This window comes from Labeo rohita, chromosome 9 (assembly GCF_022985175.1).
Source record: "Labeo rohita strain BAU-BD-2019 chromosome 9, IGBB_LRoh.1.0, whole genome shotgun sequence".
NCBI lineage: Eukaryota > Metazoa > Chordata > Actinopteri > Cypriniformes > Cyprinidae > Labeo > Labeo rohita.
Genome location: NC_066877.1, coordinates 15903452 through 15968258, shown reverse-complemented (window position 1 = coordinate 15968258; position 64807 = coordinate 15903452). Strand labels below are relative to the sequence as shown.

Sequence of the window (64807 nt, the reverse complement as noted above, 5' to 3'; positions counted from 1 at the left end):
CTTCTTAAGATTCCAGCAAAACTAACATAGGCTCACTGAAAATACGCGCCTCCACATTTCTGCAAACCTGAAAATACGTACCTGTGTACGAATCACTGCAGTTTCCAGTTGAAATGAACACTAGAGGCAGTAAAACTTTTATTCCTTTTCACACATAGTATGATTTACACACAGAGTTTTGATTCATACAGACTAATTTTCACACATTACTGCTGAAGAATATTATATTATGGCTTCAAAACCATTTTAACACTCTATGGACATTACACTTTGAAACTGCTGTGAGGTAATGGGTGGAGATAGACACCTAATCATACCCTAACCCTACCTCTTACCCTATCCTAAACATAGCTCCACCCATTAGTTCAAAAAGAGGTGGAGCTGGACATCCAGAGAGGGGGAGCTGGAGACCAATAGGCTCTGCAGTGAGCAGTACTTGGCAAAACATGCAGAAAGTACGTAATTAGCTACGGTGTTGCAGAAATGTATGTAGAGGCAAGTATTTCCAATGAGCCTGGGTTTCACAAAACAGAGACAAGAAATTTTAGAAAATTAAGTTCTCAATGGGACTGTTCAAGGAATAAAAGCCACTGTTGGACACCAAAAGGAATGTCACAGAAAATAATTGGTATTTTGAAAATCCTGTATTTCTCATTGTCATGTCCTTAATCTGTTAAGACATCATTCTAATACAACTAGTAGGGATCTAATAAACCTTCTACATAATATTTAGTAGAACCCTAAAAATTACATTCAAATTTACACCTCAATTTCACGTGTTCTAGTACCATCTTATTTGATTCTAAATGGAAACTTTTTTGCTCTGTTAAGAATCAAATAAGGAGGATTATTTGCTCCATCCTACAGAAGTGATCAAGTCATTCTAATACAAATCCATACACATTCCAATAGAATATTTTAGCGGATGATTCTGTGGACAGATATTTTTGTATAATGATCGATACTTTATTTTCCCCCAAAGCAATAGAGAGCAATAGAGGAGGAACTACAAGCCATGAGTGACAAGGAACAGAGTCGGATGCCACTGCTTCCAGAAAAGGCTGCCATTCTGGGAAAGTGTGCAGGTGCCTTTTGCCATGCTATTAGTGTAAAATTTAATTGCACAGCTATTCTCCAAAATGTAGAAGAGGCTGGCTCCTTTGTTAGTAACACAGGTGGTATCTGGCGTGCTGAGAAGAGGTTCTCCACAAAGCTGTCAAGGACAGTTGAAGTATCAGTCTGGAAAGACGATCTTACCTGTCATAAAGTGGAGGCTGTGGTCAATGCAGCCAATGAGAAGCTAAACCATGGAGGGGGTCTTGCGCAAGCCCTGTGTTATGCTGGAGGACCAATGATCCAGAAATGGAGTGATGATATTATAAAACAACATGGAAGAGTGAAAACAGGTGGAGCTGTACTCACTCCTGCTGGAAAACTCCCATGTAAATATATCATACATGCTGTGGGACCCAAAGTGTCTCAAAATCCATCTCTGAAGGAGGTTAATCAAGCTGCGCCCTTGTTAAATAATACTGTCATCAGTATTCTACAAACAGTTGCAAGTCAGAACATTTCCTCTGTTGCAATTCCTGCTCTGAGTTCTGGCCTTTTCAATTTTCCAAGAGATCAATGTGCAGACATTATTGTTAATGCTATAAAGCAGTTCCATGAATATGGAGGGTTTCAAGGCAAGAACGTAGAAGTCCATCTCGTCAATAATGATGAACCCTCAGTCCGAGAAATGGAGAGAGCCACTAGGATGATCTTAGATCTGACTAGCACCTCTGCCTCGTACAGTGGAGCTGTGCATGGTAGAATTCAGAGCATGGCTTCCTCTACAAGCAATATTTTGCAGCTTGGCAACATAACACTGCATCTTAAAAATGGCCTTATTGAGGAGGAAAAGGTAAGACTTGAAAGTCTTATAAGTAATTAAGAGAAAAAGAAGAGTGAGTTAAAAAGCTCAGAAGTTCAATAAGATTTTCTTAAATAACTGCTAACAACTCATTCAGTTCTTTGAAGAAAAGTTTGTTGTATGTAAAAACATGAAATTGAAACAAATGGAAATAACTGAATTATTTGCCAATAAGAAAATGAGATTTGATTGTTCTTTTTTTACTTTGTTTCAATATCCAGGCTGATGTAATTGTGAATACAATTGCAACAAACTGTGATTTGTCTGAGGGGGAGATTTCAAAAGCTATTTTGAAGAAAGCTGGCAGAAAGATTCAAGAGCAGATTTCCAGAATGGGAAACTCCATAAGTTTCTCAGGTGGTAAACTTTATATAACAAATGGATATGGACTGAACTGTCAATCAGTATATCATATTGCTTTGACATATCCGACCAAGAAGGTATAGGTTTAATTTTTATCAGTAATTCAGCACATAATTTTCATGCCTCTCACTATCTCTACCTACTCTCCTTTGTTGTTTTATGTAGACTCTTTACAATAGTGTCTCAAAATGTCTGAGCAAAGCTGCTTGCGGATACAAGTCAATTTCCTTCTCAGGTACTGGTACTGGTAAACTGAGTCTTCAGAAACAAGATGTTGCTGAAATCATGATGGAAGCTGTGGCAGATTTTGCCAAACAGAGCATGAATAAACTGGATGTATACTTTGTTGTGTTTCCACAGGACAATCAAATGATGGAGGTGATGTATGCTAATTATATACTGTGTTTTGCATTATTTTTTTATTTCTGTATTCGTCACATTTTATTTTTATGTCCACACAACATGACAGAATTATTTTGTGTTCTAATACGGACTAAGTGAATTAATAAACATTATGTGTAGCACAGTTGTTAAAATTAATCAAGCACAAATGCAATTAAGAAGAAAACTTTCAATGTAATGTTCAGGCTTTCGAAAAAGAGATGAAAATTAGGATGGGCAAGTCAAAGTCACTAGGAGCACACAGTGATGTGACAACAAGTGAGCGAAATACATTTTACTGAAATTTACTGAAAATGCTGTAACATTTCACAGTGTTACAGTTTTTCCCAGATTGTGATAATGCAGATACTCATAAAACTACTGATAATTGTTCTTATATCACTCTCAAATGCTTTTAGGGTTTGCATCCAAAGAAACCACAGCAAAAGAAGTGCACTCTGTTGAGTTCAACAGTGTCTCCAATGAAGCTCTGAGAGAAGCAAAAGCATGGATGCTTAATATGCTAAAGCAGTCAGATAACATAACAATAAAGAATAATCATGTCATACATCTTGACCAAAGAGACCATGAAAACCTACTCTTTCTCCAAACAAAGTTTCACGTTCACATTACTGAATTTTTCAGGAATGGTAATGGTGGCATAACCATCACTGGAAATCCTTCAGATGTCAGTTGTGCAGCAATTGAGGTGGAGTCCATACTTTGTAAGGCCCAGAAGTGCTTCGCTCGAGCTGAAGAAGATGACATGCTGTATTCTGTGGTTCGCTGGAGCTGTAAAGGTGTACCTTGGATACAGACACCTGAAAACAGTGCAGTTTTGGAGAAAGCTTTTTTGGCAGGGATTGCAAACTTTGATTTCAATAACCACAATGTCAACATGATGTCCAGGACTTTGGTTGACAACTATGGAAGAAGCTACCGTTTGGAAAGGACATGTATGTGTTGATGTTAAGTTTATGTCTTATAATATCTGGATGACCTGATCCAATCTTTTCTCCTTTACAACACAGGCCTGTTGGCTCCTTTCAAGCCTCTTAACAATTCGTTTTATGAAAGAACACCAGTGACCAGGAATGATTATTTTGGAAAAGAAGAAATGAAAGCCTTCATTGCTTGTGGGCTCCATATTTTAAAGGTGATTAAGCTGCCATCCCAATTACAATGCTACATATTATCTTCTGAGAACATCTTCATTTATAGATCGGCTATGTTTACAAATATATTTGTCTTATAACCAATGTTTCAATTAATGTAATCCATGTAATTTTTATTTGCTTTCCTCTCAGTTCAACTATAAAAACATTTAGGAGGATGTTGTGGTACTAACAGGATGTGGTTGCACTGGTTGTTACAGATGGAGAAGCTAGAGAACATCATGCTGAAGCAGCTGTTCGAAATGAATAGGCAGAGACTGAAAGACAAACCGAAGCGCCTCTACCAGCGTGTGTCTGCTCAGTTCTGTGATCTTGTCTGCAGAATAGGCTTTCAGAAAGAGTTTGCCTCTTCTACAGGTAACAAATGTGAAGACAAACAAAATAATAATTAGGTTTTTGCATTTTTTTCTGAAGGCATTTTTGGTAATATATATATACATATATATATATATATATATATATATATATTTAAGGTGACGTTTGGCATCAAGTTATTGATATCTTCTTTAAAGATGTTTTTTTTTTCATTTCTAGAACAAAAGTATGGCAGTGGAATATATTTCAGCAGTACAGTGGATGGAGCAATGAAGCTGTGGAATGATCAGGAACATGAGCAGTACATCTACATCATTCAAGCCCAGGTCCTCACTGGGAAATCCATGACTCTTTCTCCACATTTGAGTTTGCCCCCTACCTTAAGTAAAGACCCTTTGGGTCATTGCGATAGCATGTCTGACTTGCGAGAGACAAATGTCATCCTCAGTGGTCAGCGAGCTCTTCCTGAATACCTGTTCATATGTGCCAAACCAAGCCATGTGTAGCTGCACAGTTCAATATGCAGCAGAAAAACTGAAATCAATCAATGCAAATTTTTGCCTTGGATTTTAAATTTCAAAAACACAAATTTTTCATCAACGTCTAAAAAAAGGAATCACACAAATAATACTTAACAAATAAGCAATAAAGCTCAGTGTAATCATTAGTCTAAATCACATGTTTGATTTGATAATAGGCACCTGTGTGAACGCAGCATAATATGAAAACATTACACTGGTATTAGATTAAAAAAATAATCATTGTTTTTTGTATTAATTTTATATTTATCTGTTGATCAAGAATGCATATGAGGGTAAATAGGTTTTCTTCTTAAATATATTAACACAAATTTAATACAAATAAACAGTTTATTTTATCAGTAGGCCTAATCAAGGCCTTCCTATTCATGTGATGTGATGTACACATTTACACAACTGAATTATGATGAATGCTTTGACTCAAATAAATAAATGCCAAAATTCAACTGAAATTTTTGTGATGATGACATTTATCAGTACATTATGAGAAATACAATAAAACTTATTATGAACTTTTTTTTAACACAAGCAACAAGAAATATACTATTTTCATACACCATCATGCATACAGTACTAACTAACTAACCAATTAAAACTAAATAAAAACTAAATAAACAGAATAATTGGTTAAGCTGGTCTGTTTTCATGTTAAAGGCGTGAACCATCGCGCCATCTGGTGGCGATAAGGAGGTATAGGTTCATATTGGACCTATGATGATAGTGAATAGAATTTTTTAGAGTTCTTTTTTACTTGAATATTTACGTAGTGGGAGGTTTGATTGTAACAGTTTTCATAACCACTTTAACCACATTTTATTGACTTACAAACAACCAATTTTCTTTTATGTTATAGTTTATTTTTAGTAGTCATGATGATGATGATTATTGCTAATATTGTTATTATTATTATTATTATTCAGACCTAAACTAACTTTGTGAACTGCACAACAGAAAATGAGCGTACGCTATTGCACCATCTGGGTCCAACATACTGGACCTATGGTGATAGTGAATAGAATTTTTGATTTTGGTTGTTTCGTATTTGACTTTAGTTATTTATAAAGTATGTAGTTTAATTGTAATAGTTTTTTTTTTTTTTTATAAAAATTTTGTTCGGAAACCATTTTATTGACTTACAGTTTATTAAAAAAGTTTATTTTTTAAAATGCATATTTTAATATTAGTTATGTTGATTTTTATTTTTAGTAGTTACGTTTATTGTTGTTGTTTTTCTTATTATTACACAGTCTGTGGTGGAAGTCTCTACAGCACAAATGCAATCATACGACAACATTCAAAATAAAATAAAATAAAATAAAATAAAACATAATTTAATATACGAATGCAAGAACCAACATTAATACGTCTATAAGAAATAATGTATTTAACACATTAAACAACTTCAGTGCTTTATCATTTTCATTTTGGCCAAAGCTTTTGTCCTATGAAGAAACCACGTGACACACCGCTTACGCAAAACTCCTGCGACCGGACGCAGAGATCCTTCGGCGACATTGAGGATCTTCAGACTCACTGGAGTTTGTGAAGTTTCGTGATGGCGTTGCGGTTATTTCGGCTGGTTGTGCCCCCGGGTGCAGCAGCTTGGAAAGCAGTATCGCCCGTGGCGACGGTAAGATTAAAAAAACAGCATCTACACTCCAGACCAAAGGTTGATCTGTTCTGTCAGGCCTCATGTAGTCCAGACTGAAGGACAACAGCAAAACTACAGCTGTGAAAATCAGTTCTTATTGTCACATTGTTGCATCTGTTCATATATTTACTTAATCAGTGTAGCATTCATATTTACGTGCATTCACGTTGGTTCAGACATGACCAGTATATGACAATGAAACTCCGTATGCGGCTCCTACTACTTCTGTCAAAACAAACGATTTTGTTGTTTTGTATTTAAAAAGCGTGTCAGCAATCAATAATGGTTTGAGATAATATACAAAGATATTGGAATTGATCATGATTATGTACAGACTACATCACCCTGTTTGCAGGAAAAAAAATAACAGGATGTTTTATACCCTTAAGGCTCAAATCCACACAAGTGCTGTCAGAAACCTGCGGTACGGATGGTGGGCTTATGCTCTGGGGGAGAGGGCTACCTCCCGCTTCAAGGAAAACAGCAAGATTATTTCCATTGATGGCAACTTGGCATCTGGAAAGGGAGCACTTGCACAAAAATTGGCTGATAAACTGGGTAAGACGATATCTGGCTTCCTCTGTTCTTTTATATATGTTAAGTGCCTGTATGTGTGTGTTTGTGTATGTGCATGTAAAATAAAATTATTCAATGTTTCTCTCATCAGGAATGCTGTACATGCCAGAGCCAGACATGCATTATGTGGACAAAATGACACAGGAGAAAGTTCCTCTAGATAAGGCTTTTAATGGAAACTGCAGCCTGGAGAAGTTTTACTTGGAGCCCAAAGCCAGTGACGGTAACTCTTACCGCCTGCAGTGTTGGATGTACCTCATGAGGCTGCTGCAGTACACTGATGCTGTTGAACACCTGCTCTCTACAGGTAACCAAAGCTTCACTTGTATTAATGCACAGCTGGATTTTGTAATTGAATAGAAAACCTTAGACTTAAGACTTGTTTTGTTTAGACTCAAAAGTTGTCTGTTTCCTTCTTTCAGGACAGGGAGTTATTCTGGAACGATCTCCATTTAGTGACATTGTATTTCTGGAGGCCATGTTCAAAGAAGGCTTCATCCGAAAGCAGTGTGAGTGATAATGTCTGAAATTCTTATAGGACAACTCCACTTCCAGAACAAAAATTGACAAATATGTACTCACCCCCTTGTCATCCAAGATGTTCATGTCTTTCTTTCTTCAGTCATAAAGAAATTGTTTATTTTTATTTTTTTTTGAAGAAAACATTTCAAAAAAAAAATTTCCATATAGTGGACTCCTATGGTGCCCCGAGTTTGAACTTCCAAAATGTAGTTTAAATGCGGCTTTGAACAATTCCAAATCCGGTTGTAAATGATTACAGCCGAGGAAGAAGGGTCTTATCTAGCGAAACAATTGGTTATTTTCATAAAAATAATACAATTTATATACTTTTTAATGTCAAATGCTCATCTTGTCTTACTTGCCTGAACTGTTTTGTTCTTGTTCATGACAGTTAAGAGTATGTCGAAGAACTCCAATCTCATGTTCTCCCTCAACTTCAAAATCATCTTATATCGCTGTTGTACCTTTTTTGTTAAGGGTGTTTGATTTTCTTTGCATGTTCACTTTGCATAGACTGGATCGGTACTTCTGCAGCGATGTAGGATGATACTGAAATGATTTTTGAAGTTGAGGGAGAAAATACGATTGGAGTTTTTCGACGTACCCTTGAGCCAGAATACACAGAGTTCAGGCAGAGCAAGACAAGACAAGCGTTTGAGATTAAAAAGTATTTAAAAGGTATTTTTTTAATGAAAATAACTGATCGTTTCGCTACATTAGACCCTTATTCCTCGGCTGGGATCACTGACAACCACATTTGGAATTGTTTAAAGCTGCATTTAAACTGCATTTTGGAAGTTCAAACTCAGGGCACCATAGAAGTCCATTATATGGAAAAAGAAAAAAACATAATTGGTCATTGGTGGTCTGGTGGTCATATTACAACAGATAGTATATCAGAGCTGTTTTTGTTTATTGAAATGTATGGATGTATGTTGCTATTCTGCAGGTGTGGATCACTATAATGAGGTTAAGAGTGTCAGTATCTGTGAGTTTCTGCCCCCTCATGTGGTCATCTATGTGGATGTACCTGCTGAAGAGGTCCAGAAAAATCTCAAGGCATCGGGAAAGGTTTGTGTGAGGAGGCAAACATGCTGATCAGATTATATGTTGGTTGAAATAATGAATGTTTTGATTTTTAAGATTTTTATAATAGCATAAAATAATTTCTTAATAGTTCAGTGGTTTATTTGCTGCATATGGGTTTTTATGCCTTGTATAATTATAAAAATAATTGATAAAAGCTTTGTGCATTTCCATGTGAAGTTAACCATGCTGAGTTAGTCAGTCAAGTTATGAAGTTGATCTGACTTTCTGTTCCAGCTTTTTGGTTAATAAGGGTTCTTAGTAAAGAATTAAATGTTTGAGGAGATTTTGATGAATACAGGAGTGATGATTATAAAATAGTGACTGAATGACCTACATCATAAAAGTGAATTTTAATTTTAATTGCCTTACTTACACAGTCATACCTCCAGAATGTTCCTTTAAGCTACCTGAAGAGCATTGAGACGGCATACAAGAAGAACTTCCTTCCTAAAATCAGGTCAGTACCTAATCCTCTACTTTTTTGCAAATGAAACCAAAATAAACAAGGTTTCAGAACTGTAATTATGTATACATGTATTGTATTTATATTGTACAAAAACATATTTAATAATATGTTTATATATATGCAATTATTTATATATTGTGACAGTTTTATCAGTAATATTGCAATATTTGTTTTATAGTATTGTTAGTCACATTTTTCTTATCCAATTACTATTGTCTTTTAAGTTTACAAAGAGTAAGTTCAAAGCAGGTGCATATTCTGGTGAGTATATCAAGTTTTCAGTTTTTGTTTCAAAAACCTGTATCTGATTTTCAGTGAAGAGGCAGAGGTTCTTGCCTATGACGCAGCCCAAGCCCAGGACATTGAGAGGGTAAGGATCGAACTTGTATGTGGAGCACATTGAGGTAGGCAAATGTCACTGCTCTATCTGTTTTTCCTTTTCAGATTGTGGAGGATATTGAATACCTCAAGTTTGAGAAGGGCCCTTGGTTGGAGCAAGATGATGTCACTTACCACCATATGCGAATGCTGTGAGTGCTTGATTTATGTACATTTCACCATTTATTTCCTTCTGTAGACTGTTCCTTGTGCTGGAATTATGTCATTTAGTTCTGGTTTGCCGCATATAAATATGTCTTAGCAGTGTGTGAACACAACCACCCTACAATGATAAAAATCCATTCACTACTTTTTTTTATCCCCAAAAAACCTAAACAGTCTCAATTATGAAGCTGTTTTGATTTTCTAAGCAGTATGATGTCATACTGCTCAAGCCCTGCCCACAACCGCTGATGGTTTTTTGTTCAGCTGCAGGTGTTTTGTAGTTGGATGTAAACGTGAACATAAGAGTCTTCATTTTCTCCCAACATCAGAGCCACTGAGGACACAGTGGATTAGTTTTGTTTTTGATGGTAATTCACTACCGAATACACAGAAAACAGAGGAGAGGGGTGGAGTGAGCAGTAGCTCATTATCATTTAAAGAGACACGAGTCAGTTAAAGAGACACCGAAACGGGTCGTGTGAACAGAGCTGTTTTTGACAAGGTTAAAAGGGTGTTGTTTTACATGACCATTAAGGAATTTTAATCAAAGTATTTTGCAGACATTTCATGAAGACCCTATAGAGTCATACCAACTTGGGGAAAATGGGCATCTGATGTCCCCTTTAACCATCTGAATGTCAATGCCTTAAGCATCAACAGCAAATATAATACTTTAACAGTTTTTCAAAAAAATATATACATTTAATTACTTTGAACAGTACTGAAAAACATTTAAAAAACCCTAAATATTAGATTAGTACAGAATAAATTTTGCATTGCTGCTTGCGGTCACTTCAGGAATCAGAAAAATGTGCAAATGCAGAGTAAAAAGTTGATGTTTAGAAAGCTTCTGCTGTATTTTTTGTTCCATCTAGTAGTTCATAGAGAAATAAAAGCAAATGTGCCCTTTTTTCCATTTTTCCCATTTACTAGAGTGGAGGACAAGCAAAGAGTAGCCAACATGACCTGCATCCCTAGATACCTTCCAGAAGTCACAGTCGGTGCTCATGAGTTTGATGCTGCCTACTATGCTTTCAAATCGGTATGTGCCATTCACTAAAACTATGCCACTAAATGTAGAAGAAGGAACATAATCCACATGTATTGGAAAGACCTAATTTTGGCTACATGCAACTACAGTTGAGGTCAAAAGTTTACATAAACCTTGCAGAATCTGCAAAATGTAATTTTTTATTTTTTAATTTACCAAAATAAGCGAAAACATACAAAATGCATGTTATTTTTTTATTTAGTACTGACCTGAATGAGGTAATAAAATGAGGTAATAAAAGATGTTTACATATAGTCCACAAGAGAAAATAATAGTTGAATTTATAAAAATTGCTCGTTCAAAAGTTCACATACACTTGATTATAATACTCTGTTACCTGAATGATCCCCAGCTGTTTTTTTTTTGTGATAGTTGTTCATGAGTCCCTTGTTTGTCCTGAACAGTTAAACTGTCTGCTGTTTTTCAGAAATTCTTCAGGTCCCACAAATTCTTGTTTTTCAGCATTTTTGTGTCTTTGAAACCTTTCCAACAAAGACTGTATGACTTTAAAATCCATCTTTTCACACTGAGGACAACTGAGGGACTCATATGCAACTATTACAGAAGGTTCAAATGCTTACTGATGCTCCAGAAGGAAATAGCATTAAGAGCCAGGGCTGCAAAATGTTGATTATTTTACCAAAATAAGAGTATTTTGGTAAAATAATTAACATTTTGCAGATACTGCAACATGTATGTACACTTTTGACCTCAACTGTATTTCTGAATTTTGGACATGTGCAACTATATCTGAACTGTATTAGCTATTCTTCTTATTTTATCAATAGTGACAGGTGATATTAACTCCATTTCTTAGACAGAATGGAAGCAGTGATGCTTTAGGTGTCTCAGTGATGATACATCCACCTTAAATGATGTTTTTGTCAGATACATTTGTGTACAAGTTATTTTGTGTCCAGGAGCCCAAACAACGTCCCAACAAATGCCTGAATAATGATCGAGCGTTTTTGCAAAACAGGAGTGTCACCTGAGGACATTCAGTGATGTCAGTGCAGTGACATTACGAAATCAGAAGACAGATAGACTTCTGGAGAGGGTGACAGAAGCACTTTGTATGGCCATTAATGATTTCTGCCACTGTTGTATTGATCTTGGGGAGCGATGAGCTCCTCGTTGTGTTCAGCCATCAGATTTTTCATCTGCTCATCTGATCACCACCTTGTCAGTCCCCGCACTAAAACATATGGAGCTTTACCTCAGCCGAGAGAATGTGTGGAAGTGGAGCTCATGAATATAGATTACATGTCTAGTCTTTTACTTTATTTTATTTTCAGTGCATTTCTTTAAAGGTCACGGTAAAATGTTGCCATCACACACCGGGGCTTTAAAGAATCTAACATGTGACATTAAAATCTCTCCTTAGCTCCCAGGAAAGAAGTACGCCGAAGGTTATAACGAAGACGTTGGGGACAAAGGCATCTGGCTGAAGTGAGAAACGCTGTTGTCGCTGGAGGGAAAGACATCTGAAAGACAGATTCCTTGTGGTATTTCAACCGTTTGTCCATTTCTTGTGGGAAAAGATATATTCTGCTCTTATGCAGCTGAAAATATCATTGTAAATTGCTATTAAAACATTTATTGTATATGATAAAAACCCGTTTCCTTTCATTTTGAGTCAGTGTTGTTCTTGAGGTCAACTTAAACTCTGCTTCCAAGGTCATGGTCTTTTTAGACATTTTTGATCAACTTGCTTTGTCAGTAACAGGTCATGTGGCTTTACAGCCCCCTGGTAGTCAGCCATGACTGACTATTCGAACTAGATATGAGACTAGTACAGCACTAATAGCACACATGCATCATGGAGTCGTCTACAACCCCAAATCAGAAAAAGTTGGGACAGTATGGAAAATGCAAATAAAAAAAAAGAAAGTAGTGATTTCTAAATTTACTTTGACTTGTATTTCATTGCAGACAATACAACAGCACATTATTTAATGTGTTCCTCATGATTTTTTTTTTTTTTCTCAAAATAAACACGTATGCCAATTTTGGTTCTTGCAACACATTTCAAAAAAAGTTGGAACAGTAAAGCATTTACCACTTTGTAATGTTGCCATTCTTTTTCACAACACTTAAAAGACTGGAAGGCACTGAAAACACCAAGTGATGAAGTGTTTCAGGTGTAATTTTGTCCCATTCTTTCTGCAAACAAGTCTTAAGGTGGGCAACAGTACGGGGTCTTCGTTGTCGCGTTTTGCGCTTCAAAATGCGCCACACATTCTCTATTGGAGACAGGTCGGGGCTGCAGGCAGGCCAGTCAAGTGCCTGTATCCTCTTCCTCCGCAGCCAGGACTTTGTAATGTGTGCAGAATGTGGTTTTGCATTGTCTTATTGAAATATGCATGGGCGTCCCTGGAAAAGATGTCTTCTTGAAGGCAGCATATTGTGCTCCAAGATCTCTATGTACTTGTCAGCATTAATGGTACCATCACAGAAGTGCAAGTTACCTTTGCCAAGGGCACTGACACAACCCCATACCATGACAGACCCTGGCTTTTGGACTTGTTGCTGGTAACAGTCTGGATGATCCTTTTCTTCTTTGGTCTGAAGCACACGGCATCCATTTCTCCCAAAAAAAATACCTGAAATACTGATTCATCTGACCACAGTACATATTTCCACTGTGTGATGGTCCATCCCAGATGCCTCCGAGCCCAGAGAAGTCGACGGCGCTTCTAGACACTGTTAACAGGGCTTCCTTTTGGCACAGTACAGTTTTAACTGGCATTTGTGGATGTAACTACATATTGTGGTACTTGACAAAGGTTTGCCAAAGTAGTCCTGAGCCCATGTGGTGATATCGCTTATAGATGAATGATGATTCTTGGTGCAGTGCCGCCTGAGGGATCGGAGATCACGGTTGTTCAGCTTAGGCTTGCGTCCTTATCCTTTACGCACTGAAATTCCTCCAGATTCCTTGAATCTTTTGATTATGTTATGCACTGTTGAAGGTGAAATATCCAAATGTCTTCCTATCTTTCTTTGATGAACATTGTTTTTAAACATTTCAATAATTTTCTTACGTATTTGTTGGCAAACTGGCGATCCTCGGCCCATCTTTGCTCCTAAAGGGCTAGACCTTTCTTGGATGCTGCTTTTGTACCAAATCATAATTACAATCACCTGTTGACATGACCTGTTTGAAATCACATCATTATTTAACCAATTTACCAGATTACTAGCCCTAAATTGCTCCTGTCCCAACCTTTTTTGGAATGTGTTGCAGGTCAGAATGACAGGAAAGGACGTATATTTACAAATGAAATGAAGTTGACCAGACAAAACATGACATATTTTGTGTTCATATTGTCTGCAATGAAATACAAGTCAAAGTAAATTTAGAAATCACTACTTTCCTTTTTTATTTGCGTTTTCCATACTGTCCCAACTTTTTCTGATTTGGGGTTGTATTTGACGTCTGCATTTAAATCTGGAAGACACATATTTTAGGGTGTTTGTTCATCTGCAATATGTCTATAGGACATTTTCTATCAGATGTCAAATAGACGTCTATTAGATGGCTTTAAGATGTTTATGATTTACAGACGTCTGTCAGATGCTTTCCAGATCAAGTGATCTTTAACAGACGTCTTGCAGACGTATGTGTGTGCTCTGGGAGCCTTTTCTTACACCTAGGTCCTGTAATAATCACAAAAAATTATTATTGTTATCAATACATTTATACTGGGAAAATTAGAATGGTTCAACAAATGTGACATCTAACTGGGGAAGTAATGTGTAAGGACAAACAAAAACATCTGCCGACCAATATTTTGTTTCATTGTGGTGAGACGGTGACTAAACACCCCAATTAAATGTGTTTTTTTTTTTTTTTTTTTTTTTTTGGAGAAATGGCACAGTGCGAACTGGCCACAGCTCATTAGACATCTGAAACCAGTCGTTTCTCGTCACTCAGAGATGAGATGAGAGGAGATGATATGTGTCTGCGGCGGGTTTTCGCTGCCGCTGCCGGTAAAGGAGCGGCCTGCGGATCCAGGAATAGCGCTGCTTCGCGCCGCTGCTCATTTGTTCCTGAGTGCCTCTCATATTACCATCATTTCTCATATTCTGGCCTTTATGGGTGATTATTCACCAAAATCTCCAATGACGCGGAAATAAAAGTGGCTGTTTAAACAACGCCGGCCTTCATTCCCTCAGCTTTCATCTTATATTTACAAACCTCTGAGTTCCTCTGTAAAATGGAACGGAGTTCCATAAATTTACATTCATTTAAAACTGATTAATTCTGTGAGAGAAAATGAAGACCTAAAAAGTGCCTTTCAAAATTAGTGCTCAAGGAAATCCATCACGACTGTAAGTATAAGTTTATTTCCCTTTTAAACGACTAACAATATCACTGAGGTGTGGTTGTGTTCGCTGCTATTATTCCTGTTTATGTTATTTTCTTGTCAGTGTGTAGTTTCAAATTTGTCATTACAACCACCAGAGGGCGATCTATATATTTTGAGGTCTGTTTATCTGGGTTTGTGTTTGCCACTAGCCTTATTAATAGAAATAGTTCACCCAAAAATGAAGGTTATGTCATTATTTATTAGCCTACCCTGGTGAAAAAAACCAGCATATGCTGGTAGGTATGTTTTGATGCTGGGATGCTGGTTAGGTAGATTTTGATGCTGGTTTAAGCTGGTCCTTTGCTGGTTTATGCTGGTCCTTTGCTGGTTCATGCTGGTCCTTGACCAGCAACATGACCAGCAAAAACCAGCAAAGGACCAGCATAAACCAGCATCAAAACATACCTAACAGCATATGCTGGTTTTTTCACCAGGGTACACGTCGTGCCTTGATTTCTTTCTATTGTGGAACACAAAAAGAGACAACCTCACTTACAATTTACTTCTATTGTGTTGGAAAATATGCAATTAAAATAGTGACTGAGGCTGTCAGTTTCCTTTTGCTGTATTTCACAGAAAAAAGAAAGATATAGGTTTGAGAATAAAGTAAATGATAGAATGTTAATTATTGGATGATTGTCTCTTTACTTTCTACTTGTCTTGCTTTCCTCAGTGGAGGGCACTGTTGTACCTTCCATCTTAAAGAACCAGTCTTGTAGTCTCTTATGGATTCATGTCTCACAGAACAGAACACTTTCCATTTCTCCTTCACTTGTTTCTTGTATATCTTTCTTTATGAGGCTTTTATTTTGACAGCGCTCTTTTAAATACATAAATATTTCATGCCCATAGATCCTCCCACAGCTGTTATTATATGTGCTCTTTTAGTAGATGCTGCAGTGCAGGTCTGGTAATGACTTGGCAAGGCAAATAGGGCTCTGAATTTAAATTTAAAGTGGTTAGAAAAGTGCACAAAGTGCTACATTTGAATTAAACTGCGTTAATGCGTTTCCAAAAAGGGTTTAAGGGCTGATTTCAAACGGTTAATTGCAGTGAAGTTGCTGGATCTCTGTATTTAGTGTTGCTGTGGATGAAGACTGTCACATTTCAGTTGTCAGTTATTGGTGGTGTTATCAGGCAGCTTGGAGGGGTGGTCTGCTAAATAAGGAGGATGGAAAGATAAATAAAGCTATTGTAGCAGTGCTGACAGACAATGGATACACGGCAAAGGCCTGAAGCAACATGAATGGAGGTAAAATGAACTCTGAATAACATCGATGACAAAGCAAAATAAACAGAAGCTGGGAGATAATAGTTACAGCTTTGACTTCTGATTATATTGTAGGTTTACCATTCAAAAATTTGGAGTTCGGAGTCAGTAAGATTTTGAATTATTACATTTTCAGAAAGTATCCATTAAAATTGAGCCATAGTTACAAAAATCTTTTGTAACATTATAAATGTCTTTATTATTTAAAAATAAATGTAACCCTGGACCGCAAAACCAGTTGTAAATAGCACGGGTATATTTGTAGCAATAGCCAACAATACATTGTATGGGTCAAAATGATCAATTTCTTTTTTTATGCCAAAAATCATTAGGTTAATAAGTAAAGATCATGTTTTGTAAATTTCCTACCGTAATATATCAAAACATAAATTTTAATTAGTAATATGCATTGCTAAGAACTTCATTTGGACAACTTTAAAGGCAATTTTCTCAACGTTTTGATTTTTTTGCACTCTCAGATTCCAGACTTTCATATTGTTGTATCTCGGCCAAATATTGTCCTATTCTAACAAACCACACTTCACTGGAAATCAGATTTCAGATGATGTATAAATCGATCTATTTAAAAAAAAAAATGGACCGGTTTAGTGGTCCAGGGTCACAAATGTTCTTTTGAACTTCCCATTTATCATAGAATTCTAAAAAATGTTTTCACAAAAAATATTAAGCAGCAGCTTTTTTTAAAAGCATGAAAAAATCCTACTGACCCCAAGCTTAAAACAGAGTATGAAGGCAAATCCAGTGATTTCTCACTGGCATTTGAATGAATGTACTCATAAGTCAATACATTATTCAGAATATCTGATATTATTTAACCTTGACATTGACTATAAACCATTCCCATAAAACATGACACAAGCAGTATTCTGTTTTTAAAAATACTCTTAAGAAGGAGCCCAGGGTCACATTTAGTTACATTCATTCAGCAGTTCTGTATCCTTATCCAAATATTCTCAGTGTAATTACGTTTTTTTTAAGTATGAATTTGCTGGAAGATATGATAATAGACCATCTCTGGCTGAGATCTGCCACACCTGAAAGGTGGAAACCTTTGGGGTGTCTCTAAAGAAAAGCTTTCATACTGTTTGAAAACCTGGGGCCACAATTTCACAGTGAGACCATCACGAGTGGTATCAGTTTTGCCTCATGTGATTATAATCAGATTTAACATATTTTTTTAAATGAATCATTAACGTGTGAGGAGAGAACATGAATTGCTGGTTTTGATTACTCATGTACTCTTGTCGAATTGATGTTTTTTTGTTGTTGTTGTTGTTGCTGTTTTTCTGTCACAGTCACACAAGTTTAGTGTTTTTTTAAAACATACTTATATCTATCAAGCAGGTGTTGAACTTGTATGCTGCCACAGAATTTAATGAACGTTTAAAGAAACTGTGATGAACCAGGGCCGGTGCTAAACTTCACTGAGCCCTAGATAAAGTTTTATGTTCCCGCAAGGATAGTAAAACCACACAGTTTCTGTGAGGGTTAACCTAGCTCTGTATAAAAACAATAAATGTCAAAAGACTCTCTATAATGGTAAATAATTTTGTGCGTGTGTCAGTCGAATTTTTGAAAATTACTTACATTTATCCGAGTGAAAATGATGTAAGTGGGAGAAAGTTCCTCTGAAACATGCTAATCTAAATTAGCATCTCATGACAACATACAAACTAGCTTCTCAGTAATTGCTTTAATGGTCAGTCTACTTATAGGTTATGCTATCACCTCTGAGAATGCTGTCAGAGTCTCATGTCAGAAAACTCGCTTTGATGTGTCTCTGTGTCCATATCTCTCATGTTAGGAGTCAGACTTGTTCTTGATATTTTCTACAGCGTTACATGGGTGCTAAGCTGCCATGATGAAAATAGCTTTCATTTTCTATCAGGTATTCTCACCTCATCTTTTATCAGATAAAGCATTTGTCAAAAACTGCTCACGTTGAGGCGCTTTCATGTCAAATCTTCCATTCAAGTTATTATGCTCGGCTGAGTTTTTTGTCAGACCTTGAAGTCACTGATATTAAAAACAAGTGCATATACTTCAGCTCCCACTGACACGTATTTTCACATATGTTTTAATCGTCCGGGCTTTAAATAGATGTTTTAATCATATTTCCATATGTTAAGCCACACTCAATGGAGAAAAAAAGGAAGTTTCTTGAGGGAATCTCTGGAAATCCAGTTAATTTGCTCCCTGGCTAGAATTAAGCCCGGAGCCATCATAAATTACCATTTCATTAAGATTCAGAAGCCAAACAGATTTAAATATTCATGGATTCCCTCCTTTCTCTGATTAGATTTTAATTACACGATATTGTCTTAAACAAATGAGGGACGTCCGTGTAAAGGAGCTATTTGTTTTGAAGGATAATGAACACCTGAAAGGTTGAGCTGCTTCAAAGAGCAGAAGCATTTACCCGTCGAGACACAAAGGGCCCCTCCGAGTCCAGTGTTTTGTCTTGTTTCTGTCAAAGAAAGAAGACAGAAGGGAAAAAAAACCCTCTTATACCCCAAGCACTCTGCATCACACCTGGTCAGAACCTTCTCAGTCTGTTCTACAATCCATTCGTCCAGTTCCTCCCCGCCTTTGTTGAAAATTTAACAACCTCTAGCAATTATTTAGAATGTTGTGATACAGGAGTCGTGAACACGATTCTCTTTTTTATGATGCAAGTTACACCCATTAGCTTTTAGGTTTTTCCCCAATAAGTATTCAGATATGCATGTAAATTTCTCCATTTTAAATTCAAGGCAAGAGTAACCTGATGCACCTGTCGTGACCAAGGTCAGTGTAGAGGTTGCTGTAGACACGGCGTTTGCAACAACATTAAGGGCATTTACTTTCTGTAACTAGAACAGTTGTTCACTTTTTTTTTTTTTTTTTAATAAAATCATTTTTTACTTCCCCACTGGAGCTGATCAAATATTTACAAAGCTCTGCACGACCATTAATTCGTGTAACAAAATGCCTTTTTCTGGTGTCATTTCAGCTTGTTTCTCAGCCACGATGCTGTGATGTTTAGCAAACTAATGAACGCTTACCGGCTTTTACTGATTACTTTGGTTTTGATGCCAGGCATCACACAAGTAATATCCAAAGGTTACAGATAATTGCTGTGATACAGCATTTTCATCTTACTAGCATGAATACCTCTCTTCACAACAGAGATGTCAGCTCTTCACTGTAATGGCCTCATTAAATTCACTTGCAGGTGAGCAAAGCGTGCAATGCTGTGAAGACATATCAAAGCCACAGCGTGTTTGCCACAATATCTCTGTCCAAAAACGCGAACGAGCACTTAAACGAGCATGTAGCTTGTTTAGAGCAATATTTATGAAGTATTCACACAGAGCTGAATGTCCAGGGCGGCCACTTCCACCCATTACAAATACAGTGCCACTTTCCCAATAAACAAACAAATCGTCTGGTCTTTTCCATAAGGCGGCTGTCTTGCCCGGCTAGCGCTCTTGGTTTCAAGGAATAATAGGCTGTGATGAGCGGAGATAAATCAGCTCATTCAGGTAATTGTGCCTTATGGGGATTTGCAGCCCCTGTGTAATGGCCCTCTTAAACACACCGCATAAGATGACCATGGCTGACTCATCAGGTTTGAGCCAAATGCACACATTTTCTTTCTCAGAATTTATCCTCGGCTCGAATTGTTAAGATGGTTTTACAGCACATTGTGTGCTTGGAGAGACTGAAACCTCTGATTCATGCAGAGGGAGTCATAGATGGATACTTTGAGTTATATGTTGAGAGGCTGTAATGGACTTTACAGATGTAATTCCATCATTTTTCAAGACGAGATCTATACAAATATTATGAGGAAACTTCACTGAGAATGAATCGTGGCTGTTAAGGCAACAGGCACAAACACTTTTTTCATACATTGTGCAATTTTAAGATTTTGGCCTATTTGGTTTTTCATAAAGTGCCGTTACAGACTAGTGGAAAGAAAACATATGAAATATACTTAAAGTGTTTATTTCATTGCATTTATTCTATGTGTGTCTGCGTATTTCAATTGCAATGTATGAAATCTCCACTTTAGCAGCACATGTAAACTTTACAGATTTATTCCTATCTATAGTCAGTTTTTTTCACTGAGGGGTTTATTCCTGTATCTTTTTATATATCCTGATTTTATGCAACATTTTTTCCCCTAAAAACAGAGTGAAGTTTGTTTTGAAGATAAAAAATGAAGATAAGAAAGATATCCAAAATCCGTTCTGTAAAAACCTTTGACATATCAACAAAATAAAACAAATGTTTTGAACCTGGTTTTATCCAGTGTTCAGATTTTCTTTTGAAAATGTGTGCAAATTAGTGCTTAATTTATAGGATAATACTTCATTTGCATATTTAAACAACAAATCTTTCTTAACAGTGCTTAATGTGTTCTATTAATTACATTTTTACCCTATTCACCTGGGGTGTCCCGCCTTAATAGTTTGCACGTGCCATCTGCGCTGTTTTCAGTTAAATAATAATTATGAAAATAAGGTTAAGATACAAACATGGCCAAAAAATTTGCACAAGGCATTTCGTTAGGAAGATGCAGCAGACTTCTGCAATCTATACTTAACAGTGATTGTGGAGCATTGCTCCAGCACTTGAATCAGGTTTTTAAAATTACAAAAGTTTGCTCAAGTATATCATACATCTATACATGAACAATTACAATGCTTTCCGCACATCACTGGATCATGATTTGATGAATTATTGCTACCATGATCAAAAGAAAAGATATATAAATTAAAGGCCTTTAGATTAGACTGAACAAATATAATGTTGATTTCATTAAATATCTATGAGGAGTTCATTAGAGCGTGAAACATGTCACTTCCTGTTGTCAGCAGGTGGCGCTATGACTATAACTGAATATGGTCATGGGCATGTGTTCAGGACAGGACTCTTATCAAACGTGAATTTTGGTGCATTGGACATTGTATGCGTTATAACAACTTCCTTTTTCAAGGCGAAACATCAAAGTTCATCAGGCCGCCACAGACATGCCCTTCAATGAAAACTCAAGATCTTCGCAATTTAACGTCACAAAGGGCTTTAGATTAGACTGACCAAATTTGGTGTTGATCTGTTTAAATCTCTAGGAGGAGTTCATTTAAATGCAACACCTGAAAATGGCAAAAATGGCACAAAACTTGCAGAGAAACGTAAAAATAACTGACTTCCAGTTGGGTTTCGGATTTTGTACTGAGGAACGTTTTTGTAGGTATTGTTGTGTTACATGTGTCTAGCGAAATTTCGTACATGTATGTGAAACATAGCTCGATGGGCACTTTGTTTAAATATTATAGGTGGCACTATTGAGCCATTTTGCCACACCCACTTATGAAACCCATATCAGATGTAAATTTTCACCACTTTTGGCATGTGTGCAAAGTTTCATGAGTTTTTTAGGCCCTCAAAAATGGGATTCATTTTGGAGAAGAAGAAGAAGAAACTGAGAAATCCCAAAAGGGTCCTCGCACCAATTGTACTCGGGCCCTAACAAGTTTTAGACAAAGTAAAGAAGAATACATATTTTAAACAAGGTACCAGGGTAATTTATAATGAGCCAGATTTACATTTAAAAGAGAGCATGTTGTGATAAAAACATGGCTTAATTTAAAGACAGCACTATTTAACACAGCACAGCTGGTTAAAATCGCAGATTATTTTAGAGTTCAGTGAATTTGAACCTATTTGAAATCATTATTATATTCATTGTTTCTCTAATGCATAGCTGATGATGAACAAAGAATATATAATTTTGTTTAGAAATGTCAAATAGTGGAACTGAATATATAGTATCCTATTAATTCATGACATTGGAGTCACACTTTTAAATACAAGATATGGTCATTCTTTGCCTTAAAGTTCCACTAAAGTGTTTTGAAACATGCAACATTATTCTATTTGTTGATGTAATTTCAACTGAAACAGAAAGACAGGGCAGGACATATCAAACAGTACCGCCTCCTTTTTAGAATAGCCAGTAGCATTTTTTTTATATCACAGCTTGGGGTGCTTCAGATTCAAGAGAGCATTTGATTGGACAGGAAGTTTGGTGAGAAGCTGAAGTGAATAGTGATGTCATCAAAATCGTTGATCCATATAAAGTTAGAGACTGTAAGTTTTGAAAGCTTATATCTCATAAATACAAATTTTGTTTTGGAGCACACTGGCTTATAGAAAACCTTAAGGCTAACATATGCTTACTAAAAGCCAAAATAGCCATCATTATTTGATTTAATGGGGACTTCAAAGAGATAATTCGCCTGATGATGATAATTCTGTCAACATTTCCGCACATGTCATTCCAAACATGTATGACTTTATTCTCTGGAACACAAAAGAACGTATAGAAATGCCAAGTTCTGTCATGAAACTCTAGATGGTCCAGGCTGATGGGTTGTTACCGCAAACTGATGATATTCACTGCATTAAACTACTTGGCACAAGCTGATTGGTTCATGTTGCATATGCAGCCAATGAGCTTGCTGCTTTACATTTGAATGACTGGTTAACATTCACTAGAGCATTTCACAGCGCACTTTCAGAGTTACTCTGAAATCCTCCACCTTCCCCAGCTCCACCTGTATAGATCTGTATAGAGCAGCAACAGCAAAATTTTACAAAAACGGCAATAGCAACAGCAGAAGCATTTCAGCAGCATAGCAGATTTATTCCACCAAGACCAAATACATTAATATTGTCATATCCATTACCATAATAAAATCTTCCGAAAGTTGTCATGACAGAATTTTTTTTTTCTTTTTTGTCTATACAATAAAAGTGAATAGTAGCCAAAACTGTTTAGTTACCAACATTCTTAAAATATCTTTGGAATGACATGAGGGTGAGTAAATGATGAATTTGCTTCACAGATATTTCATTTTCGGGTGAACTTTCTCTTTAAATATAGCTTAAGAAAAAGTTCTTATCACAGAGAAACCTATAGCACCATTCCTTGGGAAGAAATGCCTACAGTTTTTTGAGGTTGAAGTCTGCTATAGAATGTCCATTAGAGCTTCAGATTTGGTCAGTGGGAGGTCAGGAAAAGTTCTTTCCTCAACTTGGTGCTTATAAAACCAAATTCTAAATGCTTGAAAGCATTTAGAGTTTTTTATGGAGGCACCATCGCTCTGGTATATTGGAATATCATGAGGTAACCGCTTTAGGAACATATCATGTACCTGATCCTGTAAAAACCTCATATTACTTGGCTGAGCAAACATCAGATGTAATGACTTTGCCAAGATGACTGCCCACACTAGTACAGATCCCTCACCACATTTAACAGCTAACATCCTTTGTCCAGACGTAAACCTGTCCGGATGTAGGAAACAGCCTGGGGGTCTTGGTTACAAACGGTTTCCTTTTTCATATTGTGTTTATGTTATTTCATACATCCCCTGTACTGTCTAATGATCTGTGGTGAGCAGTTTGTTTTCTCAAGAGAGTTAACACTGCCCTAGAATGCTGACTCGATATGGAAATTTCATCAGGCGTTTACAAATGGCACAGAGAAAGTGTCCTTTAAGGACCATTGGCTATTTCTGAGTATTTTCGGTCTCAATTTGTTTCTGAAAAGATAATAAAAAACTGCCAGATAAGCACTGTCACTGGCATCATTACTGTGATTTAAAGCAAATATCTGCACACTGAAGATTATTTTCAGCAGATTGTTTGCACTAACAGGGGATCAATCGTAGGACTTAAGTTGTGTATTTCTGTCATAAACATATTGTGACAGGAAACAGATGCAATAGGTGATGAGGACTGTGTACAATAATATTTTGACGCTTTTTGCATAATTTAATAAAATTAAGGCTTGATTAAGCAGGACACAAACTGATTTTTTTTAAATAATTGATAATTACTGTAACTTGATTCCTAGTCGAAACAGTCTTCTTGTTAAATTATAAAATATCTTACAATGTTAAAATATGATTTAGCAAAAAATACAATAAAACAATAATATTAAAATAGCTATATAAGTATATAAGTTTGTATCATTTTAGTGGCATTAAAATAGTCAATATTTTATTTTTTATTATATTTGTTTTTTTATTGTAAAAATATATAAAATGATATGTTCAAAATTATCTATCTATCTACACTGTAAAAAACAATTTGTTGAGTGAACTTAAAATAATTTGTTACCTGGCTGCCTTTAAAATTTTAAAGTCAACTTGAAATGTTAAGTTGCACTGACAACTTATATATTTGAGTTGATTCAACTTAAAATTTTAAGGCAGCTTGGTAACAACTCAAATATTTAAATTGTGACTTAGTGCAACTTAACATTTCAAGTTGACTAAACTTATTTGAGCTGACTGAACTTAACATTTTAAAACAGCAGGGAAACAAATTATTTTAAGTTGACTCAACAAATTGTGTGTGTTTTTTTTACAGTGTATCTATATATAAACAAATAAAGGTTTTTACAATTTTAAATAGTGTTTTTTTTTTTTTTTTTTTTTTTTTTTTTTTTTGCATTTCATTTTGAAATGGCTAAATATTTTTGTTTTAAGTAAGTGAATGTTTAAAAACAAGAAATATCTTGTAAGACTGAAGACAAAATAAATCCAAAACCACCCATTATACACCCCCTTTTAAAGACTGCGAAAGACCGATTTCATTCATCTGAGTTGTCCATTGATCATCTTGATTTAAAAAACAGAACCAAAAAAGACTCATTTCAATCATGTCCGATAAGAGTGAGTAAAGTCCTCCGACAGAAAGGAATCAAAGCACCTTGGCTGTGGATTTAAGCGAGTTCAGTTAACAGAGCCAGGCCACGCTCTCCTGTGGAGCTGCAGAGGGCATTAAGGTTGCACAGAGTCACAGTCATTTTCAAGATGAACAACCTTGTCCTCATGCTCTAAATATATCTGCTGGATTTCCAGTTGTGCAGACCAGCTCCCTTAATCCACCCCACTAAGGACAGATGTCATCCTTCTGTGCCACAGTTCTAACCCTGCCAGTGACACACAGCTGGATGGAGCCAGCAGTTCTGGAACGGTCTCTGCACCGCTGTGGCTGGAGATGCTATGTTGTTTTCAGCATTATGTCAGAGAGGAAAGAGTGTGATCCCAGCGCACCAATGGCTGAATTGAGAACGAGGAGAGGAAAGTAGGTTAATGGAAATCATTGTGTACTTCACCTCTCATCTTCTCTTCCTATCGCTCTCATACAGGTTTGTAAAGACATAAAGTGTGGTTCATTATGGCTACACTTAGTGTTACAAATCTTACTCATTTGAAACAGTGCAAAATGCATAGTTTTGAGATTTACATCAGAGGATGTGTGAGCCTGTCTGAAGCCAAATGCAGCTGTCTTGCTGCTTTGCTGGGCAGTTAGTCAGTGACTTCACAGGCAGCATGTTTGTATAAGGGAACCTCCTAGGGAAACTGCTTTCAGACAGACTTCCAAGGTGCCATAATGTCATGTCTAATGAATAAGAACAAATTCAAGTGTGCTTTAGAGACCAAGAGGATACTAAATAACTACAGTGCTTGTTTGTCATTAGTAACCTGAAAATAGTGCCTTTAAAACACTATGAAGAAAGGATATTGCGCACCAATACAGATGCAATCAGTTCTCAAAACCGATAAAGCACTTATCGGTGAAACCCTATTGTAATTATTAGAGTAGTCACGGATCAGCGATCTCCGCATAAAACTGATCGTGCAAACCAAACCGTAAGTCGTAGAGATGGTAGTACTCACACCACCACCGACGAGTCCGAAATCGCTCATAACTCCTAAAATGTCAGTCGCAGACTCAAGTGTCTAATGTCGTTGGAATCCTTCACTCACAACGGACAAAACACATGCCTCAGATTCGATTGTGAGCCGAAATTCTCGGGTATTTTGCATTTGTTTAAAAACCTACTTTTACAAACTAGTCCCACGTTTTTGGCCCGATCGGAACCAAACCAGTGCAGAAAGATTCTCTGGAGAGTGAATATCAATAATTATCAAAAAGTTAAACTTTTGACTCACTGTCTTAAAGGGGTGCCAAAACGTTTGAAAAGGGCAGGGCCACTTTTAGTAAAATGCCTATAACTCCTGAACAGAATGAGATATTTCTGCCAAACTCATAGAACTTATGTAAGCGCTCAATCTGAGGTCACAGAAAACAAATCGTGGAGCTTGGCCACTTATAAGAGGGAAATAAAAACATTAAAATGGCTATAACTGCACAGCTGTTTGTCCCATCAACAAGAAAATCGATGTGCACGATCTTGGTCCGAAGTGCCACAAGTGACTACAAGGACATTTGCGCATCTCAAAAACATGGCTGCCATTGGCTGATGAAGTTTGAGGACCTGTTAGACAAGGTTAACAGAGGCTGATTGGAATGAAACTCAGTGGGCCTGTTTGACTTACAGTCCCAAAGGTTTGAAAGAAATTGAAAAAGGGCATAAACGATTGTATATTGTGTGTTTCTTTCACACATACATGTGATATTTGTATCATACAATAGAGCTCCTCATTCCGGACAACTTTGCCTCTAGAGCCACTGTTGTCAGTTAGATTGTTTGTTAAATGATTGAGAAAATGTAAAAAAAAAAAAAAAAAAAAAACAATACTTTTGCAAACTAGTTCTACACTGTAAAAAACAATTTGTTGAGTCAACTTTATATAATTTGTAACCTGGCTGCCTTAAAATTTTAAGTTCAGTCAACTCAAAAAAAGTTTATTCAACTTGAAATGTTAAATTATACTAAGTGACAACTTAGATATTTGAGTTGAATCAACTTAAAATTTTAAGGCAGCTGGGTTACTTACCCATCTGTTAAGTTTAGTAAACACAAATATCTAAGTTGTTACTTAGTACAACTTAACATTTCGAGTTGACTAAACTTATTTTAGTTGACTGAACTTAAAATTTTAAGGCAGCAGGGTAACAAATTATTTTAAGCTGACTCAACAAATTGTGTTTTTTATTTTTTACGGTGTAGGTTTTTAGCTCAATCTGGAAAAAAACACTGCAGAACAATTCTTTGGACTCTCTAGGTCAATAATTATCAAAAAAGGTTGAAATTTACCCTTTGGAAAGCTATAACGTGGTCGTTTGAAAAACTTAATTTACCCCAAATCCTATAAAGCCTATAAAGGAAAACCCAAAACTTCATGAAACCTGCTGAGCACATGCGACAGGTGATTCTAAACAAGCATGTAAAGTTTTAAAGGGATTGGACCATAGCTGGTGCTATAAACAGTCATAATCGTTTAAAAAAAAAAAACATAATATTTCTATGGTAAATTACCTGGATTTGCCAAAAATGCTTTTTTAAATCATTGATTTAGGTGGTTACAAGCTAACCACTAATAATGTCTTTTTTCAAATGTGCTTACATGGTTTCAGTGTTTGAAACCCGGTAATTGCTGCTTGCAGCTATATTTACAATTGTAATTAACTGATTTTTATTGTAATATATTCCTGTGATGGCAAAGCTGAATTTTTAGCATCATTACTCCAGTCTTCAGTGGTGTTTAAAAAACGTTTCTTAATAAAATTAGTGCTAATAAAACAGTTGTGCTGCTTTTTATTTTTGTGGAAATTGTATTTCACAAATATGAATATATGTACAAAAAAACATTTTAAAAAAGCATTTTATTTGAAATAGAAAGCTTTTTGTTACATTATAAATGTCTTTACTGTCACTTTTGATCAGTGAATGCTCCTTACTGACTCCAAACTTTTGAACAATAGTGTAAGTGTCCTTGTGGTACAAAAAAAGCAAACTTTACAAACTTTTGTAAAAGATGAATTGGGAAAGGAGCTGCTAATAGCAAAAACCTCTGTATTGAAGCTGTCGCTTTGATATTCAGCACTTGTGAATTAAACAGCCTGTCAAGCTTTAAACTCAGTTGGGGACAGTCTTGCGACTTTATTCCCTTCCAGTGTTATTTTAGTAAAATCAAAATGTTACAAAAGCAATTTGTGCTTGGCAAGAGCTACTGTACTATATGTGAAGAGAGATTCTGAATACTCAATCATCAGAAATGTCACAGGGGAGCGTTCTGCTTGAAAAGTGGGAAGACTGATGTGCTGATGGCTTCTTTGTGTTCATCTGACATAGTTTTCTGTTCACTTTTGTATTGTATTGTTGACAAATCCATGTGTTATTTCAAGAAAAAAGCTGCATTATTGATGTACTGCTCACTGCAATAGATCATTTCTGTCTTGTCTAAAATATACTACAATAATGTTACAGGCTTTTCAGTCTAATCTCGGGAAAGAAGTCCACCCTTAAAATACAGCTACGTAGAGCATAGCGGCACTAACCTTTCAGGCACATCTCACAGTTCACCTGAAAATGACAGCCAGGACAGTTAACCCTTCAAAATTAAAATTTGCTAAAAAAATGTACTTACCCCCCAGGTCATCAAAGATGAGTTTATTTATGCATCAGATCAGATTTGGAGAAATTTAGCATCACTTCCACACCAATGGTTTCTCTGTAGTGAATACGATGACTTCAGTCTATAGCAAAAGGTTGCATATTTGTAATTAACTAATCCACCATGAAGATTTTTTTAAAGATGTCATGACATGAGAAATCAAATCTTTTGGCATATAAGAGGTCTTTGTACCATTAAAACATCCTGCAAGTTTCATAGCTTAAAACGTCCTGTTCATTATAAACAAAGCATTTATTTAATCAAGCTCCAAAAACAGAAAAATCATAGTCAGGGACAGGCCAAAAACCCTTACCAGCATAAATGTTATTTAAATTATTTCAAATAATATTTAATTGACTTATTTATGTAATGCTGATGAAAGCATACATGCAGTCATGGCCAAAAAATGTTTTGGTTTTCACATGCTTACTGTTTTTGTTTGCACTGCAACATCACAGAAAAACAGAGAAGAAAAGTCAAACTTGATACAATTTCAAACAGAACTCAAAAATGGACTGGAGAAAATTGTAAGAAATAATTGCTTTTCAAGCATGTGATGCTCCTGTAATTTGTATTTAGACACAGCTGTGGCAAGTAGCAGGTGTGGGCAATATAGTAATCACACTTGCAACCAGTTAAAATGGAGAAAAGTTGACTCAACCTTTGTGTTGTGTGTCACACTGAGCATGGAGAAAAGAAAAAGTGTAGACTTGTCTGTTGATTCAAGAGAAAAAATAGTGGAACAACATGGACAATCTCAAGGCTACAAGTCCATCTCCAGAGATCTTAATGTTCTTGTGTCCACTGTGCGCAATATCATCAAGAGGTTTACAGCCCATGGCACTGTAGCTAACCTCCCTAGCCGTGGACGGAAGAGCAAAATTAATGAAAAATTACAATGAAGGATTGTTCGAATGGTGGATAAAGAACCCTGATTAACTTCCAAAAACATTCAAGCTGATCTGCAGACACAGGGTACAACAGTGTCAGCTCACACTATCTGTTGCCATCTGAATGAAAAGGGATGCTATGGTAGGACACCACTGCTGACGCAAAGACATAAAAAGCAAGACTGGGGTTTGCCAAAATGTATGTGACAAAACCACAGTCCTTCTGGGAGAACGTACTGTGGACAGATGAAGACAAAAGTAATGCTTTTTGGTAAAAGACATCATGGCACTGTTTACAGAAAAAGAAATGAGGCCTTCAAAAAAAAGAACACAGTCCCTACAGTCAAACATGGTGGAGGTTCAAAGATGTTTTGGGGTTGCTTTGATGCTTCTAGCACTGGATGCCTTGACTGTGTGAACGGTATCATGAAATCTGATGATTACCAAATAATTTTGGGGCGCAACGTAGTGTCCAGTGTCAGAAAGCTGCGTCATCACCAGAGGTCATGGCTCTTCCAGCAGGACAATGACCCAAAACACACTTCAAAAAGCACTAAGAAATGGTTACAAACAAAGTGCTGGAGAGTTGTGAAATGGCCAGCAATGATGGTCCAGATCTGAATCCCATATAACATCTGTGGAGAGATCTCAAAAAAGCATTTGGGAGAAGGCATCCTTCAAATCTGAATGACCTGGAGCAGTTTGCAAAAGAAGAGTGGTCCAAAATTCCAGTAGAGAGCTGTAAGAAACTCATTCATGGTTACAGGAAGTGATTGATTTCAGTTATTTTTCCAAAGGGGGTGCTACCAAATATTAAGTGAAGGGTGCCAATAATTTTGTCCAGTGCATTTTTTGGGTTCTGTGTGGAATTGAATCAAATTTGACTTTTCTAATCTTTCTTTTGTGTTGTTCCAATGCAAACAAAAAATAAAGAAACATGAGTACCAAAACATTTGCAACAGCGACAACCTTTTCTTAGAGAAGGATTGCATTGTCTTACAGAATTGCAAGGGTGCTGATATTTTTGGCCATGACTGTAGTATTGTTATGTTTGTTAATTGCACATTTATTTGTTGTTATATTAAATCTATGTTTGATTATATTAAGGATGCCAAAGGCACAGATATAATTGAATGACCCTGATTCTGTTTCCTATGTGAAAATGTAGGCCAATCATAACAGTGGCCAATTACTGAAAAGCCTTAAAGGACCTGCCCCTCAAAACAGTTTTAGACAGAGGATCAGAATTAGCGTTGATAATAATCATTTTTCCATTTATTAATTTATTTTTGTGCGTCCAGTGTAGAAAAACAGAAAATATCACAGATATAGATGCTAATTCAATCATTCACTGCACAGGATCCATTGGTGAGCACGTTATGTAATACATTTCTCTAAATCTGTTCCAATTAAGAAATATCACTCATATTTACAGTCTTGGATTGGCTGAGGGTGAGTATATTTTCAGCAAAGTTTCATTTTTGGGTGAAATATTCAATTAAAGCATATGCAGTGTCATGTGCCAGCTCATCTTTGGCTTTCCGTTGTGCTGTAAAATAAACAATGAAAAAATCCTAGCCTGTTTTTGAAAGCATATTTTCACTTCTTTGTCCTCACAGCTTGCTGTCGTCAAAACTCTGGAAACATGTTTGAAGTTTAAAATATAATTGAGGTTTTCAGACACAGTTAAGAAATGATGAAGTGATGTGACTGTAGGAAACAAACATTTGTGGTGGAGCATTGTGGGAGGTGATAATTGTGTCCTCATGCACGTTTCACTCCTGTTTGTGGATGATTCATCATAGAGGTGTCAGTGTTGATTATCAAAATATAAGTGATGACAGGCAGTCTAGCTATTACACAAAACTGTCCTTTCAGTTGTTAAATTCACATAAAAAAAAAAAAAAAAAAAAAAAAAAAAAAAGCAGAAACCTTTAGTGGTGAGGTGTCATTAATCAAGTGTGTTGGATGTAGGAAGAGGGGGGTGAGAAGGTGAGATGAGATTTGGTGCTCAGGGCTTATTTTCAGCCTCCATCCTTGAAGCAAAGAATTAATCAAAAGAAAAATATCTCTCACTCGTGTCGGATTCTCGCGGTGTAGCTCACCTCCAAAGTGTCTGGCATTTTCATTTTGTTGCATCAGCATCTGTACTGGCCTTTGAATAATGTGTACATTTTTTGGTAAAAATCTTCTAGAAGAGGTCTCATTGAAAAGTGATTTATCAGGAGGACACATCAGCTGAAATCATATTTATAGCACTGTACGTCCCACTGCCATATGAACTGTTTGCGTAGATAACATTTCAATATTTTATTTGCACATTCTGGTTCCCACGAGTGAAAAAAAAACACCACCTGTACTAATTACTCCCCCATGTAGAGGAACCGAAACTATCAATGGCCCGAGGCCTGGTTGTTTGATCCAAAAATCACTAAACTGAGCACAGCATGAGCTCTCTTTACTGCCAGTTGCTGTGAGCTTAAAGGAAATAGTTCATGTAAAGATGAAAATTCTGTCATCATTTACTCACCCTCACATCATTCCAAACCTGAATCACTATGTTTTTTTCCGGTGGAGAACAAAAGAAGATTTTAACAAAAACAGCACCATAAAAGCCTCATCAAAGTAAATATGATTCACGCACTGTTTTATAAGTTTTCTAAGCCATTTGACAACTCTATGTGAGGAGCAGACCTAAATATAACTATTATTCACTGAAAATCTAGCTTGACAGCTATGGTCACTGTTTACTTTTACTTTCTAGTTAACACAACTTGGACAATTTGCTTTAAATAAAAAAGTGAGTAAAGTTTTGAGTAAATGTTTCTTTCTTTCTTTTCTAGACTTGTGTTTTTTGTAAAAAAATAAATAAAAATAATGAAAATTATTCAAGTATAAAATTGGGAAATTGACAAAAAAACAAAAAAGCAACAGGCCAAGAAATACAATTAATTTTATTTGTTGCTGAAACGTTAATATACATGTAATTAAAAAGTTAAGGCATCTGAAGCAGATATTTTTCTCATTTATTTTCTCCGCTGTCAAACTCTACTACTGCTTCTAATTACAAGAAACATTTCATTAGATCAGTCTAACAATTAGATCTTAGATACTCTTACAAAAATCTTTTTTTTTTCCACAACCAGAAGAAAACAGTTGTATTTAGAATTACTACAGTAAGAACAAAACAATGCACGTGATTAACACCTACACTCTCAGAAATAAAGGTACAAATGCGGTCACTGTGGTCGTACGCCTTCAAAAGGTACAAATATGTGCCTTTTAAGTATGAATATGTACCTTTAAAAGAATAGTTCACCCAAAAAATAAAGATTCTGTCATTAATTACTCACCTTCATGTCGTTCCAAATCCGTAAGACCTTTATTACAACACAAATAAAGATATTTTTGGTGAAATCCGAGTGCTTTCTGACCCTGCATATATAGACAGCAATGCAACTACCATGTTCAGTGTCTACAAAGGTAGTAACGTACACACGTACGTCTGCGAGATGTCTGTTAAAGATCACTTGATCTGGACAGCATCTGTTACATCTGACAGACGTCTGTAAGATGTCAGTTTTACATACATTCTAAATAATAACCATCTTGAAGACATCTAATAGACGTCTATTTGACATCTGATAGGAAACGTCCTATAGATGTATTGCAGATGTTCTAAAAAAATATGTGTTCCAGATGTAAATGTCAAATAGACTTCTCCGTGATGTGTGTGCACAGGGAAGGACATCGATAAAACAGTCCACGTGACATCAGTGGTTCAACCGTTATGTTATGAAGCTATGAGAATACTTTTTCTACGAAAAGAAAACAAAAATAACAACTTTATTCCAAAATATAAAATCGTAATTTGTGTTCTGAAGGTCTGACCGAAGGTCTTACAGGTTTGTAACATGTGGGTGAGTAATTAATTACAGAACTTTCATTTTTGGGTGAACTATCAATTTTATGGTGTTGATATACACCGTTTAGAAAAGGTATCACCCCAGTGACAGCTTAAATTTTTTTCTGAGAGTTAGAGGAAAAGTCCACTTCCAAAACAAAGATTCACATATAATGTACTCACCCCCTTGTCATCCAAGATGTTCATGTCTTTCTTTCTTCAGTCGTAAAGAAATTATGTTTTCTGAGGAAAACATTTCTGCACTTTTCTTCATATAATGGACTGATATGGTGCCCCGATTTTGAACTTCCAAAATGCAGTTTAAATGTGGCTTTAAACGATCCCAAATGCGGTTTTAAATGATCCCAGCCGAGGAAGAAGGGTCTTAAAATGGACAGTTAGGGTATGTTGAAAAACTCCAATCGTATTTTCTCCCTTAACTTCAAAAATCATTTCAAAATTATCCTACATTGCTGCAGAAGTACCAACACAGTCTTTGCAAAGTAAACATGCAAAAAAGATCAAACACCCTTAAAAGGTAAAACAGCGATATAGTATGATTTTGAAGTTGAGGGAGAACATGAGATGGGAGTTTTTCGACATACCCTAACTGTCACGAACCAGAACAAAAACAGTCCAGGCAGAGTAAGACAAGACGAGCGTTTGACATTAAAAAGTATAGAAATTGTATTATTTTTATTAAAAAATAACCGATCGTTACGCTAGATAAGACCCTTCTTTCTCAGCTGGGATCATTTACAACCACATTTGGGATTGTTTGAAGCCGCATTTAAACTGCATTTTGGTAGTTCAAAATCGGGGTACCATAGCAGTCCATCATATGGAGAAAAATGCTGAAGTTTTTCCTCATAAAACATAATTTCTTTACGACTGAAGAAAGAAAGACATGAACATTGTGGATGACAAGGACGCTAGTAAATTATTTGTAAATTGTTGTTCTGGAAGTGGACTTCTTTAATATGGGTTGACTTTTCTGCATCTAAAAACCCAATGGCTTTTTGCCCACAGTTTTTTCCTATTGTTTATATAAATGTTCTTACATGCTAAATTGCTGAATAACGAGTTTTATGTTCTGGTTCAAGTGGAAGAGAGAGTGCAATCTTGACAGGCTCTTTAAAACTAACTATTTTAAATACACAGTGCATTAAAAGCGTGACATTGAATACTGGACTCCCATAACGCCTCTCACAAAGTAAAGAGTGTGCATGTTTATTACGATCATTACGGTAATCTGCGATCTTGAAGTGTTTTGCATTAAGTTGAACGGCGAGTCTTTGGCAAGAACTGCCATACAATCAGACAACACCAAGCCAGGGTTGCCCAAACTCAGACCTGGAGGGCTGGTATCCTGCAGAGTTTAGCTCCAGCCCCAAATAAACACACCTGAACCAGCTAATCAAGCTCTTAATAAGCACACTAGAAACTTCCAGGCAGGTGTGTTTAGGCAAACTCTGCAAAACACTGGTCCTCAAGACCAACTTCGGGCACCCCTGACCAAAAGCCATTTTCATCTTTAAAAAATAAGATGTTCTTAAGAAAATAAACAAACTTTTTAGAATTTAACTTCTTACTTAAGAAGATATTCATGAATCTGATCCCTGATTCTTATATATGTGACCCTGGACCACAAAACCAGTCGTAAGGGTCAATTTTTTCGAAACTGAGATTTATAGATCATCTGAAAGCTAAATATATAAGCTTTTCAATTAATGTATGGTTTGTTAGGTCAGGACAATATTTGGCTGAGATACAACTATTTGAAAATCTGTAATCTGAGGGTGCAAAAAAAAATCTAAATACTGAGAAAAATCGCCTTTAAAGTTCTCAGCAATGCATATTAATAATCAAAACTTAAGTTTTGATATACAGTGTTATTTTTTGGCTATTGCTACAAATATACCCATGCTACTTAAGACTGGTTTTGTGGTCCAGGGTCACATGTGTCATATACAGTATATAGAAAATAGTAATTAAATCAATTTCACATTCTTCTTGGTTTTTTTCCTCAACGTTCTTAAAATGTTACATTTAAATGTCTTCTAATATTACCTGTCATTCACATTCATATTCTGTCTAATAAAATCAAAAACTTTTCTTTCTTTCATCTTAATACCATCTCATTCTCCTGAGCTGATGTTTGTTCAGACACTCAGCTTTACAAGGAGTGTGGCATGTTACCTTTTTTTCAGGAAACAATAAATATAAACAGATAAAATCTCAGATATTGAAATATAGAGGAATTTCACAATACTCTTCTTGTTTGTTTCTGTTTGCGGGGAGCTCAGTCAGTTACTTCACTGCTCCAGCAAACAGGATTGAGGCATCATGTGAGCCTGTAGGAGTTTATTAAATGAAGTGTATAAAGGGCCAGCTATTGTGTGTCATATGAAATACTCTTTCTTGCTCTCATCCATGGCGTCCTGCAGGGCAGGGTCTCCACGCAGAGCAGCGTCTGCTGTCTCTGCAAACTCTGTGCCCTTGGCCTCATTGGTATGATATGTGCCCTTGTGCTTGTACATGTATCGCAGAATGACGGCCAGGAGGAGGAACAGGACCAGAATCACCACAGCAATGACAACTAGAACACACAGACACAGAAAAAGAGAGGTTATATTAGAAGATAACCTGTGGGATGCAGCTACACGGTGAGACTGAATGTCCCGAAATAAACAGACGACACTGTTTTGAGTTCAGTGAAGCATTACTATATGGGTTTTGGAACTGCTGATTACCACAAGAAAAAAAGTTGAAGTTGTTTTTTGTGGTATTAGTTTGATTGAACTTAACTTGCACTAAATCTGGAACATATTTCTAATTCAATAACTGATTCCAATACCAATATCTGAAGGTGGTTATTAGTCATAATAACTATTATACAATACAAATTCTTGATTGTTTTTTTTTTTGTTTTTACGATGTACACATCTTATATGTGACCCTGAACCACAAAACCAAATTTATGCATCATCTGAAAGCTAAATAAATAAGCTTTCCATTGATGAATGAGTTTGTTAGGATAGCACAATATTTGGCCAAGATACAACTATTTGAAAATCTGGAATCTGAAGGTGCAAAAAAAGCAAAGTATTGAGAAAATGGCCTTGAAAGTTGTCAGAATGAAGTTTTTAGCAATGCATATTACTAATCAAAATTTAAGCTGTGATATATTTACTGTAGGAAATTTACAAAATATCTTCATGGAACATGATCTTTACTTAATATCCTAAGGATTTTTGGCATAAAAGAAAAATTGATCATTTTGACCCATACAATGTATTGCTGGCTATTGCTACAAATATACACGTGCTACTTATGACTGGTTTTGTGGTCCAGGGTCACATGTAATACACACACTAAATGATTGATATATATATATATATATATACATAAACTAAAACTTTAACTAAAATAGAAAATAAAAGTAATTCAAAGTTCAAGTATTAATAAAAATTATTATATTGAAATACAAAATCAGTTTCGGCATTTACCCGCTTGGCGGATTATGTTAAAACAGTCAAATGCTGGCTGATTAATTAGCCTATGTCTTGGTTTATAACTAGTTTTCATAGATTTATTCTTGACCCAGCTTACACTGCCCACCAAAAGTTTGGAAACATCCCTGGCAAAGTGTGATTTTGGACGATATCAGCATAAATCCTTATCATTTGTTGGTGCAAATACATTAAAAGTAACATAAAGTAACTTGACATTATCATTGAAGACCAGCAATAATAATTTTCATTTTGATTACGTAATAATGGCAATATATACATGTCAAAGTCAGACATGCCTCTTTGTCAGCTGTGATGCCTGGTTACTGATTTAAACTTGGCCCAGGTTTTTAAAGGATTTTTGGGTCAGCACACCTTAATAGCTTCAACAACTGATTGCCAATTAAGTTTAGAATACAATGAAGTTAGGCCCAGATTATGCAGAGCTGTAATAGCTGCTAATGGTGGATATTTTGATGAATTGAAAATGTAAGTTTTTTCTATGTATGAACTGTTTATGTAATAAAAGATGTTTCTGTAGTTTGTGTTGTCCCTTATCAGTGCAAAATTATCACAAATTAAAAAGGATTCACGTCAATATTGTCCAAAACCCCACATTTCTAGGGCGTTTTCAAACTTTTGGAGAGCAGTGTATATTTAGCTATACTCAAGTGGGAATTTAACAGAAAACCATGTTCACATCATTATATTAAATCGAGAGGACAGGGAAATGTGATAACAGAATGTAAATTTAGCTAATGAACATACTGACAGACTTAACCACTGAAAGCTAATCTTCAGCATGTCTTGTCTATAGAGAACAGCAGTAAATCACCCAGCACTAACAAACTAATACGCACAATGAAATTTTCCTGATATGTCGGACCAGTTGCCTGAAAAAGGTTTTGAGAGCCTGTATCATTAGAACCCTGCTGAGGTTTACTAATTCCAATTACTTCAGAGCTTGAGAACAAACCCACACACTGATTATTCATGTGTAAATGAGCTAAAGTGAGACCACTGTGGTATTGCTACTTTTTTTTTTTTTTTTTCGTTTAGCCAGACATCTTCTGAGGCCAGGAAACATCTTGTGCACAAATTACCTCTCATTTGTACAGAAATCTTCCAAGCCTCTCTGACCATCATCAAAGTGCTGTTCTCAAAATGTTCTGGTAACTACACACTCTGGAGGCAGAAAGCATCTTTCACCACTGACAGCCATGCAATTTGAATAAGTAACTTTTTTTCCAAGTAACATACTGCTAATATTTCATTATCATATAGAAGATATTTTACTAGTGCCCAGTTTTGTTCTGAAAAGCTCTTGCAAACATCAAATGGATTGGATATTCGGAAATGAAAACAGATATATTCCTTTGCCTGCTGCCATTTGGATCACTGTTTAGAATAGTTTTTTAGTGAAAGGTTTTAGACTGTCTGTGTTCCTGTTTTGTCATCCATCTCATCATTTTTGCTCAAGTGATCGGCTCAAAAACAACTGTACCCAGACCTAAATGCCCATTGTAAGCTTAAAAGATTAGTTCACTTAGTTCACAAATTTACAGGTAATTTACTCACCCTCTTGTCATCTCAGATGTTCATGTCTTTCTTTCTTTAGTCGTAAAGAAATGATGTTTTTTGAGGAAAACATTTCAGGATTTCTCTCCATATAATGGACTTCTATGGTGCCCGAGGGAGAAGGGTCTTATCTAGCGAAATGATGAGTTATTTTCTTTAAAAATATATAATTTATATACTTTTAACTTCAAATGTTCATCTTGTCTAGCTCTGTGCAAACTCTGAGTATTCCAGTTCAGGATAGTTAGGGTATGTTGAAAAACTCCCATCTCATTTTCTCCTCCATCTTCAAAATCATCCTACATTGCTGTTTTATCTTTTTTGTAAAGGGTGTTTGATGTTCTTCACATGGTCACTTTGTAAACACTGGGTCAGTACTTCTGCAGCGATGTAGGATGATTTTGAAGTTGGAAGAGAAAATGAGATGGGAGTTTTTTTACCTACCCTAACTCTCTTGAAATGGAATACACAGAGTACATGCAAAGCTAGACAAAATGAGCATTTGAGGTTAAAAAGGATATAAATTGTCCATTTTTTTTTTTTTTTTGAAAATTAGCGATTAGCGAATTTCTTTACGACTGAAGAAAGAAGACATGGACATCTTGGATGACAAGGAGTGAGTAAATTATCGGTATATTTTTGTTCTGGAAGTGAACTTATGAAGGTTCAAATAAGGTAGAAATATTGATTTAAAGGGATAGTTCACCCCCCCAAAAAATTCTGTGACTAATTATGAACCTCAGGTCGTTCCAAACCCGTAAGACCTTTGTTCATCTTCAGAGGACAAATTAAGATATTTTTGAAATCCGAGAGCTTTCTGACCCTGCATAGACAGCAATGCAACTGACACATTCAAGGCCCAGAAAGGTAGTAAAGACATAGCTAAAATAACATGGTAGTTGCGTTATTGTCTATGCAGGGTCAGAAAGCTCTCGGATTTCATCAAAAATATCTTAATTTGTCTCTGGAGATGAACAGAGTTTTCCCGTCTTACGGGTTTGGAAAGACATGAGGGTGAGTAATTATGACAGAATTTTCATTTTTGGGTAAACTATCCCTTTAAGGCAAAAGATGTGCATTGTAGGTAAGATTAAGACATATTAGATATGTGAAAGTCTGTGACACTTACCTCCAACTATGGCTTCAAAGTATGGTCCCTCTAAAGACAAGAAGAAAATATTGTGATGAAGCAAAATTTTTTTAAAAAGATTAATTATATCACATACCACTTTGTCAATTTTGTAATATAGTGCCATTGTATTGTTGCTATTACCCTCTGCTGTTTACATTTTAACAAAGTCTCTGTTCGATCTCTTCTAAATGGCTAGATTTCTGAAACTTTTTAAATATAAGTGTTGTTTTTGAGTGCTGCATTGCAGCCATGAAACTCTACAACAAGATCTTCCCACGCCTCACTGATCCCTTACAAAACACGTACTGTTGACTTTCTTCCTGTGTTATAATAACACACGTGAATCTTTCATGATGCTTTGTTTTTATAGACAGCTGTCTCCTCCGTTGTAAGGCAGCGAGACTCGCTCTCTCCATCACCATGGGGACAAAAAGCTCGTTAAAGAAAGTGATTGAAGATAATCATGAATTATTGCAAAGGCAACATCTGCTGCCTTGACTTGACTTTCACTGAAGGACAGGCAAATCAAACATGTTGCTTTCAAAATGGAGATGGATCTAGTGAGACCCCAAAACTATTTTTAACACAAAGGATAATGCAGGTTTGACCAAGCAGATGCCCCCAAAACATGAACAATTAAGCTCCCTCATTAGTGTCTAATAACCTGTTACATTGTGATTAAAAGTTCATTGTGATATGCTGTTTACAGCGTGATTATATTTGGAGTAATTAAGGAGACACAGAACAGTCACATTTGGGTAATGTGAAGGGCATGAAGGTGTGTTTGCAAGTATAACATCCGCTCATGTGATCTTTAATGTCTCCTTATGAGTTCAGTAATTAGTTGTCCTTTAGAAAAGGTGTAGTGATATGAAAATAAATAAATAACTAACTATAAACGACAACCTTAGAGGCTTTCAGCCAGTGAATTATTTATAAATCAATCAAGTGCTTCCAGCTCTACCTCACCACATGTCAGAAAATGTTTTCTCTCCAAAGCATCTCTTCCTAACTAGAAAGACTCTGGATGAAATATATCTCTCTAATAGAGGAGAGTCTGGTTTGTTTTAAAGGTACCACACACTTTTACTGAGAGTCATCATTATAACATGCAGATTCGTTGACCTGCTAACCTCAAAACTGTCCATAACCTCTTTCAGCTTCCTAATGAAGCAAGTACACATTTTGTACATCTTTGAATCCTCTGGAAGATGGACTCCTGAACATATTGAAAGGCATATTTATTTAAATAGCTGAAGAACAGTGTGTGCTTGTACACTCTGAGCTCTCTGCACTTCTTCCGGTAATCTTCTGTTCTCTAAATTCATGCTTTTAAAGGGATAGTTCACCCAAAAAAAGAAATTCCTGTCAATAATTACTCACCCTCGTGTCATTCCAAACCTGTAAGACTTTCGTTCATCTTCAGAACACAAATGAAGATATTTTTGATGAAATCCAAGAGCTTTCTGACCCTGCATAGACAGCAACACATTCCAGAAAGGCCCAGAAAGGTAGTAAGGACATCGTTAAAATGTGACTGTTGTGAAGGCATGTCGAAGATTGTCACAGAAGAGAAAAAATTATTGAATAAAGTCATAATTTTTGTTTTCTTTACACACAAAAAAGTATTGTCATAACTTAATAAAATTAAGGTTTTAACAATGTCCTTATTACATTTCTGGGCCTTGAACGTTACAGTTGTGTTGCTGTCTATGCAGGATCAGAAAGCTTTTGGATTTCATTAAGAATATCTTAATTTGTGTTCTGAAGACTAACAAAGGTCTTACGGGTTTGAAACGACATGAGGGTGAGTAATTAATGACAGACTTTTTCTTTTTTGAGTTAACTATCCCTTTAATCTTATTGTGACCTTTTTGACCATTTTAATTAAAATATCATAACATGATCTGGTGAAGCCACTTCTCTCTAGTGACAAATGCTGGAAATCCCACTGTCTCACTTTAGCAGTGGACTGCAAACTCACATTCAGATCTGCCAGAGGCAATTTTCTTTAAATGGGTGTCAATGGAGAAGAGGCTTCACTATGCTGAATAAACAGTTTTTTAGAGAAAACAACTTATCCCTTACTGAATCGACCTCATATCGGCTACTTTTAAACATGTTTGACACTAAATAATACCTTTGGATTTAACTATTTTTAGAATTCACACAGTCATTGACTTTTTGCGACAAGTGAGATTCAGCTTACAGCACTTCCCATTCATTCCAAAGGTATCCGTAAACGACGACTGAGTGTCGCACAACTCTGAACTGAAATTTAATGACGTCAGGGCTGTAATGTGATTGGTTATCAAGACACACACAGTTACACTTTCTCCAATAGTAAGTAACACAGACCCTCTCATCTCCCAAAACTAAGAAAATGAAAGTGTTAATTTCTGTTGGAAACTGCAGTGACGTACTTTTTGGTACGTATTTCGCGTCTTGCGAAAAAGTTCCCACAGGTATGTTTTCGTCATGAGACCAGGTAGCAATAACCATATTTGGTTAAAAAACATTTAAAATCATATACACTAACTTTGTTAACAGTTGTATGAGCTACCTAATAAAATCAGTTTTTTTGTATATGGAACAGGCCACATTATGGAGGTCATGACTAAGATCAGGTGACCTGTTAAATGCTATTAGTTTTCTTAGTATTCCCATGCTTTCCTTACGTAATAAATTAATAACGGGTGACTGTAAATTTCTACATTAACATTTGTCATCGAAAACCTTTGCTTCTGTAATGCACAACACTAGACCGGCAACATGAACAAAAAATGACCTAGTGCACCTTTAAGAAAGCTAACGTGTTTCAGCTGGTAGGAAAGTTTGGAAAGTTGAATCATTGAAAAGGGGCATGAAGGACACTGTTGTTTTTATATCTCACCGGTCACGTTTCTATTCCCATTCAGTGGATAGAGAGGCAAACTGTTGAAATCTATTTAGGATTTGAAGCTGAAGTGTGGAATTTCTGCACTACTGGCTTCACCGAACCGAATTGCAAAAATAATGGTTGATTTCAAACAATCTTGCCACAAACTCACCACTGGCTGAACCAATGTTGCTATATCAGATGCTGAAACAAACGCCACAATGTTCTGAAAGCACCACAAAACAAATGGCTTACATTTAGCCGCCGCTGCATATTAAATTAAGATGGTAGATGTTTAATTACACTCTTCAGCCTTAAATTTATGACACATGGAATGTTATGTGTGGCACAGGGAGACCCGAAATTTCAGGCTTAAATGTATAATGGACATAGGTCTTATTTTACAGCAGAAATTCTCAGTATAGTGGATGTTAAGCCCGTTATAAAAGATCTTTCTAAGTCACACTCAGTGTAGAGCCACAGCACCCCAGGACGGATTAAATCTCTGCTAAATTTGCCATGCAAACACGAGGGAGCCTGTCTCGCCTGGAGGCGTCCCCTCGTTAGCCTCGTTAGTGAAATCCGCCAGCCGCTGTGACATGGAGGAGGACATCTGTGCTGCGTGGCCAGATCTGAAGAACAGCTTCTTTTTTTTTTTTCACAGCCTGCCATGAAAGCCGACGGGTTGGACCTGAAAGATGATGAGGGCCAAAGGCATTCCACCCTCTCTCTCTCACTTCTGCCACACAGACCCAGGGCAGAGCAAACCCAGCAGCAAGACATTTGCTTTCATCACCTTCCCAGAAGTGGAGCTAATCTTGCCCAAAGCCGGCTTTTGAAGCGCACTGGTAATTGTCTCCCGACAGGATGGGCAGCAAAACCAGGAGCCAGAATGAATTCCAGTCTCTTCAGTTCTTGGGTGGGAAACGCATTAAGCTGATAATTTTCCAGCTTGAATTAATGCAAATTTCTCATTGTTGCTCTGCCCAGTGACCAAACTGTAAATCTGTCCAAATTTCAGCAAACTGGAGAACTACCAAAGCAATGGCATTTAGCTCTGATCTGAACATTTTATTCATGGTGAAAACCAATGATCTGGCTGTCATCTGTTAGCCTCACACACACTGGATAACTAGGTTAAAAGTAGCCTTAAATAGTCCTACTAGAAATTGTTTTATTCCCAGAGAACTTTATCAGTCTTAAAGAAGACACCAAATCAACCTCTTCCTCTTGTAATCCAGAATCTATAATTTTGCAGGCTGATTCTGCCGCTCCACTAGATGCACCACAAAAGGCCCATCACCTTCCTAGGCAGGTTCTATAGTACATTGTCAAAACTGCAGCAATAGAGGTCCTTGTCTCATCTCTGAGGTGATGAAGTGTCAGGGCAGCCTTCATGTTTCATGTAGAGAATTAACAGCTCCAGTGTCTGTCAGGAAAGCACTCGACTGTGGCCAACTGCCTGTGCCAAACTAAGAGTGAAAACAGCCACTAAACGCCTCGCTAAACCATCTCTCTTAGACACTCCTTTCCTCTCGCTCTCCTTGTCTCTCTCTCTCACTTCTCAGACGATTGGCTGTTGTTTATTATTCATCATCCTTCGTCCTTTTTAAAGAGCAGCTTAAAAATGGACAGACACAGGCGCACTTGAAAACTGGAAGTATATGGCCCTTAAAATGTTGACAGAGATATCAACCTATGAATGATTCTCTTATAGTTGCTACTGAATATGATAGTAACATACACTGCCAGTCAAAAGTTTTTGAACAGTAAGATTTTTAATGTTTTTTAAAGTTTCATCTGCTCACCAAGCCTGCATTTATTTCATCCGAAGTACAGCAAGAAAAGTACAATTTTGAAACATTTTTACTATTTAAAATAGCTGTTTTCTATTTAAATATATTTTAAAATGTAAAATTTATTCCTGTGATCAAATCTATATTTTCAGCATCCTTACTCCAGTCTTCAGTGTCCGTGATCCTTCAGAAATCATTTTGATATGCTGATTTGCTGTTCAAGAAACATTTTTTATTTCAGGATTCTTAGATGAATAAAAAGATCCAAAGATCAGCATTTATCAGAAACAAAAAGCTTTTGTAACATTATACACTATACCATTGATTTTTTTTAAATAAATGATAGAAATGAATACTTTTATTTAGCAAGAATGCTTTAAATTGATGAAAAGTGATGGTAAAAACATTTATAATATTACAAAAGATTTCTGTTTCAGATAAATGCTCTTGTTCTGAACTTTTTATTCATCAGAGAAACCTGAAAAAAATCTTCTCAGTGGTTTTCAACATAATAATAAGTGCTTTTGAGCAGCAAATCAAAATATTAGAATGATTTCTGAAGGATCATGTGACTGGAGTAACGATACTAAAAATTCAGCTTTAAAAAAAAAAAAAAAAAAAAAAAAAAAAAAAATCACAGAAATAGATGACATTTTAAAATATATTGAAATAAAAAACTGTTATTTTAAATTGTAAAATTATTTCAAAATTTGACTCAAAACTTTTGACTGGTAGTGTATATTTTAAAATTGAACAAACTATGCACTTCAGCTTTAAACCAGCTGGTTGTAAAACGTTACCCCAAATCCTACTATGTGAAGAAGCATTAAAAGCTAAGCAGCTTCCCCTTAAATAGCCTATTGCCAGTGAGGACACTGACAATAGATGATAACCTGAGGGAGCCGCAGAGAAGCCTTAGCTTATAATGAACCTCTAACAAACCATACAAATGCTCAGTCCTAGTTAATCAACATATTTTAATTAGATACATTTTTCTGTAGTGCAGCAGCCACAGTGAGGAAGAATAAGGCCACCGCATAGTCGAGAGTCTGTGTCGTATCCTGCAAAAATTCCTAATGGATTTCACACTGTTTTACATACTTTCTGCTCTTCAGAGGAGGTAAGAATGAGAATTCATTCCCACAGTCCTTTAGTGCAAGGTTGTTCAAGGAAATCCAATGGGAATTTTGGGGAGTCCTTGTAAAAGTTAAGCCAAAATTAAAAATAATAATAATAATAATAATATATTTTATATACAACTGAGCGCATGGCAAGTGTGATACATTATAATTATCCTTACAGTGATATCTGTACACATGATAAATAATAAATATAGTTGTCTTTATATTTTGGTAACAATCATATTTTGGTGTCATAATCCCTGCCATCTCATAACACTATGCCATAAAAAGTTTGAAGGTTTAAAGTACAACAGCTGACCTGCTGTCTTCACAGTAATATGTTTTATGTATTAAGCTCAAAATGACTTCTAACCTCTTATCAGACTTGAGACTGTAAAAAGGAAATATTGATCATCTTGTTATTTACTATGTCTGCATGCACAGATTCACATCAAGAAATGCCTCAAAACAGCCTTGAGTGAAAGCATATAAGCCCATCAATAAATCTCTTGTTTACTGGTGAGGAGCTCTTCTCACATTCCTCTATACCACCAAGGCTATTCAGACCTTTAAATCCTCCTCTTAAACAGGTTTTATGATAGTCATTTCTATCAGACGTGAGAGGACCAGTCACTGTATTTCTACACTGTATTGTTGGTGATGTGATTGCCCTGCAAGATCATATCAGAAAATTGATGATTTAGGAAGCTTGTGTCAAGGCCGAATGATGTTCATCAGCCTTCCCATGTCATGAAGAATCATCCTATCGGACCAGGAATCGCTGACTTATGCTATTTTACACCTTTAAGTTGCGGTCACATTAGTGAAATTTCACAGACAGAAAAGGTCTGAGGTCTTTGTCAATGTAGTGATGCATGATAAACCAAGCAGTGGTGGTGTGCGTTAATGATATCTCGATATACTTTCTGGAATTTTGTCAATAACGATAATTAGACAATATTTTGCTGAGCGTGTTTTTGTGCTGGTACTTTTACAGATTTAGGACTGCCGTGGACAGCTGACTCCCAAAGCTTTTAATATTCTTCATATTCTGTGCAGTGATGCGTTTGAAGGAGTAACAGAAATGAACTTTTTCCAGTAAGTTTAAATCGATTTTTTACCTTTTTTAGGCATTCTACCTTTATAAAGCCATTTTTTATAATCTAATTAAATGTATGGATCATCTTTTGTGTCAAATTCTTAAATTTAATCAATAAATTCAAATAGTAAGACAATATAGGGCTGTTACCAATCAAATGAAATCAACAAAATTTGTTTGTAATGCAGAGGTGGCACAGAATCTGCATCTTAAGTGGCTTTTAGATGCATTCACACAAACTGTTCAGTGCAGGACATGAATGCATTTAATCTGCAGTTAAAAATGCATTAATGTTTTTATGTTTTAAAAAAAACTGATATTTGCAATGATTTAGGGGATAAAAATGGAAAATATAAATGAAAACACTGAGAAAATCGTCTTTGTTGTCCAAATTAAGTTCTTAGCAATACATATTACTAATCAAAAATTACGTTTTGATATATTTACGGTAAGAAATTAACAAAAATATTTTCATGGAACATGATCTTTACCTAATATCCGAATGATTTTTGGCATAAAAGAAAAATCGATTATTTTGACCCATACAATGTATTTTTGGCTATTGCTACAAATATACCTGTCCTACGTAAGACTGGTTTTGTGGTCCAAGATTACATATAAACTTAAAATCGCCAGTAGGTGGCAGCAGATCACTGCATAAGTGAGTCAATGAGTCATTCGTTTCGACTGATTCGCTCAAACAGCTGATTGATTTGGTAACTAAGCATCTTGTGTATTGCTCAGAGACCGAAACAGCTCTGCTGTTCTATTTTGAACTATTTTTGTTAATGAAATAAAGCAAAAACAGGAACTTGAGTCTAAAATGTAAGTCAGTTAAACTTAACTTGTTTATTGGACTGTTCTATAACAGTGATATTCATGTGATATTAACTATATCAGAAAATTAAAAGACACATAAAATTTATACAGGGGTATTTTTTGAATTTTGGGGGAATTCTAAATGTATTTTAATAGACAAATTCAGTGTTTGCAAACAGTTCTTGTGGACAAAGCTTATCTGGCAGCAGAAAATGACAGTTCAAGTAGTGGTCTATGGAAGCCATGGAATAAAAGAATACATTTGAGTTTATTTTTCAAAGTTCTGACTTTATTCTCGCAATTCTGATTAGAAAAATCAACTCGTCATTCTCTATTTTAAGCTTAATCCCACACTCTAAATGTGCAAGCACAGTAGTCTTACCTAAATCTCATAGTCTATGAATGAATCTAGGTGTGTTTTTGAGATATACTCGATAATGTCAAATTGCATATCATTTTAACAACAATTACGATATTATCGTAGACGATATATCACACACCCCTACAGTAGTTGGCAAAAAGTCAGTTACATAAAACCGTAGAATGGTCTGATTTGAATACAAAAAGTAATACTGATTACCATTTGGTGAACTGCTAGTTGGTCAAACTAGTTCTTAAGACACTGTCTTAACAAAGTGACTATGATCATGCAACTGGCACTTTATGTCCATGTATAGTACACTGACTTATTTAATTTTGGATTAGAAGTGCGTTATTCATTGAGTCAGTAGGCCAGACCTGAAGTAGCATAAGGAGGTTAATCACATCAAGGTATTGCATCGATTTGCATCATGCAATACACATACAGCTCACTGAGCACAGACAGGGCAGCCACCAGGACAGCACAGGTGCAAGCATATATTACACAAGAGCTCAATGGTGATTATAACCCTAAATTCATTACCGTACTGGGCTGAGATGGAGGAGACAGAATGAGGAAACCACATGCTAGTTTCCGTCCATTCCTAAAAGAAAAATGAGCCGAGTACAGAAGACAGGGAAGGAAATGGGAGTAATGGATGTGACTAATGGAGTGAGATTTGGAGGAGGAGAGAGGGTGGGAAGCGTGCTGAAAGCTTGTGCTGTTACATTGAGGAGAGGAGAGTGGGACAGATTTCTGTTATTGAACTGGGCAGTCTCATAAGGCGCTGTAGAAAATTTTATCCTGCCCAACCTCAACATGCTCTGCTGAAATTTTCAACTCTGTTGACGATTACGTAACAGCAAATGCTATATCACAAATATATCATATAATAGCTATAAAGATAACTATAATGATACCTAGCATCCATCCATCACTCATTATTATAAGTTTTTTATGTGGCATATTCCAAGATGACATCCAAGTCTTTTTAAGCAATGCGATAGTTTTGGGTCAAGAAAAGACCCATGTCAATATAACATCATTGGACATGATGTCGGACAGACATTGCATTCTGTTTGAGAATCGTGTTGACGTCAGTATTTGACGTCGTTTTGACACTGACTTTACGTTGGATTTTGGTTACACGACCCAAAAACAACAAAATATCAACAACAGCTGATGTCGGTATTGGATATCAAATTAATGCTGACATTAGACGTTGAAATGACATTAAATTTTGGTCACCCGACGTCACAACCGAAATGTAACCAAATATCAGCATCTTATGACATTGTGTGTGTGCTGGGAAGACACACAAGAGCCAGTGGCATGTGACACTGTTGACATCAAAACTGTTCAGCAGTAACTTTCAAATGCTTAAGTGAGTACAAACCAGATTTGAGAGCTACCATTAAAGGAAAAGATTTCAATGGCCTAAAAAGTTTTATTGTTAGAGCTTGACTGCAAAAACAGCAAAACAACTTCTTTGCTTTCCACTGAATACAAAAACTTATAAGGGTTTTGAAAAGACCAGAACAAGTTAAATACAGCAGAAGAGTGACACATGAATACCACTGAATATTTTACAAGAGTGTTGTGTGTTTCCTTTGAGGCAAATTCACTGTCATAGACTGTCATCAAGCTCATCAAGGCAGCTTTAATTTGATTACAAATATAGAAGAAAAAAACTGATATATTATGAAATGTTAATACAATTTAAAATAACTGATTTTCAATTTGAATACATTTTTAAATGTAATTTATTCCTGTGATGCAAAGCTGATTTTTTTGCATCATTACTCCAGTCTTCAATGTCACATGAACTTTCAGATATCATTCTAATATCTTAAATATGTCTTAAAGGGGTCATCACTTTTACGTTGTTTGAACATTAATGTTTGTTGGCAGTGTATGTACACATCTACTCTATAATGATAAAAATACATGCAGTGGTTTTTAATTCATCTGTAAAAATAATATCCCCCTTTTTTTTTTTTTTTTAAATCAAGCCATTCTCAGATGTGCGTCACACCGACAGAGGCCGCTCCCATGATAGTTGATTGACATGAGCGTCTTACCTCAGATCGGTCTGACCTCCATTGTTTCGATGCCGAAGCAGGGATGTAAGTTAGACAAGAATATCTCAGATTGAGCGATTGAGGTGTTGTGTTGCTGGATGTAATAATGAACATAGTGGTCGTCATTTACTCCCAACATCTGAGCCGTTTTGACAAGGTAAAAAGGGTGTTGTTTTACACAACCATTGAGAATTTTCAACCAAAATATATTAGACTTTTCATTAAGACCCTAAAGAATCATATCAACTTGTGGAAAATGGGCACCCGATGACCCCTTTAATGAGTAAAATAATCTCTTATACTAACACAATTTTTTTTTTTTAACTAAAACTAAACAGTGTAGTGACAGCGACAGTGTTATTTAATCGTTGGTACAGTGTACACTGGCTTTATAAAAGAGTGCTGGTTTGAAAGTGGATCCACCCCAACAGCTGTGCAACTAAAAACATGAACAGCTCACTCTTCCACACCATTACACAGCCACACATTCCGCTTCACTTCTATAACACCCTAACTTCCTGTCCATAATCTTTACAAAGACTCTGTTTGTAAGTGGCCAATAACAGTCATTTATATTGTACATTGACATCTGTAGATTAGAAATGTCAGTTGCAGTTTTTCATTTTGCTAGCATGTCCGTATTTCTACTCCGGTCATAACAGGTCACTTGGCTTTGTCGGCGTCTCAACATTCTTGACTCTTTTAACCCTTACATAAGCTGGTGTGAATCACCCTTGAGAAACCGTTCGCACATCAAAGAGCGAATCCGACATATTCCTTTGAGCGGCGACACAATGAATCTGAATGGCCCCTGCTGCCTAGATGGCTTCATTCATCATCCGGATATGCCTCACAATGCCATGTGCCATAATCAAAGCAGCATAATTATTATTATGATATTCATTTCTATAGACGGCACTTGCCCTTGAGAAGGTCAGTCTATCATCTTTGGGACTAGGACATCTAATCTTTGCGAGCAGTGAAAGTGTGAGAAATAGATTGAGAATCGCACAAAAATATGTAAGAGAAGGAAATTGCAAATGACCCCGAGGTCACTTGGCCACAGATACTGTTATTCAGTGGCCCAGAAATCAGATTGTGGCGCTGAGGGGGAGGAAAAATCAAATTGAGAAAGAGGACTGGAGGCGACAGAGTGCACGTCTATGAAGATAAGAGGAATGTGGAAATATCCACAGGGACCTAAACCTGAGTGTACAGAAAGGGTTTTAAAGTTTTCAGACTTTCCATTGCAAGTTTATAAATACAGACATGACATTACCGTCTTCATCCGCCTGTCCTGCAGGTAAAGGATTAGTCGTTTTACAGCACAGGCATCAGCAGAGAGTATGTGAAGCAGCAGCATGGCTGCAACAGCAGAACTTTTCTACTTTTCCTCCTCATACACAATAACGAAAACCTCTGTGAAAAAACACATTAAACGGGTCATGAACTGATAAATCAAAATTGTTTTTCCTCAATCTTTTGACATATAAGAGATCCTTGTACCATAAAAACATACTGTAAGTTTCAAAACTCTAAACTTTCTTGTTAGTCTAACAAAAGCTTATATTTAAGCCAGTCTGCCAAAATGACAGGTTGTGAGATGTACCACTTTATGACGCAATAGTGTGGCTAAACTGTCATTTTCTCAACCTCATGTCACTCCAAACACACCCCTAGGGGGCATATTACAAACTTTAAGAAGGGTAACATAATAAATAGACGCTGCATATGTGACCTTAGGGTTCACAATGAAAACAGAAGAAGTGACAGATCATGTTCGTATTGTGATGTACATCCAAGTGAATTTTTGACAAAAGGAAAAGGTAGGGCATGCACGGCATCAGTTGTTGATTGGATTGAGAAGACTGAAGATCTAGAAGATCGAGTTATGAAATTTGATTATGAATTACAAGGTTTAGGTTAAGTTTTAACTGATGTTAAAAATGTTGTTTTCCTCAATAAACAAACTGGCTTGTCTGCTCATGATACCTACATCCTCCCCAAAAATTCTGTCAGCTCCAACACATCCTGACATTTTTTTTTGTGTGTGTCAAACTTAAAGGGATAGTTCATCCAGAAAAGAAAATTCTGTCATTAATTACTCACCCTTATCTCGTTCCAAACCCATAAGACCTTCATTAATCTTCTGAACATAAAATAAGATATTTTGATGAAATCTGGGAGCTTTCTGACCCTGCATAGACAGCAACACAACTACCACATTCAAGGCCCAGAAAGGTAGTAAGAACATCTTTACTTCATAAAACCTTAATTTTATAAAGCTACAAGAACAGGTTTTGTGCGCAAAGAAAATAATAATGACTTTGTTCAACAGTTTCTTCTCTTCTGTGTCAGTCTTCAACGCACGTTCACAAAAGTACCACGACGCATACGTGTGGTGCTGCAGATGCAGGAGCTGGCATTCTGACAAAGAACGTCCATCTCTCTTATTCTGGTTCAAATAAGTAAGGCAGAACAAAAAACTGTAAGTCATCATCTCTTTTAATTTTCAGACATCCTTACGAACCACACGCATGCGTCATGGTATTCTCATGAACACGTGGCGAAGACTGACATGGAAGAGAATAAATTGTTGAAGGTGTTATTTTTGTTTTCTTTGTACATAAAAAGTAGTCTTGCAGCTTCATAACATTGCAATTGAACCACTGATGACACATGGACTATTTTAACAATGTCCTTACTACCTTTCTGGGTTCGAGACCCAGAAAGGTAGTAAGGACATTGTTAAAGTAGTCAATTGCGTTGCTATCTATGCAGGGTCAGAAAGCTAATTTGTGTTTTGAAGATGAATGAAGGCCTTATGGGTTTGGATCGACATGAAGGTGAGTAATTTATGACAGAATTTTCATTTTGGGTAAACTATCCCTTTAAAACGTATTAATTGAAGAGTATATGTCATTGTGTCTATCCCTAACAGAATCTGTAAAGAGAAAACGATAGTGTGTTATCAGCTTACTAACTTCCTTCTGCCGCTGATGTGGGCTCATCATGACCACAGCGCTGAGTTCAAGCTCACTTGTTTTGGGGCTAGTCATGAGATTCTGAATATGGTTCACACTCACACACACAGTCCTGTGGGAGTCTCAGTTAAAGAGCTCTTCACTATTCCCCTCTCTCTTCTTTTCTGCAACTGATTTCCTCAAACAATCTGGTGTTTCGCTCCGTCTCTCTGTTTCCTCTATGGCCTGAGGTCACATCTGCCTGGGATTTGAGGCTCAAGTGGTAACCGTTCATATCTCACCCAACCATATGTCACGCATCTCGCCTCGAAAGAATACCTCTCCCTCTCTCCTCTCTACCACACTCAGATTCCCTCATTCAAGCTGAGAGCCAGTGATTCTCTGAGAGAGAAAGCCTTTTCAATGAGTTTACTAATGGGCATGTGCTCTCATGAGCCAGTCAAGTGACTGCAGGCCCACTGAGGTTGATTATAGACAGCTGGTTGAAAACACTGCCTGTTTCCGTCAGTAGTAATATAAAGGCCCTGCTGTTGATTCTCCAACATTCCCGTGGATGGACATATACAGCTGTACGAATCGCATACAAGCAATTGATAAATACTGCAGGAAAGCTGGATTTCATTCATAATGCTGATCATTGTCTAATGATGCAAAGCTTGTTCAAAAGACTTATTGCACTGCATCAGTGTTTTTTGGTCAGATTTTCACATACAGCAAGCAGTTACATACAGTAACATTTGCTGGTCAATTACAGCTACAAACACAGACGTGCAGACTGCCCTTCTTTTAACAGTTCCCAATTAAAAACAGTGTCATGGCATAAGTGTCAGTGCAAGGTGAATGCACATGCAGCTGTTGTACTGCGGCGGGATACAGACCAACAAGCGTTTTGTTTGCTATTTTTTCCATCACAAACTGGGGGACTTGGATGTGCATTCAGAACACAAGATAAATCAGCATTTTGGCTTGGTGTTTTGTTCCTCTGAGGAACACATACACACACTCACTCACTCAGTGTTTGTCCTGTAGCTGGAAAACATCTACAACCCCTCTGGTTCCAACTTTGTTTCATCCTGCTCCATGAACAAAGCAAAGTCTTGTCCTATTTCCCTTATTTGTTCTCTCTCTTCTCTTGGCCTAGCTTCGCCCTCCAATGTTTGAGCCATTTTCTTACTGTTTGAGCAACACGCATTCACTCCCAACTCATCACACAGTGAAGCTTGGACAGGACTTTTCAACGTACAGGGTACTCTATTGATTTCAGTTATCTGCATGGATTTGTAAAAATAGAAATAATTTTATATACATCTATACTTTCATACCACAAACCCACTTCAGAACAATATAAAACACAAATAAAAGTACAGTCACAGGTATTTATTGTAGGGCTGTCAAACGATTAATCACGATTAATACAAAATAAAAGGTTGCCTAATATATCTGTGTGTACTGTGTGTAATTATTATGTATATGTAAATACAAACACATTCAAGTGTTAAGAAATATTTAACAATAAGTATTCAAGAAATATTTACAAGTATATGTGTTTATTTATATTTTATATAATTTCTATTATATATAAAAATATTTTGTACATAACATATTTCTATATTTGTGTGTATTTATATATGCATAATAATTACACATAGTACACACACATATATTATGCAAACTTTTATTCTGTATGCGATTAATCGCGATCAATTGTTTGACAGCCCTACAATAAATGCCTGTGACTGTACTTTTATGTTTAGCCACAAACATATGTGAGGCAAACTTTTATTTTGTGAAGAAGAGAGTAAATCATAAGGTTTTATCATTGAAAATAATCCCGTTCCCATAAAGCGCATACAAGTCATGCAAAAAATACTTCCGAACATTAGCAAAATTGGTCACGAGATGTGCAAGAGCCAACCAAAGCTGGAATTTAATCATATTTATTCCTCTCACAAATCAATTGTTTTGCCTTGGAAGACTTGGAATATGAATACTTTTTGAATAAATTGTGACTGTAGTTGCATATCTGCCTGTTATATCTGGTATTTTATATTGACAAATGGTTGCGTTTAGGGGTGGGAGTTGGATTATGTGCTCATAAATGTGTAAATAGTGTAATGTAAATAAAATTATTATATATAAAAAAAAAAATATATAAATAAAAAGTTTTTATTGTTGTAATATGAAGATTAAGGAGGAAAAATCTAAGTGAAGTATGGACTTACTTCACTCAGTCATTTATTTACTTTATAACAGTAAATAAACATAGGTTCTGCATATCGGTTATCGGGCACATAAACGTGCGAATAATCGGTATCAGTATCAGTTATAAAAAAATCAATATCGGTCGATCACTACTGTTTACATTGTAATAAACCACACCCCAACATATATGCAATAACGGCAAAATTATTAATTATTAGTTCAATCATGACAATGACATTTCCAATGCTTCGCGTCTGTATATTGACGCCAAAGGTTTCTTATTTAAAGCAATAGAGGACCCTGTATGTCGAAAAGTGGCGCCAAAAGGGAACCCTGTGCAGTAAAAAGTGACGCCAATGCGGACCAAGCGCCAAAGCTGACCAAGCGTCAGTATGTGACGAGTTAGGAGAGAGAATGTGTTGGTTTGAGATCTATTTAATTAGCTCTACTTCAAAATGAAAAATAAATAAATAAATATAAAAACTTAACCTGTCACATCAGTAAGTCATCAGGATTGTATTACCCTCATCCAGCTTCACAGACACCGCTTATGCCCCCTTTGAATGTTTATTTAAACTCACCACTATGCCAACACACAACAGGTGATGACCTGCTGGCTTCTTTGAAAACTGATCCTAAGCCTGTGATCGAAAATACAACCTTGAAACTGGTCACCGATCTGTTTCATGACTTCATCACAATGCACACAGAATCTTTTAGAATGACAAAAAAGAAAAACAGAATAGTATATTCCAAGATGTTGGGGATAATGACTAACAGCATTGCCATTACTTTTAGCACAAACATTCTTCCTGAGGCTCTCATGAATCCATTTCTAATAGTCACATGTTTGTTTGTTTTTTAGCCACTTTTGAAGTACAATAAAAAGTCAGTATTTCTTCTTTTGTTTTTAAGCTCCTTTGAGTCTCAGTTTTCATTATTTTAAAAGGCTGCATAGAATCAAATCAAAAGAAAGAAAAATGCAGAGATAAAGTTAAAGGGATGGTTCACCCAAAAATAAAACTTCTGTCATTAATTTCTCACCCTCGTGACGGTCCAAACCCGTAAGACCTTCATTCATCTTCAGAACACAAATTAAGATCTTTTTGATGACACCCGAAAGTTTTTAAAAATATTTTAATGTTCTGAAGATAAACGACAGTCTTACAGGTTTGGAACAACATGAGGGTGAGTAATTAATGACTGAATTTTCCTTTTTGAATGAACTATCCCTTTAATTTCAAGTGCTATGTAACATCTATAAGGTTTAGTTTTTAAAACTTCAGTATGAAATATCCTTTAAAATATAACAACATCAAAATGTATTAATATTGATTGTTTGAAATGCCACCGATAGAAATGTATAAAGATTAATGGGGGATAATAAATGCCAGGAAATACCAGCCCCAAATCTTGTTGCCTTGGTCTGAAAGTTGAACCTTTAAAGAAAAGATCCCAAGTCTGAAATTTAGTTTGCTATATATTATTAAACATAAATATGTCAAAATATAATTCTTCCTATTTTTACTTTTACTGCACTGTAAAAAATAAAAAACACAATTTGTTGAGTCAGCTTAAAATAATTTGTTGCCCTGCTGCCTTAAAATTTTGAGTTCAGTCAACTAAAATAAGTTTACTCAACTTGAAATGTTGAGTTGTACTAAGTAACAACTTAGATATTTGTGTTTGCTAAACTTAACAGATGGGTAAGTAACCCAGCTGCCTTAAAATTTTAAGTTGAATCTACTTAAATTGTTTTAACAAGGAATGAGTAGGCATAATTACTCAATGATATAATTATCTTTTGGTGCAAAACGTCTCCTGTCTTTTAACTTTAACTTTTTAAGTATTTCTAGACACAAGCATGTCTCCTTTCTTTAATGTGAATGTAAAGTAGCCTCATTACAGTTACACCTCATTCACAAAACTTGCCAAATCACCGTAGTCTGCTACAACCCCCACTTAACACAGAACTGGCCTGTAAGATTGGAAATTTCACCATGCTAAGTAAACTCAGCACTAATTTTTTGTGTGTGTTTTCACTGCTTGCTGATTTGCATAATTCTCTCTGGTGCTAAACAATGTAAACAACATGTGTAAACAAAGGACGCTATCAGCCGGCACAATTTATTCATGGTGAATTATTCCCAAAGTGTTCTAATACTGATTTCTGTTGATTATCAAGAGCCTTGCTGTATTTTGACTCTTATGAGCGTGTTATGCTGTCAGCTATGTTTTCACAGCTGGCTGTTCATGATCTAGTAAACATATTTCATATCTCACATTCAGAGCTGTAACACACCGTCATCACCCACTGTCAAACAGATATCTGGTATGCCAGCAGTTCCAAATCTAGTATAACACAACAGTTTTGGTACAACCACAAGTGCACGTTTGATGTTTTAGTTGTTTCACTATAACTACACCGAATATAAATCACAGATTTATTGTAGGGCTGTCATATACACCGAATGTATATGACAGATAACAGTACATAACAGAGATAATCTTTATTAATATACTATTTAAATGTATGGATTCAGTAGGATTTGGTCAATTTATCGTATTTCTGAATGAAAATATATATTATTTTTTTTTTTTTTTTAAAAAAAAGGTTTGGAGTCAGTGAGATTTGGTCAATTTAATGCATTGCTGAATGAAAACATATTTGTAAATTAATGTCATACTTTTAATATATATATATAATATATTTTATATATATTAATTATATTGTTATATTAATATATATTTTTTGAAGAAGAAGAAGAAGAAGAAGAAGAAGAAGAAGAAGAAGAAAAGAAGAAAATACATACTTTCATTCAGCAATGCATTAAATTGACCAAAAGTGACACTAAGACAGAATGTTATGATAAGGTGATAAGATGAATGGTAAGATTTCCATTTCTTTTTAAACTTTCTATTCACAATCTTTAAAAAATGTATTTTGGTTTTAGCACAACTGTTCTCAAAACTAAAAATAAGAAGTCTTACTTGAGCTCCAAATCTGTCAAATGAAGGATCTGAAGGATCATGTGAGACTGAAGACTGGAGTAATGAAAATTCAGCTTTTCCTGAATATTTTAAATTATATTAAAATAGAAATTTGAAAATTGTTAACTCTACACACACACACACAAACACACACATCAGTGAATAATGTACACTACGATCATATATCACACCTTACAAAAACATCACACACACACAAACCACACGTCATGCCACTGCCAGCACACACAAACCACACATCCTTATTTCTGTTCCACATAATGTGTGAAATTCAGAGCAGTCTGCTCTTCTAAATGTCACCAATCCACATCCAAACACATCCATTTGATAACGCTGCACTTTGTTGTCGCAGCTTGAGCTGACACTCATTCAGTATAGTACACAAAACTACAAAATACTTACGAAAAGATGTGTCAGATTTGCTTTCAGTAGGGGTTACGCTACGTTCTGTGGAGTTGGCCATTACAGACATGTGAAGGAATATTTGGCAGTGAGATTGAGGGGGACAGCTGTGGGAGAGTGTTCTCAGGGATGATGAGATGTCTGTAGAAAGAGAGAGAGGGCAATTGCTTCACTCCAATGTGCTCTCAGGGAAACAGAGTGAGGAAATAGCAGGAGAGTGTCGTTTACGGTCCAAGATAACGCACATAACTGATTACATCATCCAAATCCCAGTGTGAATACTGAATAATATTTGCACATAGCTTTCTAATGTTAACCATTATTTACATAAGCTGCACTGCATGTTTAGATTATCATTAAGACTTTATCTAGCAGGTTTTACTTTAGCCGATACCGACAACTGCAGGTGATTTCGGGTCAAATGTCTCTAATGTAAACAAAACCTGACTCCCAAACAAAATGTTTTTCCTATCAGACCTTATAAAGAGAATGGGACAAAAAGGCAGCAAGATGCCACATCTCTAGCCAGCAATGTCAATCTGAGGCTTGTGTGGCTTTCTAGCTATTTTATGAATCTATGTTATGAAGTTTCTTCAAATTTCTGCAAAAAGCTCTGTTTCGTGACACAGCAGGGGGTTGATAACTTCCTGCTGGCTTTTAACTAGGTCAGATGTGCAAATTCAAATTATATAAAAAGCAAATCAGATCTTAATTTTAAAGTTGCAATTATTATTTTATTATTATGTACATCACTGTAAATCAATAAAGATGTTCTTTTTAAAGTGGATGCATGAACCTACTGTCTTGCAGATGTCAGTGGCCACCACCCACATGCTTCTCTATTGCTTATTAGTTTTATGCAACTGCACTTGCACTACACTATGTGACTGTTCGCCCCTCTCATTGAAAACAAATTGGGTCCTGGCAACTTAAAGGAGAAGTCCATTTCCATTTCTTCAGTCGTAAAGAAATAATGTTTTCTGAGCAAACCTTTTAGCATTTTTCTCCATATAATGGACTGCTATGGTGCCCCAAGTTTGAACTTCCAAAATACAGTTTAAATGCGGCTTCAAATGATCCAAAATGCGGTTGTAAATGATCCCAGCCAAGGAAGAAGGGTCTTATCCAGTGAAACTATAGGTTATTTTCAGAAAAATAATACAATTTATATACTTTTTAATGGCAAACGTCTTGTCTTGCTCTCCCCAACCTCTGTTTTTTCCGGTTCATGACAGCTAGGGTATGCCAAAAAACTCCCATCTCATGTTCTCCCTCAACTTCAAAATCATCCTATATCACTGTTTTACCTTTTTTGTTAAGGGTGTTTAATCTTCTTTGCATGTTCACTTTGCAAAGAATGGGTCGGTACTTCTACAGCGATGTAGGATGATTTTGAAATGATTTTTGAAGTTGAGGGAAAAATATGATTGTTTTTTTTTTTTCGACATACCCTAAACTGAGCCAGAATACACAGAGTTAATGGAGAGCAAGGCAAGACGAGCGTTTGAGATTAAAAAGTATTTAAATTGTATTTTTTTAATGAAAACAACCGATCGTTTCGCTAGATAAGACCCTTCTTCCTTGGCTGGGATAGTTTAAAACCGCATTTGGGATCGTTTGAAGCCGCATTTAAACTGCAATTTGGAAGTTCAAACTCAGGGCACCATATCAGTCCATTATATGGACAAAAATCCTGAAATGTTTTCCTCAAAAAACACAATCTCTTTACGACTCAAGAAAGAAAGACACGAACATCTTATATGACAAGGTGGTGAGTACATTATCTGTAAATTATTGTTCTGAAAGTGGACTTCACCTTTAATGCAGGTGGTGTTGGTGACATGAACTAAGAATGAACAATACTTTTACAGCATCTAATCTTAATTCATGTTAATTTTAGAATTTACTAATGCATTATTAAAAGCACAAGTTGTGCTTGTTAACATTAGTTAATGCACTGTGAACTAACATGAACAAACAATGAACAACTGTATTTTATTAACAATATGACCAAAATCTTACATCACAATTTGAGTAATTTTATTTCACGATAATGATATACATCGCAATATAGTTTTTTGAGGTAAATAAAGTCTTTATGATATTAAAATTCTCTTTTGCTGCTGATTATGTTTCAACGGCTTAAAAACCCTCATTTTTAAACCGAAATGCTTAAAAATGTGCGCAAACTATACGTTTTTGTGACCATGTAGCACAGCAATGTCAATCGTCAGTCAACAGTCAAAAATCTCTAGCGGTTGAAAAAATTCTACCGGTTAATCATTTCTACGGGTCATCGCCCACCCCTATAACTAACATTTACAAAAATTAATAAACAGTCTTATTGTAAAGTGCTGCCAAAAACGTACCAACCCCTAACTTTTTAATGATAGTGTACCATCAGGTGACTATGTTTTGTCAGCTGTAGATCTGATATGTTGATGTGTACACAGTATAGTGCAGTGTGACACATTCGATTAAACTCCACGGGCCTTATTTAACCTTTGTTGACTTTTCTGGCAGTTACTTAACAAAGGAAGAGGCCTTTAAAGACCCTGGGCCTTATCACTCCCAGTGAAACAAAGGAAAAACTCTCAGTATTTCCTTCTTTCATCAGTGCACAGTGTCCACTCCCTGCACTTCCTTCCTGAAATCCAGCAATGGATTCCTTTTATTTTTCAGATATCAAAAGTATTATACACTGACATTCTCATGTGTTTAGTTAGTAATATTTGCAGGACAAGAGGGCTAGAAATGTTTTGTAGATTTGATGTTGTCATTTTTAAAATATGGGTTTGATAAGGCTGCTAATTTCTAAACTTGTTTGACTCTGTGAAGTTGTGTCAGTGTTTATGCCTGCAGCTGAAGGAGGAGCTCTTATAAATGATATATGTGATTGAAAACAAGTTCTCACTCTCACTCTCTAATTTAACATCACTTTTATGTACTTCCCTCAACACCACAGTGCTAGAATAAAGCATTTTTAGCTTGTTTTAATTTTAGCTCTCCATTATTGAAAAACAACACTGTTCATGCCAGCTGTGCTCAAATATAAGCTTTGTGTACCAGCATGACTGGCTTTTATTCTAATATTTACACTTGAAGCTTTCATACAAGCCTCGGGCAACAGGACACAGTTGTCCCTGCATGAGTAGCAAAGCAATTTCAATCTGTTTAAAGGTCATTTACCTGTTTTTCAATATGTATTGACAGATTTAAGCACAAATTCAAAAGAAAATAGTTTCTTAAGATCTGTCTACATATGAATGTCTTTACAAAATTAAGATATTGGGCTGGATAGTGAGGAAAAAGCAGCCAACAGATGCCTAACATACAGGTAAAAGAGTCAAGATGATTTTAAAGCATCCCAGACAACAGGGATTGTTAACAGAATGACCAGAGTGTGCAGAATTAAGGCAGAAGGTGGAGACTGTGAAGAAGTTAACATATATACTGCCATTCAAAAGTCTGGGATCAGTAAGATTTGTAATGTTTTTACGCAAAGTCTCTTCTGCACATTAAGGCTGCATTTATTTGATTAAAAATACAGAAAAACAGTATTATTGTGAAATATTACTGGAATTTAAAATAATGGTTTTCTATTTTAATATACTTTAAAATAGAATTTATTTCTGTGACGCAAAGCTGAATTTTCAGCATCATTACTCCAGTCTTCAGTGTCACATGATCCTTCAGAAATCATTCTAATATGCTAATTTATTATCAATGTTGGAAACAGTTTATTTTTTGGAATGTGTGATATGTTTTTCAGGGTTCTTTGATGAAAAAAAGTTTAAAAGAACAGCATTTTTTCGAAACAGATTTTTTCTAACAATATACACTACTGTTCAACACTGTGGGGTCAGTACTTTTTTTTCTTTCTTTTTTTTTTTTTTAAGAAATTAATACTTTTATTTAGCAAGGATGTGTTAAATTGATACAAAGTGATAGTAAAAAAAATGTATACTGTTAGAAAAGATTTCTATTTTGAATAAATGCTGTTCTTTTTAACTTTTTATTCATCAAAAAATCCTGAAAGAAGCATCACAGGTTCCAAAAAAAATATAAAGCATCACAACTGTTTCCACTATTCATAATAAATCAGCATAATGGAATGATTTCTAAAGGATCACGTGACACTGGAGGAGTAAAGATGTTGAAAATTCAGATTGGCATCACAGGAATAAATTATTTTTAAGGTAGATTAGAAAAGTGGTATTTTAAATTGCAATAACATTTTACAATATTACTGTTTTTTCTGTATATTTGATAATAAATAAATAACTTTATGAGATCCCAGAAGTGATTAATACAAAAATAAAAGGATAATGACAATTATATCATCTTTTACTCTTCCTTATGTCATTCCAAACCTGTAGGACTTTTTATTTTTATCTTCTGAGGAACATAAATATTCTGTTCTTTTTCTTTGACCGTACAATCAAATTCAATGGTGTTTTCCAAAATATATTCTAGTGTTTTTATTAAAAAAAAAAAAAATGATATACAGGTTTGGAATGACAGGAGGTTTAGTAAATGATGACAATTTTAATGTTTGTGTGAACCACCCTATAAGATAAATATCATTCAAAGTATTGAAGTCAAAGTTGTCAATGTATTAATGAATTAGGAAAAAACTTAAATATTGTGAAAAATACTTCGGGGTGTGTTTGGAGTATAAAGGAGTACATGTGCAGCTTAAATTAGCAGGGCAGATGTCACTTACAACTGTTTGGGGTTATTTGCTGACCCGGCATGTTTCATCTCTGTCACTCAACACTTTTAAACTACACACAACCCTCTCAAGGACCAGACACTCTTTTAGATATGAAAGCCACAGTTTTAGATATAAAATTTAAATTTGTTCTGATGGGAGAAAAGTTGATCAAATGTAAATAGTTGCACAGTTGAAGAACAGTATGTGTCACATCTAAGAAGGTTTTTAATCATTTAACACTAATGTACTATGCTTTATAGTTCTAAAATTTAAATCTGCAAAGCAGCACATTTTATGACAGCAAGCTTTAGTTTAAATACAGAACTGAAGTCTAACTCACCAACTTTTCCTTAGCAGTTCTGCAACAAGTTCTCTCACAGCCTGCAAGCTCTTTTCTAGGAACAGAAATACTTCCTCTGGTCAGGCTCAGCTGTGTTTTCACTTTCTAACAGGATGGAAATAATATCATAATTCATAGCAGAGGTCTGTTTTTAGATCCGTTAAGTTTAAATGTATAGCATGTGAACTTCCCCTTTCGGCACACTCCACCCTTAACATGTTGCTTTACTAATGGTTTCTTGTGTTCGACCAATAGCTGGGCAGACTCCTCCTCTTGACTAAAGCACAACTATACAGACTCCTCCTCTGGAATAACACACAGCTGTTGTCAAACTGAGCTCAGGGAAAGGAGGAAGGCTTGACTGTACAGAGTAAAGACAGACGCAGACAGCAATAGTTATGCAAGGGAAATTGTGCAATTGTGAAATATGCAGTTGTGAAATATTGCATTTTTTTGTGTTTAAGAATATTTTAATACTAGTTACTAGTATTAAACTAGTATATTAGTTAAAAAACAGTCATACAGAATGATACAAAATGAAACAAATATACAGTTGAAGTCAAAAGTTTACATACATCTTGCAGGATCTGCAAAATGTTATTTTACCAAAATAAGAGGGATTTTATTTAGTACTGACCTGAATAAGATATTTCACATAAAATACATTTACAAATAGTCCACAAGAGAAAATAAGAATAAGAATAGTTGCATTTATAAAAATGACTCCGTTCAAAAGTTTACATACACTTGATTTTTAATACTGTGTTGTTACCTGAATGATCCACAGCTCTGTTTTTTTGTTTGTTTGTTTAGTGATAGTTGTTCATGAGTCCCTTGTTTGTCCTGAACAGTTAAACTGCCTGGCGTTCTTCAGAAAAATCCTTTAGGTCCCACAAATTCTTCGGTTTTTCAGAATTCCAACAATTCCCTTTCCAACAATGACTGTGATTTTGAGGTCCATCTTTTTATATGCAACTATTACAGAGGGTTCAAACAGTCACTGATGCTCAAAAAGGAAACACAATGCATTAAGAGCCAGGGGTGTAACCTTCTGAACAGAATAAAGATGTGTACATTTTTCTTATTTTGCCTAAATATCTTTTTTTTCCCTTTTAGTACCGCCCTTTAGAAGCAACAGAAGATACTTACATGTTTCCCGGAACACAAAATAAGTCAAATTTACCCTTTAAATTTAAAAGTTTTCACACGCCGGCTCTTAATGCATTGTTTTTTCCTTCTGGAGCATCAGTGAGCATTTGAACCTTCTGTAATAGCTGCATATGAGTCCCTCAGTTGTCCTCAGT

At 35.9% G+C, this 64807-nt stretch overlaps 4 protein-coding genes across 4 annotated transcripts in view; 3 read left to right on the top strand and 1 right to left on the bottom strand.

Annotated features, from left to right (window-relative positions):
* The window catches only part of LOC127170833 (protein mono-ADP-ribosyltransferase PARP9-like), a 21771-nt gene extending 20898 nt beyond the window's left edge, over window positions 1-873 (top strand). The window contains 1 exon segment of the mRNA XM_051119101.1: window positions 832-873. Within this exon segment, the coding sequence (XP_050975058.1) occupies window positions 832-873 (42 nt within the window).
* Window positions 17-5129, top strand: LOC127171429 (protein mono-ADP-ribosyltransferase PARP9). The gene is made up of 8 exons (XM_051120089.1): window positions 17-1906; window positions 2137-2355; window positions 2444-2656; window positions 2866-2938; window positions 3079-3615; window positions 3691-3815; window positions 4035-4191; window positions 4369-5129. Exons 1-8 carry the CDS (start codon window positions 1016-1018, stop codon window positions 4653-4655), a joined length of 2502 nt encoding a protein of 833 aa, XP_050976046.1. The 5' UTR covers window positions 17-1015; the 3' UTR covers window positions 4656-5129.
* A 1033-nt stretch (window positions 5130-6162) lies between these two features.
* Window positions 6163-12215, top strand: ndufa10 (NADH:ubiquinone oxidoreductase subunit A10). The gene is made up of 10 exons (XM_051120057.1): window positions 6163-6318; window positions 6729-6897; window positions 7007-7222; window positions 7338-7424; window positions 8387-8508; window positions 8904-8983; window positions 9308-9362; window positions 9437-9522; window positions 10469-10577; window positions 11971-12215. The coding sequence occupies exons 1-10, from the start codon at window positions 6244-6246 to the stop codon at window positions 12037-12039; spliced, it is 1068 nt and encodes a 355-aa protein (XP_050976014.1). The 5' UTR covers window positions 6163-6243; the 3' UTR covers window positions 12040-12215.
* Window positions 12216-32504: 20289 nt separating this feature from the next.
* On the bottom strand, window positions 32505-63730 carry gypc (glycophorin C (Gerbich blood group)). The gene is made up of 4 exons (XM_051120071.1): window positions 63504-63730; window positions 58447-58587; window positions 39692-39721; window positions 32505-36071 (listed from the first exon to the last, which is right to left on the bottom strand). Exons 2-4 carry the CDS (start codon window positions 58514-58516, stop codon window positions 35875-35877), a joined length of 297 nt encoding a protein of 98 aa, XP_050976028.1. The 5' UTR covers window positions 58517-58587; window positions 63504-63730; the 3' UTR covers window positions 32505-35874.
* Window positions 63731-64807: the final 1077 nt, after the last annotated feature.

What these genes read in the sequence shown, in the direction of transcription:
- LOC127171429 (XM_051120089.1), top strand. Translation starts at nt 1,016, where the DNA reads ATGAGTGACAAGGAACAGAGTCGGATGCCACTGCTTCCAGAAAAGGCT. An exon ending in GCCTTATTGAGGAGGAAAAG is followed by an intron (nt 1,907 to 2,136) that starts GTAAGACTTGAA and finishes TTCAATATCCAG; the next exon opens with GCTGATGTAATTGTGAATAC. An exon ending in GTGGGCTCCATATTTTAAAG is followed by an intron (nt 3,816 to 4,034) that starts GTGATTAAGCTG and finishes TGGTTGTTACAG; the next exon opens with ATGGAGAAGCTAGAGAACAT.
- ndufa10 (XM_051120057.1), top strand. Translation starts at nt 6,244, where the DNA reads ATGGCGTTGCGGTTATTTCGGCTGGTTGTGCCCCCGGGTGCAGCAGCT. An exon ending in AGGCTTCATCCGAAAGCAGT is followed by an intron (nt 7,425 to 8,386) that starts GTGAGTGATAAT and finishes GCTATTCTGCAG; the next exon opens with GTGTGGATCACTATAATGAG. An exon ending in CCTACTATGCTTTCAAATCG is followed by an intron (nt 10,578 to 11,970) that starts GTATGTGCCATT and finishes ATCTCTCCTTAG; the next exon opens with CTCCCAGGAAAGAAGTACGC.
- gypc (XM_051120071.1), bottom strand. Translation starts at nt 58,516, where the DNA reads ATGTCTGTAATGGCCAACTCCACAGAACGTAGCGTAACCCCTACTGAA. An exon ending in CAAATCTGACACATCTTTTC is followed by an intron (nt 39,722 to 58,446) that starts GTAAGTATTTTG and finishes TCTTGTCTTTAG; the next exon opens with AGGGACCATACTTTGAAGCC. An exon ending in CTTTGAAGCCATAGTTGGAG is followed by an intron (nt 36,072 to 39,691) that starts GTAAGTGTCACA and finishes TGTGTGTTCTAG; the next exon opens with TTGTCATTGCTGTGGTGATT.